This window comes from Bolinopsis microptera, chromosome 6 (assembly GCF_026151205.1).
Source record: "Bolinopsis microptera isolate Bmic1 chromosome 6, MBARI_Bmic_1.0, whole genome shotgun sequence".
Classification (NCBI taxonomy): Eukaryota; Metazoa; Ctenophora; class Tentaculata; order Lobata; family Bolinopsidae; genus Bolinopsis; species Bolinopsis microptera.
In genome coordinates this window covers 20,425,153-20,478,909 of record NC_087077.1, presented here as the reverse complement: position 1 = coordinate 20,478,909, position 53,757 = coordinate 20,425,153, and the positions used below count along the sequence as shown (strand labels likewise).

The 53,757-nt window shown below is 39.9% G+C and overlaps 3 protein-coding genes across 3 annotated transcripts; 2 read left to right on the top strand and 1 right to left on the bottom strand.

Annotated features, from left to right (window-relative positions):
* The first annotated feature begins 6,254 nt into the window (after positions 1-6,254).
* Positions 6,255-7,169, top strand: LOC134817505 (nuclear migration protein nudC-like). The gene has a single exon (XM_063826647.1). The coding sequence runs from the start codon at positions 6,255-6,257 to the stop codon at positions 7,167-7,169; it is 915 nt and encodes a 304-aa protein (XP_063682717.1).
* An 18,295-nt stretch (positions 7,170-25,464) lies between these two features.
* On the bottom strand, positions 25,465-28,462 carry LOC134816670 (uncharacterized). Its single transcript, XM_063825621.1, has 3 exons — positions 28,327-28,462; positions 26,436-26,606; positions 25,465-26,335 (listed from the first exon to the last, which is right to left on the bottom strand). Exons 1-3 carry the CDS (start codon positions 28,442-28,444, stop codon positions 26,172-26,174), a joined length of 453 nt encoding a protein of 150 aa, XP_063681691.1. The 5' UTR covers positions 28,445-28,462; the 3' UTR covers positions 25,465-26,171.
* Positions 28,463-50,574: 22,112 nt separating this feature from the next.
* LOC134817504 (selenoprotein S-like) lies at positions 50,575-52,882 on the top strand. The gene is made up of 4 exons (XM_063826645.1): positions 50,575-50,736; positions 51,320-51,454; positions 51,577-51,683; positions 52,718-52,882. The coding sequence occupies exons 1-4, from the start codon at positions 50,622-50,624 to the stop codon at positions 52,880-52,882; spliced, it is 522 nt and encodes a 173-aa protein (XP_063682715.1). The 5' UTR covers positions 50,575-50,621.
* The last annotated feature ends 875 nt before the right edge of the window (positions 52,883-53,757 follow it).

Here is a 53,757-nt window from a genome sequence, read left to right as displayed (position 1 = left end):
AAAAAATGGCCCGGACGTAAGACAAGTCACAAGAGTTACAGCACAAGAGTTACAAGACACAAGAGTTGCAGGGGTCCCCAGGTAAAACAAGAGTTGCAGGGGTCCCCAGGTAACACAAGAGTTACTGGGGTCCCCAGGTAACACAAGATGTACAGGGGTCCCCAGATAACACAAGAGTTGCAGGGGTCCCCAGGTAACACAAGAGTTGCAGGGGTCCCCAGGTAACACAAGAGTTGCAGAGGTCCCCAGGTAACACAAGAGTTGCAGGGGTCCCCAGGTAACACAAGAGTTGCAGGGGTCCCCAGGTAACACAAGAGTTGCAGGGGTCCCCAGATAACACAAGAGTTACTGGGGTCCCCAGGTAACACAAGAGTTACTGGGGTCCCCAGGTAACACAAGAGTTGCAGGGGTCCCAGGTAACACAAGAGTTGCAGGGGTCCCCAGGTAACACAAGAGTTACAGAGGTCCCCAGGTAACACAAGAGTTACAGGGGTCCCCAGGTAACACAAGAGTTACTGGGGTCCCCAGGTAACACAAGAGTTACAGGGGTCCCCAGGTAACACAAGAGTTCCAGGGGTCCCCAGGTAACACAAGAGTTGCAGGAGTCCCCAGGTAACACAAGAGTTGCAGGGGTCCCCAGGTAACACAAGAGTTGCAGGGGTCCCCAGGTAACACAAGAGTTGCAGGGGTCCCCAGGTAACACAAGAGTTGCAGGGGTCCCCAGGTAACACAAGAGTTACTGGGGTCCCCAGGTAACACAAGAGTTACTGGGGTCCCCAGGTAACACAAGAGTTACTGGGGTCCCCAGGTAACACAAAAGTTGCAGGGGTCCCCAGGTAACACAAGAGTTGCAGGGGTCCCTAGGTAACACAAGAGTTGCAGGGGTCCCCAGGTAACACAAGAGTTGCAGGGGTCCCCAGGTAACACAAGAGTTGAGCTGTAATGAGCGCATAGTTGAGGGCTGAGGCAGAGTATTCAATATTGTAATTTTACAGTATAATATTCCGATACATTGTGTGTAATGTGTACTGTTTAAACTAACACATACCACATGACATGACGTGTATAACCTAAGGTGACTCAAGTGTGAGTCACCATAGGTTATACAATATACACGCGGGATTGCGATCCAGCTTGACAAGTTATTCACCCTCTTTTGTTTTTAAATCAAATATCGATAGTATCAATAGCCAATGTATTATCAACTTGCCATCTGATAATAATAATTAAAAACTTTCTGGAAATATTTTCAGGAAGAAAAATTGCTCTATATGGGTTTTTCCTGCTTTAAAAAGTAATTCTACTTTTCAATGTTTTTCATTGTTAAAGTTACTATATACGTCCAAAAAACGTTTGACCCTAACCATAATTATGAAATTGGACTGCACGTCGATCTTATTTCATTTTACACAGCTATAATACCAAGTTGAAATACACAAATCTGATAAAACGAATAACGGCCGATGGTGCAAAAAAGTGTGGTATTAGGTCAATAGTTCGAATCTGTACACGCTGCAGTAATATGTTGCCTGTGAAACAAACGATATTGTAACGAAATATCAAAAATAACAGCAGAGATTCGTCAAAAGACACGTCACAGAGGCAAGTGAAATACGACCTATTATCATTAATATTATTAACTAATAGGAAAACAAAGCAACACGAAATATGAGTTCAAGCTGTTATGTAATGTGTTATGTAAATATTTGAGTGTAATAATTGGTGTTATAGTGCGGAGTAACCTGTAGACAATGACATGGTGCCAAGTGTGGGGCGCACCAAGGAGCCACCATTCACGGTGAATGGCGGGTCTTTGTACTGGCCTATAAAGATAATAGAGATAATAAACAGGATATCAAGACTCAGAATCAGTCCCTTAAACCACTCCTTTACAAGTTGCCGCTATCTAAACGTGTTGTGGAACAGAAGACCAATCCCCAGCAAGCGAAAACGTTCATCATAATATATAAACTAATGAAATGTGTTTTAGTCACCAACTGTGTAAAACGACGAATAAAACAAAAGTTGACTATGTGTTGAACACAATGCCAGAGAGGTGAGAGAGAAGGAGGAGCTTATATAGTCTTTACATAAGTAAACAGGAGGAGGGACTTACAGCCTATATTATAACATGGGAGTTAAGTGCGTTCTGAGAAGTGGTCACCATGTGGTCACGTTTGTGTGTGCTTCATTAATTCTCATCTACTTGAGTACGAAATAACAGGGGGAGGTGTAAGTGTTGAAACTAAAAGGAGAGATGTAAGATGTAGGTGTGGGATGGGGTTCTTGAAATGTAAGAGCCGCACCACGTTACTGGTAACTGTGTTGTTAAACTATTCTGCACTTCCACTTCCAGTTCCTAATTGGTGCGGAGTAGTCAGCTTTTGTACCATCCCTGGGCACTGGGACTGTTGTTGTGCACAGGGTGAGTTGAATATAATGCGTAGATTATAAATCTCTTTCAAATAATCCCGCTAGGATAAATCCTGAAAGTTGTAGGTTGATTGCTCAAAAACTGTAGGAAAGGATTTTGAAGTTCGATTTTCAGAACTGAATTGGAAATCGCTCACACAATACAATTACTCATAAGTGCTGACCTTTGACCGGCGATACCTTCGGCTAGAAACATTATTTTTCCATGGGATTGGAAGCAGTTGATACTTGATAGATATCATTCCCCTCTATTACATACAAATAAAAGGGTCGATTTCGAGAAAATTCCAATGAAGACGTGTAATTTGGAGAGTGTAATTTAGAGAGCGTAATTTATTGTCAGTAGATCGCAGACTTTTCAAGACAATACCATGAAATCAGTCATATCTGCGATACTCTTTGTTTTTCTGATTGAGTCTGCACATACTTGATCTTATGCACCAAATGTAGAGAGTCTGCCAGCGCATGCAGACCTCGGCAGAATGGAGTCAGCAACTGAACATTTTGGGTACTGAGACTGTTACGAACTATTGTGTGCACATGGTGAGTTGAAAATAATTTGTAGATTATAAATCTCTTTCAAATAATCCCGCTAGGATAAATCCTGAAAGTTGTAGGTTGATTGCTCAAAAACTGTAGGAAAGGATTTTGAAGTTCGATTTTCAGAACTGAATTGGAAATCGCTCACACAATACAATTACTCATAAGTGCTGACCTTTGACCGGCGATACCTTCGGCTAGAAACATTATTTTTCCATGGGATTGGAAGCAGTTGATACTTGATAGATATCATTCCCCTCTATTACATACAAATAAAAGGGTCGATTTCGAGAAAATTCCAATGAAGACGTGTAATTTGGAGAGTGTAATTTAGAGAGCGTAATTTATTGTCAGTAGATCGCAGACTTTTCAAGACAATACCATGAAATCAGTCATATCTGCGATACTCTTTGTTTTTCTGATTGAGTCTGCACATACTTGATCTTATGCACCAAATGTAGAGAGTCTGCCAGCGCATGCAGACCTCGGCAGAATGGAGTCAGCAACTGAACATTTTGGGTACTGAGACTGTTACGAACTATTGTGTGCACATGGTGAGTTGAAAATAATTTGTAGATTGTAAATCTCTTTCAAATAATCCCGCTAGGATAAATCCTGAAAGTTGCAGGTTGATTGCTCAAAAACTGTAGGAAATCGCTCACACAATACAATTACTCATAAGTGTTGACCTTTGATAACTTCTGTTATCGCCGTACAACTAAAACCCCAATAGTTAATAGAGGGTCATGTGCAGTGGGAGACGCGTTCATGGTATAACTAAATTCATGGTATAACTAAATTAAAGCAGATCGCAGAATAACCAGAGGTGACGGAACTCAGTGGCCTGTTGGCGCCCCCCCCCCCCCCCCTACTACTCTACTGATTTGAAGAGAAATAGTGCGTTACTGTTGCCAGAGAGAATGAAGGAGGAGCTATAGTCTTTACGTGAGTAAACAGGAGGAGGGACTTACAGCCTATATTATAACATCAGAGTTAAGTGAAGTGAAGTGGTCATCGGCTAGAAACATTATGTTTCCATCGGATTGAAAGCAGTTGATACTTGATAGATATCATTCCCCTCTATTAGATAAAAATAAAAGGGTCGATTTCGAGAAAATTTCAATGAAGACGTGTAATTTAGAGAGTGTACTTTAGAGAGTGTAATTTAGAGAGTGTAATTTATTGTCAGTAGATCGCAGACTTTTCAAGACAATCCATGAAATCAGTCATATCTGCGATACTCTTTGTTTTTCTGATCGTGTCTGCACATACTTGATCTTATGCCAAATGGACAGTCTGCCAGAGCATGCACACTGCAGAAGCAGCAGACACCACGGTGCAGAGCTCGGCAGAATGGAGTCAGCAACTGAACTTTGCTGGTTCTATTTTACTGGACTATAGATTCTGCCTTGCTCTATCCAGAGCCCTTGCGCTTGCAGTGTCGCGAAAGCACATGCGTTAGGTGAAGATTCTGCCTATGGCTTGATTATCCTATAATGACGGAGTATGTTATAGTCCAGTCTTCTTGCAATATCAATATCGCAGTTTAGGAGTTTTTGCTGTTTGACGAAGTAAAACTAAAACTAAAACCCCAATAAGTAAAAAAGGGTCATGTGCAGTGGGAGACGCGTTGGTATAACTAAATTAAAGCATATCACAGAATAACCAGAGGTAACGGAACTCAGTGGCGTAACGTTGCCTGGCAACCCCCCCCCCCCCCCCCCCCTACTGCAGACCCTCAACAAGCCTATGAAAGAGTTAATAAATATGTCAGTTAGTCTTGACTCAAGAAGAGAAAACGAAAAGGAGAATTATCTTACTGACACAAGCTAATCATTGAGACAAAGTGTTAAAAAAGAGCCCCCAACATCTAGCTTACTATAATACACTGTTAGAAAACACACAACGACTATTACTGAGATTGTAATAGGTGGAATACTGACAACACTAACTTGTTGTTACATACAGCGTCAACATAGAACACAGGACGTCTAGATTAAGACTCTTTACCAGCTGTGATTAGAGAATGAGCTGTAGTGCAGACTGCGGGTACGTGCAGGTACACAGTGTGAAGTAAACAGTGCCACTCTTTTAATGAGAAGAGAAAAGAGCACGTGGTTCTGCAATACTCAGGATACATTCACTGTTTTATTTAATTGTGGGAGTCTTTTAATTCAGCAGGCGGGGAACAGAGTGAACGAGTGAGTGAATGAGTGAGCGAGTGAGTGAGTGAGTGAGTGAGTGAGTGAGTGAGTGAGTGAGTGAGCGAGGGAGTGAGTGAGTGAGTGAGTGAGTGAGTGAGTGAGTGAGTGAGTGAGTGAGTGAGTGAGTGAGTGAGTGAGTGAGCGAGTGAGTGAGTGAGTGAGTGAGTGAATGAGTGAGCGAGCGAGTGAGTGAATGAGTGAGTGAGTGAGTGAGTGAGTGAGTGAGTGAGTGAGTGAGTGAGTGAGTGAGTGAGTGAGTGAGTGAGTGAGTGAGTGAGTGAGTGAGTGAGTGAGTGAGTGAGTGAGTGAGCGAGGGAGTCAGTGAGTCAGTGAGTCAGTGAGTCAGTGAGTCAGTGAGTCAGTGAGTCAGTGAGTCAGTGAGTCAGTGAGTCAGTGAGTCAGTGAGTCAGGGTAGAAAAAGAGGGAGCAGCCTGGTATCGACTGATGATCTGCACCTTTACACTTTACAGCGAGCTATCACACCAGTTCTTCATTAGTTTATGCTAATATGCCAACGATAAATAAGCTTAACGACTGATGATTTTGTAGCTATCTTAGAAAAAGTAAATAAATCTCATCTGGTTAAGTTTCCCGTGAAATGTAAGTATTATTTGTGAGTGTATAAACTACAGTTGAGACAAAGTAATTCCCACACACCTGTTGTCTCAATTCTGTGTGTAAACATCTAAATTATAAACACGGCAGGACACTATTCATACAGTTGCTTTTAGTTCAACAGTATTACTAATTGCAGTTCTCACTTACTAATCGCAGTTTTTAACGACTGTCATTACTTATTTAGGGTTGCTGGAGCTTTCAATTTTCCTTTTGAGGATCGTTCAGTTCTTGTGTAATACGTCAGCAGGATTTTCAAATCACCTCACCCTCCATCAGTTAGTTTGCATACGGCTACATTGTCAGCATTGTGTGGAAATGACGGCAGTACATTCTTGCGACGATGTTGGCCTTACTGTAATTTTGACGTACACTTGATATTTTATTATTTATGATAATGGGAAATGAATTTGCAATTGGAAACTAACTTTCTCATTTCTGAAATATTACAGCAAGATCGCTATGGTCACAGCTACACAGAAAGGGGTTCAAGAAGGGAAGGATTTAGATAAGATATTCCTATATGCAGCTCACCAAGTTAAGGGAATCCAACCTCTTCTCCGATCTTTCTTCGGCTTCCTTCAACGACAAACAGATTTCTACGAAGCTTCAACTGAGGCCGCCCAACACATGGTGCTGATGTCATTCCAGGAGTTCTGTGAAGTCCACAAAAACCGAAGTGGTGAGAAGTGTGTCCCTATCCCGCAGGTCGAATCAGCCAGTATCGAGGAAGTCGGGAGTGAAGACACTGCTGATAGTCCGAACAGCAGTGCTCAAAACGTCCAGAACGAAGAGGAATCTGACAAGGCGTCTAGTATAGTTACTGCTGAAGAGTCTTGCTCAACAGATGAGGATGAACATCATGATGGGTTCTACGAAGAAAGCAGGAGAACAAAGAAGGGCTCTGTTTACCCAAATGAGGGGGACGGTGCTACCTACAAACATTACAAGTGGACACAGTCCCCCACTGAACTGGAAATACTCGTACCTCTCTGTAAACACCGTCTCAAGCTGAAGAAAACTCTGCAAGTGAATTACACATCTTCCTCAATCTTTGCTTATATCCAGGACAAGAAAATGTTTGGAGGTTTTTTGGCTGACAATATAAAATCAGATGAAGTGACGTGGACACTAGAGGATAATATTATCTGTGTTCGGGCGGAGAAAGTGAAGACAGCGTGGTGGAAACAGCTCTTAATCACGGAACCAATGTTGTTGTTGAAACCTATTCTTAGGAAGCACGCCAGTTTAAGTGATATTGGTGAGGAGGAGATGAAACAATACCAACAGACGGTTGTTAATAAGAGGGATTACACCATTGCAAAACACACAGAACAGTTCCCAGATAAGTTACCTATTCCAGAACACTTGCAGTAAAACGAGCATGGCGATGCTTTTTTCACTTAATAAGACGATCGAGTCGTCGATAGTTCCCTATGTTGGGAATATTTTCTGCAATCCCTGTACACAGAAGAGCAGATAACGATTTCATTGTCACTTCTCTGGACAGATTTCACACAATTAGAGGAACCCCGGAAGTTACTTTAAGAATTATATGGAGTGTCGAGCCCTGTGACATCATATAATCGTTTCCTTAAATCATTCAAACTTGACCTTACTTGTCATCAGCTACCCAACCCATAATCTAAAACGACGTCACCTAGTTCAGAATTTGCGCGCGTCTCAAAGCGCGGCAAGAATAAGTAAAGTTGTGACAATAGTTTACTTTGTACAGCGTGACCCGTCAAAGTAGACCTTTTCGAGGGGAGATCGTAACCGCCCCACATTCCAGTTCCTACCCGGTCCGTCGAGACAGAAAGTCGCAGATCCGGTATTGGTTGATTCTAGAGATATGGTACCATCCCTAGCTTCATGGCAACTTGAGACTTTAAAATTTAACATACTAGGAAATACCATGACTGATCTCATGACATTTTCCAGTGAAAAGTAGACTTGAGTGTCGTACTGCGGGGCACGATCACACGATGTTTTCTTACTGGAATGTGTGTGACGTGTCACTCTACCCAAACCAGGAATGTTTATTAGCAATGCCTGATGAGCGGGACATGCCTTCTTAACTGGAATTATTTGTTCTTTCTGGACACAACAGCGATGTAAGAATCACGGAAATGAAACCCAAAGTCACGTACATTCTCATAAATTGCCCCTGCTAATATGTAATCAAATCACATTCCTTATAGAGATCATGAGAAAAGGTGTACCTGTAATTCCCACCGCTCAGCTAACTTAATTAGTGTATTAACGTGGATTGTCCGGTTGTTTGGCTCGCTGTATTATACACATTACACACTTTTGTTGCACCCCAAAGTAAGGCCTCCCACGTCACTCCTCTACTGATGTCTGCGAACCAGTTGCTTTGTGGACAACTAATACCTCTATTCAATATTATTCTTATCAATATAAGGTATAATTTGTGCGTACTTAGCACAAGAATTAGTGCACGTCAAATATGAGATTATATTTTATTTATAGCACACAGTGAGTTGCTATAAAGTTTACACAAGACTGGTTAGTATTTTCCATGCTGACTTCAGAACGACACAAGCTGAACAATTCTTCTGACTAATCCATCTTTCTAAAATCTAAATCCGTCCTTCTTTACACGCAAGTTCAGACAATTTGGTAACCCACGATTAGTGAATGTTGTCAGTGTAGTAATTACCCATGCCATTTGATTTGATAACCACGTCTGGAAATAAAGAAGTGTACAAAGTGCCACGTGGCAGCTTAATAAGGAAATGCTAAATATTACAGCCCGTCTTCTCACAGGAGTATGTAATATTTAGTGTGTGTGTTCTGTGTTACACTGTGTAATAGGAATATTTTATATTGGGAAGTACGGATATTATAATAATGTGGATACAGTAATGTGTAATAAATATTGAGATCTTGGTAGTAATGTTTGTTTTACACTTTATAAAGAATGAGTTGTTCTATTCCGAACAAATTACTATATTACAAAATAGAATCATCATTAAGGAGTTTTTGGTCAATCCGGGAATTTTAGAAATAGCTATTATTATAGCAATTAAAATTCGATTTATAACGCGCTAGACGGAAAAGAAATACCGCCCAAATACTCAGCTAATATACCACCTAATATAGCTAATTACAGCTAAAATACCACCACACATCTTGGAATTAGCGAGTGGACCGGTATCAGCCACCCCGCTAATCTTACATAAATAACACCTGATCTTATACTACTGACTTCGCACAAACACAGTGGACACTAATAGTGCGGTAGTGTGCTGGTAGTGTGCCACTGCCCATCTGTCATTCCCCGCTACAGAAAGATAAATATTAGCATTACAGTGTTTTTACAATACAGTACAAACGGAGCTTCCTGTTCATCACGTGTCACGACCCTACCTTATATGTGGCATCACGTGTCACACGACCCTACCTTATATGGGCATCACAGTGACACTGCTTTGCAGCAGCTGATTGGACACTACTGTCCACCAGCCTGCCTCTTTTAACAACAAGTTATAATTATACACTCGCCAGTAAGGCATGATGGGAAATTCGATCAATTAAACCCGTTCTATTGCGAGACTTATTGTAGTGATATTGATAGGACAAAGAATGCTGCGGTGTAACACGGCTTCAGCAAGTTACGTAACATTGCTTGTGAGCCCTTCTTTTCGAGGAAGCCTCTTCATTTGCATTTACAGAGCCCGACGCCAGGTGTAGAGGGGAGTGTGGATCTCATTCCAGAGAGAGAGAGAGAGAGAATATATATAGAGAGAGAGAGAGATATAGAGAGAGTGAGAGAGAGAGAGAGAGAGAGAGTGAGAGAGAGAGAGAGAGAGAGAGAGAGAGAGAGAGAGAGAGAGAGGGGGACTGGGAGTGGGATCTCATTCCTCTAACTCAATTTAAGTTCAGGAATGTGGGGGATTGTCCCAAACTTTCACAAATGCCATTACTCTCTCTGAAGTAGCTCTGCACAGGTAGAGGAGCTATTTAATTAAAACAAGATAAACTCATTAGTGTAGAGCACAGTCTGAGTCCTGTAACTTGGCTTACCAAGTGACAGGACGCACAGTAACCTACACAGTAAACTACAATAAGTTTAGTACAATAAGTTTAGTACAATAAGTTTAGTACAATAAGTTTAGTACAATAAGTTTAGTACAATAAGTTTAGTACAATAAGTTTAGTACAATAAGTTTAGTACAAAAGTTTATACAAAATTTGTAAAATAATTTTATACAATAAGTTAGAAATAAGTTTAGTCAAAATTTAGTACAATAATTTAGAAAAGTTTCAAAAAAGGAAAAAGACAATATTTAAAAAAAAATTTTTTTAAAAAGTGCAAAAATTTAGTCAAAAATTTATAAAATAATTTTTACAAAATTTAGTAAAAATTTTTAATACAAAATTGTACAAAAATTTATACAAAAGTTTAGTACAATAATTTTAGTACAATAGTTTATAAATAAGTTTAGTCAATAAGTTTAGAAAAAATTTTTAGTCCCAAAAATTTTTTATAAAAAGTTAGACAATAAAAAAATAATTTTTACAATAATTTTATAAAATTTTTTTAGTACAAAAAGTTAGACAAAAATTTTATAAATAATTTTAGTAAAAAATTTATACAAAAATTTTATACAATATTTAGACAAAAATTTATACAAAAGTTTTACAAAAATTTAGAAAATATTAGTACAATTTTTTAGTACAAAAAATTTTAGTACAAAAAAATTTTAAATATTTTTGTCAATAATTTATACAAAAAGTTCAGTACAAAAATTAGTCAAAAATTTATACAAAAATTTTTCAATAATTTTAACAAAAGTTGTACAAAAGTAAGTACAAAAATTTTTAACAATAAGTTTAGTACAAATTTGTAAGAAATTTTTATTTCAAAAAATTACAGTAATTTTAAAAAGTTTGGGTACAAAAGAGTACAAAATTTTACAAAATTTAGTCAAAAAGTTTGTCCAATAAGTTTAAAAATATTAGTACAAAAATTTTTAGTACAAAATTTTAGACAATATTTTTGTACAAAAAGTTGTACAATAATTTATTTACAATAATTTTGTAAAAATTGAAATAAGTTTAAAAAAAGTTTAGTAAAAAATTTTATACAATATTATACAATAATTTGAAAAAAATTTTAGTGCAATAATTAGTAAAAATTTATACTAAGTTAGTCAATAATTTAATCAAAATTTAGTCAATAATTTTTGTACAAAAAATTTTAATACTAATTTATCAATAATTTTAGTACAAAAATTTAGTAAAATTTTAACAAAAATATTAAAATAATTTTTAGTAAAAAATTTGTACAAATTTTAGTGCATGAAAAAATAATTTGACAAAAAAGAAAGTAAAAAAATTTATAAAAATTTTAGACAATAAGTTTAGTAAAATAAGTTTTTACAATAATTTTAGTCCACTAAGTTTGTACAAAATTTAGAAAATAATTTGTACAAAAATTTTAAGTCAATAATTATACAATAATTTAGTAAAAATTTTAGTCAATAAGTTTAGTCAATAATTTTGTAAATAAGTTAGTACAAGGTTTAGTAAAATAAGTTTAGTCAATAATTTAGTAAAATAAGTTTAGAAAAATATTTATACCTAATTTATACAATAATTTAGAAAATTTAAGTTTAGTAAATAGTTTAACAAAATTTATTACAAAAATTTTAGACAATAAGTTTTTGCATAATTATCAATAATTTTAGTACAAAAGTTTGTAAAAAAGTTTATACAAAAATTTTAGAAAAGTTTATACAAAAAGTTTAGTACAATAAGTTTAGTACAAAATTTTACACTAATTTAAAAAAATTTTAGAAAAAAGTTATACAAAAGTTTAGTACAAAAAGTTGTCAATAATTTTAGTACAATATTGTGCAATAAGTTTATGCAATAAGTTTAGTACAATAGTTTAGTACAAATTTAGTAAAATAATTTAGTACAATAAGTTTAGACAAAAATTTTAGTACAAAAGTTTAGTACAAAATTTTTATAAAAAATTTTTAGTACAATAAGGAAAATAATTTAGTACAAAAATTTTACAATAATTTTTAAAATTTTAGTAAAAAGTTTAGTCAATAATTTAGTACAATAAGTTAGTCATAATTTAGTAAAAAATTTTTATACAATAATTTTATACAAAATTTAGTACATAAGTTTAGTAAAAAATTTTTGTACATAAGTTTAGTCAAAAAGTTTAACTAAATTTTTACAAAATTTAAAAATAATTTATAAAAAATTTAGTAAATAAGTTTAACAATAATTTAGTACAATAGTTAGTACATAGTTTAGACCTCAATATTCAACACCCCATAACTACTAACATGTAATTCACTGACGTTATACAACTCCCCTTTTTTGGCTAAGGGTTTGTTTCCCTGCAAATATTGGTTCCATAAAAAAACAAACTACAACACTCATAGTTTTAGTTTGATACACTTCCTTTGTTGCTGCTGGACAAAAACCATTTAATTTCCCCCGTGTCAGTTAATTAAAACCTCAGTTTTATCTCCTTTTTATACACCCCAATTAATGAATCTTGAAATTTCCCATCACAATTTCACTTGATGGGGGGTTCCTAAACTGTATTCTGGGGTTTGGGGGGGGCCCAAAACTGCAATATAGGGTATGTGGGGTTCCCTAATCTGCAATCAAGGGGTGTATGGGGGGTTTCCAATTGTATACATAGGGTGTTTGGGGTTCCTTTATACTGCATTAAAGGGGTTTATAGGGGGGTTTAAATACTGCTATATATAGGGTATAGGGGGGTTGCTAATACTGTTAATAATTTGTTAGGGGGTTTTCCATACTGTTTTCAAGGGTGTATAGGGGGGTTCCAAATACTGATACATGGGGTTATAGGGGGGTTCCCAAATACTGCTATTATAGGTGTATAGGGGGGTTCCCAAATACTGCTATATCATGGGGCGTATAGGGGGTTTTCCAATTGCAAAATTTATGGGTTAAGGGGGGTTCCCAAAATAGCTATTCTGGGTGTATGGGGGGGGTTCCTAATAGCTATTATAGGTGTATAGGGGGTTCTAATATGCTATTCTGGGGTAAGTGGGTTCCTAATGCGCATATCATGGGGTGTTAGTGGGGTTCCCTAATACTCTATTTGGGGTGTAATGGGTTCTAATACTCTATAATGGGTGTAAGTGGGTTCCTATATGCTTAAAAAGGGGTTATAGGGGGGTTCCTAATTTTTAAATTTATAGGGTTAGGGGGTTCCAAAATTAGCATACATGGGTGATAGGGGGGTTCCCTAATTGTTAATCGGGGTGATGGGGGGTTCCCTAAACGTTTTAAATCATGGGGTGTATAGGGGGGTTCCCAAATATGAAATTCATGGGGTGTAAGTGGGGTCCTAAAAAATGCTATATCATGGGGTGTATATGGGGTTCCTAATACTGCATATCATAGGGTTTGTTGGGTTCCTAATACTGCTAAAAATTTGGGGTAAATGGGGTTCTAATACGCTAATCATGGGGTTTAAGGGGGGTTCCCAAAATACGCTAATCATAGGGGGTTAGGGGGGTTTAATACTGCATTTCTAGGGTGTATGGGGGGTCCAAATAGTATATCATGGGGTGTAAGTGGGGTTCCTAAATGCTAAAATTAGGGGTATAGGGGTTTTCCAAATTTTTAATCATGGGGTTTTAAAGGGGGGTTCCTAATATCTTTCATAGGGTTATAGGGGGTTCCAAATACGAAAAAACATGGGGTGTTTAGTGGGGTTCCTTAGCATACTGGGGTGTTTTGGGGGGTTTCCAAAATACGCTATATAAGGGGTGTTGGGGGGCCCTAATGCTTTAATAGGGTTATTTTGGGTTCCAAATACTGCTAATCATAGGTGATAGGGGGGGCCCCATATTATATAAAGGGGGTGTATAGTTGGGGTTCCCAAATACTGCTATATAATAGGGTGTAAGGGTTTCCAAATATGCATTTTCAAGGTGATAGTGGGGTTCCAAATACTGTTTAAATCATGGGGTGTAAGGGGGGTTCCCAAATACTGTTTCTAGGGTGTATAGGGGGGGTTCCAAATACTGCATATAAGGGGTTAAGGGGGGTTCCCTAAACTGTATATAAGGGTTATATGGGGTTCCAAATACGCATAAAAGGGGTTAAGTGGGCCCTAATAGTATTCATGGGGGAAAATTGGGGTTCCAATACTGCTATATATAGGGGTTAGGGGGGTTCCAAAAGCTTATCATAGGTGTTTAGGGGGGTTTAATACTGCTATAATGGGGTTTTGGGGGGTCCAAATATGTATACATGGGGTGTAGGGGGGTTCCCTAATCTGCTTATCATGGGGTGTAAGGGGGTTTTAAATATGCTTATCATGGGGTGTATAGGGGGGTTTTAATACTGAATTGGGGTGTTAGTGGGTTTAATATGTATATAATAGGGTGTATATGGGGTTCCTTTAAACTCATATCATGGGTGTATGGGGGTTTCCTAAACTGTAACAGGGGTTTTTTGGGGGGTTCCAAATAATGCAATTCTGGGTTTTATGTGGGTTCCAATCTGCTTTCTGGGGTTAGGGGGGTCCTAATATGCTATATAATAGGGGTATAGGGGGGTTCCTAATAGTTATCATGGGGTGTTAGTGGGTTCAAACGCTATATCTATGTTTTGGGGGGTTCCAAATGTGTTATCATGGGTTATAGGGGGGTTCCTAAAACTGCTATATAATGGTTATATTTGGGTTTCCCTAATATCATATAAAGGGGTGATAGGGGGTCCATACTGCTTTTATTGGGGTGTTTTGTGGGGTTCCAAATCTGCTATATCATGGGTTTTTGTGGGGTTTAAATTATATAATGGGGTTATAGGGGGGTTCCTTTATGCTATATCTAGGGTGTATAGTGGGGTTCCAAATACTGCTATATAATAGGTGTCTAGTGCAGTGGGGTTCCTAATACTGCTATATCATAGGTGGTATAGTGGGGTTCCTAATACTGCTATATCATAGGGTGTATAGTGGGGTTCCTAATACTGCTATATCATAGGGTGTAATAGTGGGGTTCCTAATACTGCTAGATCATTGGGTGTATAGTGGGGGTTCCTAATACTGCTATATCATAGGGTGTATAGTGGGGTTCCTAATACTGCTATATCATAGGGTGTATAGTGGGGTTCCTAATACTGCTATATCATAGGGTGTATAGTGGGGTTCCTAATACTGCTATATCATAGGGTGTATAGTTGGGTTCTAATACTGCTATATCATAGGGTGTATAGTGGGGTTCCTAATACCGGCGATATCATAGGGTGTATAGTGGGGTTCCTAATACTGCTATATCATAGGGTGTATAGTGGGGTTCCTATACTGCTAGTTCATAGAGTGTATAGCGGGGTTCCTAATACTGCTATATCATAGGGTGTATAGTGGGGTTGCTAATACTGCTATATCATAGGGTGTATAGTTGGGTTCCTAATACTGCTATATCATAGTGGTGTATAGTGGGGATCCTAATACTGCTATATCATAGGGTGTATAGTCATCAGTTAAAGAAGAGAGAGTGGGTAGAGACACTGAGGCAGTTTGGTTATGTTACATCAGTTAAAGAGAGTTGGTTATGTTACAGTTCTTTTAGCTACATAGCGTACTGTGCTTCAGAGGCCAAGGTGGGGTAATTAATTAATGTGGTAACTGTAAAACTGGGTAAATATAGAGGTGGTCAGTGGCTATGAATTAATTTTAACATGGGGCCTCGACCCACCCCCCCCCCCCCCCCCCTGTGGCCTTAACATGGCTCACCGTCGTAGTTTCTTGACGGTTAACTTTCAGAAGCTAATAAATATTTCCGTCCAGATAGCGCAGTAGAACAGTGCTATCACATAACACCTGTTTTAGTTTTTACTAATTTGAGTAGACCAGGTGACGCGTGTAATCTCCGCAACACGTGTCACCGAGGTAGTAGTGATTTGCACATTAGTGAGTAACATCTGCTCATTACTCTTATTGCAACTACCCTCAACTACCGGCTAACTTCACACCCAGCCATAGATTCTTCTGAATCACAACAACTTGCATCTCCGCACTGATAATACAAATTACAGTGAAACTTAACACTCCCTAATGATAAGAGCGGCGTAACGTGGACCCGACTTCGCAACACTGGCCCACTGTGCAGCACGTGGATTCGGGTCACGTGATCTGGCGAGGACAATGAGCGGCGAGTTGAGAGTGAGCTGACCAGTGAGGGAAGAGTATCGGTGTGGGAGATAATGTGACGGGGAGGAAGCATCAGTTTAGGTTCCGGACATTGGTGTCTTGTTACGGATTCTACTAAACTCTCACACAGCTACCCAGCTCACACACATTATTCTACACGATTATATTGTTCACAAAAACAGTTCCTGCAGCACAACCTCGCACACTTTATTCTACACCACTATATTGTTCACAAAAACAGTTCCTGCAGCACAACCTCGCACACATTATTCTACACGATTATATTGTTCACAAAAACAGTTCCTGCAGCACAACCTCGCAACACATTATTCTACACAACTATATTGTTCAAAAAAACGTTCCTGCAGCACAACCTCGCACACATTATTCTACACGACTATAAGTGTTCACAAAAACAGTTCCTGCAGCACAACCTCGCACACATTATTCTACACGACTATATGGTTTCACAAAAACAGTTCCTGCAGCCAACCTCGCACACATTATTCTACACCATATATTGTTCACAAAAACAGTTCCTGCAGCACAACCTCGCACACATTATTCTACACCACTATATTGTTCACAAAAACAGTTCCTGCAGCACAACCTCGCACACATTATTCTACACGATTATATTGTTCACAAAAACAGTTCCTGTAGCACAACCTCGCACACATTATTCTACACGACTATATTGTTCACAAAAACAGTTCCTGTAGCACAACCTCGCGCACATCATTCTACACGATTATATTATTCACAAAAACAGTTCCTGCAGCACAACCCCGCACACATTATTCTACACGACTATATTGTTCACAAAAACAGTTCCTGTAGCACAACCTCGCGCACATCATTCTACACGATTATATTATTCACAAAAAACAGTTCCTGCAGCACAACCCCGCACACATTATTCTACACGACTATATTGTTCACAAAAACAGTTCCTGCAGCACAACCTCGCACACATTATTTTACACGATTATATTGTTCACAAAAACAGTTCCTGCAGCACAATCTCGCACACATTATTCTACGCCACTATATTGTTCACAAAAAAAGTTCCTGCAGCACAACCTCGCACACATTATTCTACACGATTATATTGTTCACAAAAACAGTTCCTGCAGCACAACCTCGCACACATTATTCTACACGATTATATTGTTCACAAAAACAGTTCCTGCAGCACAACCTCGCACACATTATTTTACACGATTATATTGTTCACAAAAACAGTTCCTGCAGCACAACCTCGCTTAGGTAGAAAGCGACAGTAACAATATTAATCTGGCTAGTTTGTCGCTCCTAATTTGAAACAGGCTAATATGGAGGAAGATATAAGCTAGAGTTGATTTCATTACAATTAGGTTCTTTGATTCTCGGGTAAGAGAGGTGAATTTGTCTGAATTTTATCGAACTAAGGCAAAATTTCTGGTTCAAGTTCTGAGAAATGTCATACATTTCTGTAGAATAAAAATATAGATTCCGCAGAAATGAAAAATACAGACGTGGCAATCTTAGCTCACGATATTTTAACCCAATTTCAAAAACAAACCCCTAATTTGGCCCATTTCTAACATTGCTCATTACATTGCCCCACTAAACCCCAAACCCAATCTCCTCCTCTCGTAACCTCATTTCCCCCGAGTTAAAGGGCGAGTATTGGCACCCCTCAGATCACACTACTCACAAGGTAGCTAGTTTAAGTGTGTAACTTAAATCTCGCCCTCCCTAACAATAACACTTGTACACATTAATAAAAACATGTTAATTACTGGCATTAAAGAGGTCACAGCTTATCTTTACCATTGTTATTGATGAGATGTCACATCTTGAAGACTCATTTTATTATGCTGATATTGTTTAGTCTCTCTTCAGAAGGTTCACACAGAGATAACATTAGAAATATTCATTAACTGAATAATGAATTAATGTAGCAGAATTGAACTAAGTGCTATCTACTGGAGGATACCTTATATGGGCATCACTTGGCCACTGCACTCCTTATATGGGCATCACGTGACTCCGCACAATTTAACACATGTGCGATTTGTTTGTGACCTGCTTGTACAGCATGACTCATGAGCAGGAGAAAGCTGGTCGTACATGAGTCCTGGAAGCCGTGTGTATAGGAAATATGTGACGGATATTAGTTCTATGCTAAATGTGACACTTAAACGCTGAGACTTGTCACTATCCCGGCCTACTTGTCACATGAGAGTCATATCTGTCTCCTCTCTAACAAATTGCAAGTACATAGCAGCATTCTAACATCTTATAGTAACATTTAGTAACATGTACACTTTATACGCAGTAATAATGTTGGGACTCCTCGAATCCATGACAAAGATATTTAACATAATCTTACTGCCATTTCATCAAAGACTTTCAAATGGGGAAGAGCAGTATGAGCTAATGCCATGCACGATATTTAGTATTAGCACACACTGAATGTAATCAGCAAGTGTAACATGACAATATAATCACTAGCCTGGAACAAGGCTTAATCCGCTCAGATGATATCACGTGACATATTGTGGAGGTCACGTGATGCCCATTTAAGGAGTGCGGAGGTCACGTGATTCCCATATAAGGAGTGCGGAGGTCACGTGATGCCCATATAAGGAGTGCGGAGGTCACGTGATGATAAGGCTAACGTCACCATTACCTCACACATTCCAACACCTGGAAAAGTATTATCACCTGAGTTTACTCTGTCTTTCTGGAATGTTCTGCCGCTGTGATTTGAGGTGAAATGGTCGTCAGACACTGGTCCCATGACGTTACTTAGCAATAGTCACGTGGGCACAATGAACACATGATCTCAGAGAATACAGCTCATGTTACTCTTTCATGGAGCTGGCCGTTGCAACTCAGGACAAATGTTGGGGGAGATCACACGCCTCGTCACTAGAAGTGACGTTACTTAGCAACAGGGCTCGTCAATAGGAGTGGCCAATTCTTATCATAGTTTGTCAGAAATTTGTAGAAAATGTATCCTTATAATATTTAATAATATATTCTGTCAGAAACACACATGTCAGCCACCTAAGCGAGATAATATAGGACCTGTATTTATGAGGTTTCCATAGCAACTGATAGGGTTACAGTGTGAGATTGTGGGTTACAAGCCCACTAACCGGGACGCCATTAATCACACACTCAGATTGTCACCTACCTTACACAGTACACACTGTAGCGAGCTGATCACACCACAGCTACCACACAGCACAGTGTGGGACCCACAGTCCCACACTTACAACTTTATTAACTTATCATTGGTCGGACACCCCCTACAACACATCCTTTATCCTTATATAATATAACTTACATAATATAATATAACTTATAGCACGTATAACTAACACTTATTTACGCCTCACGGAATCCTGTGCTCGCTAATGCTCTGGTAATATTATAAGTGTAACCCGTAATACTATTATTATTTACTCTCAATACTCATACAAGCATTACCTTACTGTTCTTAGCGTTTACTAATAATCTAATGTTTTAATTTTATGGTAAACTTCTTTAAAGCTCGCTGTCTTTCCAGAAAAACATTCCTCTAGGCTCTGGAACGCAGAATTACACGTAGAATAAATATTATATACGAGTAAGCGTCGAATAGACTAAATTCAGCAGTAAAACAAAGCCATGAATCCTGATCGTTGATCTACCACTCCTTATATGGGCATCACGTGATCTACCACTACTACTGTGTATTTTACACAGCAATATTGACTTATCGCTGTATTTAACTTCATAGGCTCATGTATAAGGGGATTGTTTAGTTTTACACACGATGCGGTATGTAATAAATAATAAAATATTTGTGAGGAACACGACCTGCTAACTTAATAGTAGCACTTAGTCACACACTCTGCTAACTTGGTCACACACTCTGCTAACTAAATAGTAGCCCTTGTAACTTGGTCACACACTCTGCTAACTTGCTCACACACACTGCTAACTTGGTCACACACTCTGTTAACTTGGTCACACACTCCGCTAACTTGGTCACACTCTCTGCTAACTTGGTCACACACTCTTCTAACTTGGTCACACACTCTGCTAGCAGTTCATTGAAAACTATAAATAAGGAATGTTAATATCATCAGGACAAAAGCTCGGCTAAAACAGAGGCCGCACGAGAGTGAGACACATGCCCCATTAAACACAATGTGTGCTTTGTTGGGAAAGATTGAGCACCTGTAATTTCTTTCGAGTCCCTCTTTTACACTCTCGATTGTTCCTTTGTCCCGGACTAAATACTTCACGGCTACAGCAGAATAATAACTTATTTACTGACTGCAGTGCCTTAACCCGACCGGGCTGTTGATGAATTCAAAGAGCTTCGCTGCGGCTAAATTAATTATTGACGGTTGAATTCCCACTAAGGTCACAAGCCTTGAAGCTTATCAGCACAAAGGTAGTGTCTCTGTGGGCACTGGGCAGATAGTGAGTTACAGAACTAGTTAGATAGCACATACTCACCTACTTGCTGCTCTCTGATTGGAGGTCTTTTGTCACGTGATTTGTTTAGCGCTTCTTATTGGACAAACTGACTTATCTGCAAAATAACGGGCGAAATCGAATCTTCTTCAGAGATATACTTTACAGCTCAAAGGGCTGAAATCCGAGGAAGCAGTGTAATGTGAGAGGTACGATAACAAAACCTGTACATTTCAAAGCTGAATGTTTGATGAGTGGGAAGTTAGGATGGAACCTGACTATCCAGTTCAACTAAATCAGTAACCATGGGTACCTGACTCTCCAGTTCAACTAAATCAGTAACCATGGGTACCTGACTCTCCAGTTCAACTAAATCAGTAACCTCCTTATTTGGGCATCACGTGGCCTGTACTACTCTCAGTAACCTGATTTGTAGAGCACCAGGCCTGTACTGCTCTCAGTAACCATAGTAACCAGGCCTGTACTGCTCTCAGTAACCATAGTAACCAGGCCTGTACTCAGTACTGCTCTCAGTAACCATAGTAACCAGGCCTGTACTGCAGGGTTTGCCACCGATATTATCGGCGATACTCTCAGTGCTGCTCGTTTTAAGAGTAGGGGGGTGTGAAACCCAAAAAAACCCAATCCCAGTATTACCTTTTTCAGGGTAGGAGTTGGGTTTTTTTGGGTTTTTTACAAATTTTTCATTTGAAGGAAATAAAATCATGTAGGCACCTAGCAAAACAATTATCAGTACAACATCACTGTTGTGGTTCATCACTACAACATCACAATAGATTTAATCGCTTAAATATCACCCAAAAGCAGTATTTTATTCACTGATGTGCTCAGAAGAAGTTGGCCATCCAGATATGATATCAGCCATATGTAATGCTCACTTCGATGGCCATGGCAAATTGAGTTAGTAGGGACGCAACTCACTGATGACCCCAACCCTGACCGCAACCGGTACGAGAGGAATAAAGCCTTTCTTCTCACCTTCACGATCTCTGTTTCCGTTTTCCTGATCATCCGCTTAACGAGAAACCATGCTCTATCTCCAACTGAAAGAATCTTGCAGTTACCATCAGCTGCATGATCACATGTGATATTAAGTGATATCTTCGCTTGTTTATGGCCCTGGAGTCGCTAAAATCTTGACTGGGATGGCATTCGATCTCGCCCTCCATTGAGGCAAACCTCAACAGCCGTATCATGATGCAGAGCATCACAATACACAGTTACTATTTTCGCCCATTCCTCTGATGAGTCAATATCCTCCACTTCCTCTTCTTCATCATCTGTTTCCGCTTCGTCACTCTCTGCTCCGTCAGAAGATGGTTGGAAAGCCTCTCCTTCAAAGTTACAGTGTTCTTGAATGAGTTCTCTACCCCTTGAGACTCCCTTCTTCATAGCTTGGAACAATCTTGGGATTGAAGTATCTTTACCTCAAAATAGTTTCTCTGCTTTCGGATGCGGTATAACAAGCTTGTTGCGAGGGTGGGCAACTGTTACAGGGATCAAACTTTTGCCGAGTGCATCAAGCTCGAGGGAACGCGAACGGTTTGATTTGCCCATGCCAACCAACATATCCTTAGAACACAGATTAGTTCTAATGCCTGCATGGAGGCCTATGCGCAGGAAAGCATAAAGTTTGCTCGCAGGCATCGGATGTAAACAGCCAGGGCATAAAGTTTTGATAACTGTTGTCAGCTGTTACACTGAGAATGTACAGCATCAGACCCTCGACTGTAATAATCGCATCGTCAAAATTTTTACAAGTAAGCAGGTGGTCTTTCAATGGTTGTGTGAAGCTTAGGTGGCCCAAGGCGTCACCGCTGGATAGAAGCTGGGTGGAAGCCCTGGTCTGATGTGAGGCTCCCAGAACTTTGAAAAGGGGTATCCTGCTGGTGCCCTCTTCCAGACACTCATCGGACAGCATGATGAAAGCCACTACCTCCGCGTGCTGAAGACTGGATACTGGACAGGGGGTCCAGGCTAAAGGCAGGACGATCGACGGGAGACATTGAGCCCCGGAAGTTCAATAATTTGATCTATTGACTCCTTAACTCTTGGTCTACAAGAGGCTTTGAGACTCGTAAATCTTTACTGCGGATTGCACAGTTTGCTGGAGGAATGACAGAGAGATCTCTTCTCTGTGGGGTGGTCACACAATGTGATGGCCCTGTTAAAGCTTAACGAATCTCAACATAGGTGACATAGGTAGGTAGGTAAAGAGGTGTTGGCTGTTACCCTGTTCAACCTAGTCTACTATGACCCAGCTAGACTGGACCACACTCTGGTAGTCAGGATACGGCTCCCTATGCCCGGGGTATCTGGTAACGAGGTAGTCAGGGGAAGGGTTAGTCCCCGCTAAAGTGTAGCTCTGTTCTCACTCTAACCTCCTTATGCTTTGGGATAAAATCGGAAAGTCCCACACTGGAGCAGGTGACGATTGGGTAAGGATTACAACTGATGCTGTTGGGTAGAAAAAGGAAGTGTCACATTTGTCTTGTATAGCATATGTTCGTGCAATTACATGCTCAAGATACCCAAGATATTAATATGGTGAGAGTTAAAGATGGCTATTGTTCAAGCGGATGCCCTTAACCTTTTAGTGGCGCAAGAGTTAAGAACACAATCCACTGCCAATGTGCAGGGGACTGCACAGGATTGTGAGCCAACTGAAAAGTCAAGATGAAGTTTTTCAACAGCTTAAGGGTTAAAGCCCCTTATTTTTCTAGTGGAAGTGGTTGCCGGGGTAATTACGCTGCTATTACAGAAGCTGATGACTCGGTCTCCACATCACAACAACCTATTTCTACAGAAAGTCAAACAAGAAAACATCAAAAAAATATGAACATCAATTGTATTGTATCATGTAAAAGGACTGCTAAGGTTAGCACATTTAACATAAGAACAGCCAGAGAACAGCACAAACGCATCGAACTTGCAGAACTATTTTCATCCTTGGCCTGCAAGACTCGAACATCGGGTAGTGCATGCTGATTGCTGAGAATACCAGAATAGAAAAGATGAACAAAGGGATTCATCCAGTGATATCATCTGCGTGGAGAAACGCAGCTGGCGCTTCTAATGGGAGAGTAGGAATCATCTTGACGAGGACAGCAGCGCATATATGAGGCTATAAGTCTTATAAAGTTATAAAATCTTACAGCGCAAGGATCCTCACCATGTCTCTTAATGGAAAGCCCAGGCTCACTGTCATCACATGCTACAGTCCTACAGAAGCCTCATCTGATGAGGAGGCAGGAAATCTTTTTTGTCTAAAACCAAGCATCTTACAGTTAATTTAGTAGGAGAGGAGCCACACACAATAATTTCTAAGGACGCACATGCCTTAGAAGAAGTTGAGGATTTTAGTACAACGGAGCACGACTTTAGGTTACGCAAGGCCAAGGCATGGGCTGCCTACCACAAAATGTAGGCTATATGGAGGTCCAATTTGCGCCGAGATTTAAAGATCCGTCTGTTCAAGCTACGGTTGAATCAATCTTCCTGTATGGAACGAAAACGTGGACAATAACAGAATCTTTGTTCAAGAAAAGAATAGACGGATGTTACAGTAGAATGCTTCGGATGGCCCTAAACGTGGACTGGAGAGGACATCGCACCAACAAGGAGGTCTTTGGATCACTTCCAAGAGTTATTTCGAAGATACAGGCCAAAAGAATGAGGTTGGCTGGGCACATCCAGCGACATGATGACCTGGCGGCTGGCAGCACACCAACTTCTCCTTTGGGAACCTAGGGAGGGGTAGACCACCGCTCACCTTCGTCGATAACCTAATAAGTGACACTGGACTCAAGAACACTGGGGAGATTAAGGAGCTTATGGCGGACAGAAAGCTTTGGAGACACATCATCGAGACTCGGACTCTGAAGCCGTCAAGTAATTTAAGTCATGTGCTTTGACTTGCCCTTGACCTTCGTCATAGCCTCCTTTCATGACAGGAGAACACATTTGCCACGTTTGGCACATGTCCACTTTGTGCATTAATATGGATTATATCTCGATGAACGAGACATCCTGTTTGCTATCGTGATAACATACTATCAATATAAACACACTTATATACTATGTAAACTATCTATTAAGTTAAGACATGAGAACAACACGTAGGTAAGACTCAGTGGGAAATAATTCACATTCGATACAATTAATGAAATGGCTAGAATTCTGTTTAAATTTTGTTTAAAAAACCCAAAAAAACCCAATCCCAGTATTACCTTTTCTTGGGTAGGAGTTGGGTTTTTTTGGGTTACACCCCCCCCCCCCCCCCCCAGAGTATTATATAAGCTCCTTGAAGCCCCCTATACCTGTCACCCCACCAGTTGTACTATATCAGCTCAGTATTATATACTACTACAGTCTCCTACTTATACTTTAAAAGCAGAACGTCCCTCCCTACAATGTTTCGCTGCTATTATTCCTAAACAGTCTGCTGAGTTGAGAAAGAGCACTGCTGTAGAAGTGTAGAGCACTGTTATTAGAGTACTGTTCGTACTGTGATTGGGCGTGTGCCCCTAGATAGGTTAATAAGTTGCAAGACAGAGACTGTCAATAAAAAGTGAGTATGAAGGAGGGTGTTGGCGGTGACAAAGAACTCGTAGTAGTGGTGTTATTGGTTACATATTGCTGGAGAGAGAGAGCTAATAGTCACGTACACTGTCTCACTACTCACTAGTGACTAAAGAGAAGTTCTACATACTGTTGCTACAGTTGGTTGCTGAGGTGTAGGCTATATCCACAATAGAGCAATGCAAATGACTGGCATCTTCGTAATGGGTTAAATTATATCTTTAGAGACGGTTAAAATACATCAGTACAATTATAGTAAACTATATAAAGTATATCTGCACTGTAATAGCTATCTTGGGAGCGGCTATTCAAATTTTAACTTTTAAAGTGGAGCAATTTCTGATTACAACGGTTACTGATTTAGTTGTTTACTTTTGCTTATTTACTTTCTTTATCGTGATAGACAATTAAAAACGGTTTTTATTTAAACATTTTAAGGAACAGTGCGTATATTCTAGGTATTTCTTCCAAAAGTGCAAATTAAGATAAAAACCATTTGAAAAAGAATTATAATTGCCACTTATGAAATTACGTGTATAGTACCATTATAAATTCAATAATATTTGCAACAACAAAAACCAACGAAGGCTATTTTTGAGACCACGTCAAAAACATAATATTCATAATATTCTTAACGAAATCAATAACAAATTCATACCGAGATCGGGAGATGGAACACGAATAACGGCGACGACCCTTGGATATCACATTTCATGAAGTCCCGGGGTCACCAGCATAAGTGACGGTTAAAAACCGTTGTTCGATCGTTGAAAATCACTAAAATTATTACAAAAGTATTTTTAGACATAACAATCAGGAAAGAGCTCGTAAAAATCTTTTAGATCTAATCAGCACATAGTGAAGAAATGATATAAGCACACATAATAAAACAATAGCCAGGGGCGAACGGTAAGAATGTGACCAATAAATGGAGCAACTTGGAATGAGACTTACTATAAATGATTTGAAAATATATACCAAACAAAAAGGGTTTTTTACGATTTTAGGCTGACTACAAAAAGTGTCTTCGGAAGTTGGAACCTTTTAAACACCAAATTCTGCATTGATACCTAGTACTCTCCGAGCTTGTAACCATAGTAACAGTAACCATAGTAACAGCAGCTCTAGATGCCTGCGTTAATACCTTCAGTTATTCCAACGGAAAACGCATCCATAGCTTTGCTTTCGGCTCCCCTCGAGCAGTTAGTTACATCGATCAAAGCAACAACAAATGTTGTTGTGCATCGTGCGCAGTAAAGGAGTTTACCACCTTCTCCCTTCTTCTTTCCTGAATGGTATTTATACTTACAACATGCTCTTTTGTCTGCCAAAGTGGAACTAGTGAATTTCAGATTAACATGATAGAAGAGTATGTTTAAATAACCAACCTGTAAGAACATTAAAGTCGCTGCTGGCAGGCACAACCCTCAAGATAGTGTAGCCTGCAGGGGGAGCAGAGAATATGTCGGTCTGATCGCCGTTGGCAGCGTTGCTAAGTTTCATCATCTCACCTGCGTCGAAAGCTGCATCGAATCCTTCAGACTTGGCATACATTGAACCTGCAAAAAGGGAAATTTAGTGGGCGAAACTTTGAGTAAACAAGGCCGAGGTCTTGTTTGAAAATCGTGCCTGAAATCAGTAACCATAGTAACCATACTATACTGTACTCCTCTCAGTAACCTTATTCTGAAATACACTTCAGAAATGTTTCAAATATATATTATTATAGATACAAAATTAATGTAAAAAAGTAGAACAAAATACTTAATAACTCCTAATATCTATGTATGACTGATACATGATAAATGTGATTATTAATCAGGCAATATGTTGAAAGATAAAATATAAGTTATTATGAACACTGTCACGGAGATGAATGCCAACTAGATGTGCAAATTAGAAATTAACTATGCTAAATAAGCTCTCGAGAACTGTTTAGTCCTGTGTAAGATCACTTAAAAAAGCAAAAAACTGAAGATTAAAACATACTACAAACACTCAAGCTAGCAACGTCAACTCAAACCAATTAATTCGCCACAAAGTATATTTGACTCATATTATCCCTTGGCCTTCTTTTCAATCTCATCTCTTCAAAGAATTTTACCAGCCTTTATGAAAAACACTTTATCCTTCTCTTCTGCCGCTCTATCCCTCATTTCCTTGATTAAGTCTCTTTGAATCTGGCGTTTTTCAGGAGACCGATCTGGACAGACAAAAACAGTTTTAAACTTCTCTGTTATCCTCAGATTCTTAGCGTTGGCAGCAAGCTGATCAACAACAATTGAGCTTGAAACTTTAACTTTGCTGGGCTGGGCAGTAACTGTACTGTCCTTAGATTTCCTGCCAATTCTGCACGTTTCAACAATCTTCGGTTTCTGTCCAATGTTTTGGAAAACCTTGCTAACTGTGGCAACAAGTTCGCTATCGCTCCCTTCAGACAGACCAAATACAACGACATTGTGACTGCAGTCCTTAACAACATGTTTGACTACGCTTTTAAGCGTTTCCGAGCTGGTGACCTGCTCAGTTGGCTGTGAATTCTTCACAATTGAGCTGTACGTTTGAAATTCGGTTTGAACTGAGTCAACAACAGATGTCTTAATGGTGTTCTTCAATGTTTCAAGTTGTTCAGTCTTACAGTTCGAAAGCTCTGCCTGAACACTGATCAACTGTTTCTGACTCTCTATGAGATTGCTCTGCATTGAAATGTACTCGATCCGCACCCTCTTGACAATGTCAACAAAAGTATCATTGATCTGAAACGAATCATTAGATAACGGACTACATCAGGCTTGGTAAACTTGTTAATGTCCCCACCATTAATCTCACCAATTTCGACAAAAGGTTCCTTCAACTCCATTCTGGGATCTTTGCTCCATTCTAATGTATCCATCAACACCACATCAATTTCATAAAGTAATTCACGTTGCATTACAAGGCGAGGCTGTGGCGGTTAAAACAAGCCATGATCAGTATCAATTAACAAAGATAAGCTAAGCGATAACAGAGCTACAATTTAGCAACAAATGTAAAAGTGCAATATATGCACTGAGTGTAATATCTAAAAAGGAATGTGTTACTGTAAACTAAAATTAATTTTCTGTCTACAATAATGGTGTCAAGATTGATACTAGAGAAGTAACACAGCCTGCTCAGTGCTCACTGGCTCAAAAGTAATAATAATAATTATTTATTTTAACATAACTTGTTGATATTTCAAGATTTAGAAAATTTGAAATCAAATTGTACATTTTAATTTTTAATCAACAAAAAACTTACCATCATGTCCTCCAATGTGGATGTGCCAATTTGCAGGGCTCTCTGCAGGTGCATTAGTCAAGTATTCATTTACGGCGTGTCCTTGGATAAAGGCAACCCAGCTGTCCCACTCACTCATTTTAAGTGCTATCAAGAGATTTGTGTTTAAAGTTTATAGATAAGTAAAAACTGCAATTAATAATGAACAAGTGCGGTGCAAGCTTATTATTTAACAACCAAGTCATACAAATACAGGTTCAACAGTGGAGTGCTTAAAAACAAAACTGCTTATCCTGGAACATATTGTCAACAGAACAGTTATATTATTATAAAAACCTCGATTTACTGCAGAGATTGAGGGAAAGGTAAAAGGTGCAGTGAATCAGGTCAAATTGCGTTAAATCGGGTTACATGTCTACATGGTTCTACAGAATCAAACTTGTCTAGGGGAACACTTTAACTTTGATATGCTGAAGGTAACATATACGTATGTTAACAAAAGGATGTGTTAAACATTTGCTTCACTGAATAACACTATCGCAATCTAGTAATGAAAAACAAGAAATTTGAAAAAAAACAAGAGAACTTTGATGTCAAGACAGGGGGAGTAACTTTTTCGATAACTTTTTGACATTGACAAGACCTTTTAGGTATATTCCAGGGATCACTTAGAAGAGATTTCGAAAAAATCAAAAATCAAATCAAATCAAATCAAATCAACATTTTGAACATTTAAAGTAAAGTAAAATAAAAATTATGACATAACATCATCACACATGTCTACAAAGTATCAAATCACTATATGGAAAAATATAAATATCTTACCACCAAAATTAATAAATTATTAACTACAACTTTAAAATTTCAAATAAATTCAAAAAGCATCCCCAAAAGGTAATTCCAGTGGAATAAAGATTTATGAATCGCTTTTTTGCCACAAAAGGGTGGAAATAAAGATAATCGTTATGCTTCTCTTTATTACTAACATAGCTAGGTCCTTCAATTCTCCCTAATACTTCATTTGAAACATTCCAAAAATGTGAATCATTAGAAATATCCTTAGAAATCATATCTTTCTTAAACCCTTCTAATTTAATCTTAAAACTTAAAACAGTCACCGAGTTCTTAACATCTGGAGGAAGTTTGTTCCAGTAAGGAACAAATATAATTTGGAACATTACAACATAACATAACATTATAAATAATGCCTCTGATCTCTGGGCATCTCAAAAAGAAATTCATAGAAAATGAACACTTTACGTTTGAAACCATATAATTACAAACTTTTAAAAAATTTAACTAAATACCTTTGATATTAACCTTCTTCCTCTTAGCTACCAATGGATTCTCTTTCATATAACTTACATAACTATTCCTATTAGACACAGACACATCTATCCTATCAAAGATGTCATATGAAAGTTCCCAGTGATGACCAAGCTTATTAGCTCGATATCCATGAAGCCGAAAGGCATCTAATCCCCTCTTGAAACCAGTAACCGACTCACTAGCTTTCACAAGTGGTGGTTCCAATAGCGCAAGACCCTTTGGGCAAAGAAATCAGTCTCATTTGTGGTGAATCTATGAGTCTTTGATCTAGCAGCAACGGTCCTACCGTACAGTTTCCTGGACAACTGGAACCTTTTGGGCCATGCACAAGCCAATAGCATGTATGGCAGTGGCGTAACTTTGCCTGTTGGCGCCCCCCCGCTCAGTGACGAAAAGCGCCCCCCTAAAATTGTTTGTGTCCCTAAAAAAAAAAAAAATCGGGTACTTTTTTCTCGCCCCCTACAGCTTTTGGCGTCCCCTGAAGCAAAAAAGGGTACCCCAAATATTTTTCTCGCGTCGATTGAACGCTAAATTGGTCAGGGAAATACACAAACAAGGCGTTTTTTCAGTGAAAGGGCCTAAAGTTCAGGAAAATTGCGCCCCCCTTATACGGCGCCCCCCCGCACAGCGGGGTCTGCGGGGCCCTACGTTACGCCACTGATGTATGGTCGTGCAGTGGGGTCTCCTTGTCCTTGGATCTGTGTTTTGATCCGTCTTTTCTTAAAATTTTCCAATTGTTTTCCAACTTAGACTCACCTATTAAATGTTAATCGACACCACTGGTCCTAGTTAGATTTAGCCATGGCACGACTACTCAAACGTAACAGTTAAATAGGTGTGACATACTATTATATTCTTAATAATTATATCATATGAACCATAACCCAGTTACAGTAACGTTATTCATTGATGATGTTTGTGTCATTATATTTTGATTTGATTTGATTACCTAAAGTAAGTAAAATTGTTGTAGACTAAAAATTTGCGAAATTTGTGCCTAAAATGATGGTAACCAAAATTATAGTAACCAAATTTATTGTGACCCAAATTTGTTGGCCCTAAGGTAGACTTGAATTTGTATATATATTTTATAAAGCGTATCTCATTGCCCACGTTAAGGGGCCTGTTAATAATTAATTAAATAATTAGCTATTTTAGATTTAATAATAATAATGTGCTTGAATACCACCCACGTGGATAGCAACTGACACAGGTGTCAAACACTAACCGTGTCAAAGCAGTTCTAAATGGCGATACAAACATATTCAGCATCAAACAGCAGTAAAAGTTATGAAGTGAAGAAATTAAAACCAATTGTAACTAGAGATAGTTTAGCCACATTTAGTGACTAACTAAATTTGACCGGGTTACATTTTCTAGAAATGACGAGTACTATTGGATAGAGTCTGGGAAATTCGGATGGGATTTTACTTTCGCCCAAACGGTCAGTGTTCAAATGGTTTACACTGAGATGGCTCCTAACATTATTGTCTATACAGAATTTGGTAGTATGTTGAAATTAGTTTTCTTAATGACAAAGTTTTCTTCGTTACAAAGGGTGTGAAATGTTCACAGTTCTGATAATAAAGAAACTAGGAGGAATTTTAAAAACTAGTGATGATGTTGAAGTCGTCATCTAATCCAATCTAATCTAGTAATTAATATTGTATCGATGTATTTCTGCGAGCATGCTAAATCACTCTACAGTCGATCTTTGAGATTTTTTTAAAAGGGCCCCGACAGTTGATGTTATTTTCGGACGCTGATTCCGAATCACCCCCATGACATAGGTTTCAAATGCTCCCCAAGCGAAAAACTGTCTCGATCACGTGATGTGACTGTGTAAGGAAGTTAGTCGCAGGTTTCAATTGTAGATTTATCCTAGGAAACCCTATTGGTTTATGTTTATCCCCGAAAGTAAAATGAATATCAATCTTAAATTTTGAGCAAAATTTCGTTTTATAAAATTAACGTTAGCTCCCCAAAAGCAAAATTTGGGACAAGGGACAATGCAAATTTTGCATTATCTCATGAAACTGCAATCATCTCTAGTAACACACTCACTCGGTTAAGTTTGTTAAATAGTCGGCCATCGATGTGTCAGTGCTTTTACCTGGCGTGTTCCCTGGCATGCCAGTCTTCATGTATGGCGCTCTTTTCATGAAACTTCTTCCTAACATGCATTAAAATAAATTTTTAATTTCTTGCTCGCTTCTCTTTGTCAATTTATAATAAACTGAACCGGCGCGCGCTACTTCGTAGCACTGACATCTGGCCACAATATTTTGAGGAGAAAGCGACACGCGTTACTTCGAAGTAATTTTTAAAAGTATCTTTCGTCAAGCTTCTCTTTACATAGAAAAGCTTAAAAAGCGTCGACTATAGGGATTAAGGAAAACAAAGTTTGCCTTGTAGCGCGATGCGTTACTGTGCCGCGCCGCGCACTTAATAAGGCTTCTCACAGCGACAGATCGGCGAGATGCGCTACTGTGCCGTGCCGAGCTGCCATGAATTGACATCGTCAATTAAATACAATTCCTAAATTAAATCAATAATAATTCAATGAATATAACATAATATACTCAATAAAGTAATTATCACTTTTGTATCCTTGTATCCTTGTAGTACAAGTTGTACCCTTGTAACCTTGTATTGATTGTTTTGTGGTAAATAAAAATTTAGTGTTTCTTTCAAAATTCTAGTTTTTCTTAGGCCACCTAGCCCCATTTTTATCGTTAGTTCAACTACCGTTCTACGAACCTGATCCTCCCACGTGAACTCCATGGATACAAGGATACAAGGATACAAAAGTGATAATTACTTTATTGTGTACACAATAGTTGTAATTCTGAAATAATTTAAGTTACACAATTCTAATTATTTACAAGTGTGTAGGGATAATTTAGAAACGTTATATAATGCTAGTTTTAGAAAAATAGATAAATCGAGTTTGTATGGTTCATTTTATTCTTATTCTTTTATGTCCAGTAATATGTACACTGCAACAGCTCTTAATTGGAATGAGATCTTCTGTAGTCTTCACGTAGTCTTCACGTAGCGTTTTTTTTTGCTTGAGCTGTAAAATCCTCTGGTGTTGAGACTACTCCATCAGATCCCAAATTTGGGTCCACTACTGTTAAGGAGACTCGTATCCAGTAGGGGCTGACAGCGGTAAGCTTCAGTGTCTGCTGGTAACCGACTCGGCAACAGTAGTGGTTCCCATTTTTGGGTTGGAATGCCTGACACAAGAAAAATGGACACTAGGTCCAAAGTAGGAAAGCAAACTGGAAAGCTGATATCTGTGGATTTTGTTCAAAGGAGGTAATATGTGATTGTATTCAATGTGAAGGAAAATGTGGACGATGGTTCCATGCGGCATGTAGTGGACTGTCGGAGTTGCAGTTTAAAGACCTAGCTGAAAATGAGGATTCTGAGTGGTCATGTCAAAGATGTGGCAAGGAGGAGAAGAGCAACGAAGACGAAGACGAAAACCCCATAACTGAAGCTATCCGAAAGTTGAGGAGACAGGTCGAAGAAAGTGTACAACCATCTACTCCAATATCAAAGGACCCTCATATTGTGGAAGAAGAGGGAAAGGAGTGCTGTTTCCCAGGTTATGAAAATGTAAGGGATCCATCTCAATTGAAATTAGGATCATGGAATAGTTGGGAAGTTCTAACACAATGTGAGGGAATATATGGTGTTGTAGTCAAATGGAGAAGAAACATATTTCTGCTTCCCTCAGGGGCTGCAGGAAAAGCATTCATTGAGGAAATGACTAAAGTGGCCAACAATTTTTCAGCAGGCAGTACTATGGAATCAGTGACCATGACCCTTTTGATGATAATGCCATCACTACTGTTGCAGAAACCCTCAAAGAGATCCAAAGCAAAGGAACACACTGAAGTGTTGAAGAGAAGGCTTGTTTTGTGACAGGCAGGTAAGTTAGAAGAGTTGCTGCGAGAAGGACAGGAGATTCAGAGAAGAATGGGAAAGGGGAAACATGAACATGGCCATGTTGAGAGAGTCTTCACTCGACTTATGATGAAAGGTAAAGTCAGTGCAGCAATGAGGTGGATTGGCGAAAATGCCACCGGGATTCTTGAACCCACTCCAGATGTGATAAAAGTACTGAAAGAGAAGCATCCCAAGGCATCACCTGCATCAAAGGGAAGCTGTCTGAGTGGACCAGTGAGGAGAGTAGAGCCGGTTATCTTTGACAGTATTGACGGGGAATCGATAAGACAAGCAGCAAAGAGAGTACAGGGTGCTGCAGGGCCTTCAGGAATGGATGCGGATGCGTGGAAGAGACTACTGTGTTCTAAACAGTTTGGTAAGAAGTGTGAGGATCTATGCAATGCTATAGCAGGGATAGCAAGGAAACTATGTGTCAGGAATCTGGATCCAACGATGTTGACCTCATTGACAGCATGTCGACTTGTTCCCCTGGATAAAAAGCCTGGCGTCAGGCCTGTTGGCATTGGTGAAGTCTTACGAAGGATAATAGGGAAGACAGTGATGACCCTCCTACAGAAGGATCTGGTTGGTGCCACTGCTCCTATTCAAGTGTGTGCTGGTCTTCAGGGAGGAGTGGAAGCAGCTGTTCATGCTGCGAGGGACTGCTTTGAAGATCCTGAAACTGAAGCCATCATCTTAGTGGATGCAGAGAATGCATTCAACTTGCTGAACCGAGAGGCAGCTCTTAACAACATGTATATTGTATGTCCAGAAGTTGCTACCTACATTATGAACACCTACAGAATGCCTGCTAGACTGTTTATTGCAGGAGAAGATGAACATCTTTTTAGTGAAGAAGGGACAACACAAGGTGATCCACCTGCTATGGGATTTTATGCATGTGGTACAATACCATTGATTGATGCAGGAAACATTGAGAGAAAAGTGACTCAGATCTGGTATGCTGATGACTCTGCTGCTGGGGGAAAACTGGAAGAAATGAGGAAATGGTGGGATAACCTCTGCATTAAAGGACCACTTTTTGGTTACAACCCTAAATCTTCCAAGACATGGGTGATAGTCAAGCCTGAGCACGAAGAGAAGGCAAGAAACTTGTTCCCAGATGTCAATGTGACAAGTATTGGTCGACGATATCTGGGCAGCTTTATCGGAACTGATGAAGGAAAAGGGGCTTTCATCGAGGAAAAAGTTCAAGAATGGTGTCGTGATCTTAAACAATTAAGTGATATAGCATCAAGAGAACCTCAAATAGCATACAGTGCATACATGTATGGGCTTAGTAAAAGATGGAACTATGTGTGCAGAACTACCCCAGGAGTTGCAGATAGGCTCACTCCTCTGGAACAAGTAACACGCGATGAGTTTATCCCAGCTATCATCAACAGGCTGTTTAGCTGCACTGATGAACTAAGGAACATAATGGCTCTACCACCAAGATATGGAGGATTGGGTATACCAGTTATGATGGACATGGCAGACCGAGAGTACAAATTCTCATGTAGAGCCACAAAACCCCTTAAAGAAGCTATTCTCAAGCAAGTAGACAACTACACAGAGGACTGGAGAGTAAGCAAAGGAGTGAAAACTGAGATAACAACTGAACGAAATCTCTTCTATCGACAAAAACAAGCGGAAATACGCCAGGAGCTCGAGTCAACACCACTGGCAAAGTTGATGTTCCAACTAGCTGCTGAGAAAGGGGCAAGTGCTTGGTTAACAGCACTACCTTTAAAAGAGTATGGATATCTGATGAACAAACAACAGTTCTCAGACGCAATAGCACTCAGATATAACCTAAACTTAAAGGACAGCCCTAAGACATGTACGTGTGGCCAAAAGTACTCAGCAAACCATGCGCTCATCTGCAAACTCGGTGGATATGTGTCACTGCGGCACAACTCGCTGAGAGACACCTTTGCTGAACTAATGAGAACTGTGAAATGCAAGGATGTGCAGACTGAGCCAGTTCTTCTTCCAGTTGATGGTCTGAAGTTGCCTAAGGGAACAGTACTTGGAGACCAAGCTAGGCTGGACATTTCTGCAAGATCGATTTGGAATGCTTCAGAGAGGGCATATTTTGATGTAAGGGTATTTCATGCCCCAGCCCCCTCCAATGCAAGCAAATCGATCCCAGCAATGTACCAGTCCCATGAAAATGAGAAAAAGCGATGTTACAACGCAAGGGTTCTTGAAGTGGAGAAAGGAAGCTTCACACCTTTAGTGTTCTCGACTTCTGGTGGAATGGGTAGTGAGGCTGAAAGACTGGTAAAAAAGCTGGCCAGTAAGATGGAGTACCACACTGGCCAGAGGTACTCGGATGCTGTAGGTTACATCAGAAAGCGCCTTCGCTTTGAAATCCTAAGAACAACAGTGATTTCTCTCCGTGGAGACAGAGGTGCGAGAAAAAACATTGTTGATATAAACAGTCTAGATCTTAACTTGGAGCCACAAGGCCAAGGGTAATTTTTGAGTGTTTAGGGAATTTTTTATATTCTTAAAGGTTTGTTTTTATATAGGGTCATTGCTATATTATGTGTATATTGTTTGAATAATTTTATGAGGTTTGTATGGTTAACAATCTTATTTTAAGGTCCTATAGCATTATGCACTTGCCAGTATTTGAGTGGAAATCTGGGCTCTTATAGGGGGGGGGGGGTGACATGTCTCCAATGTCTCCCGCACCTTATCTTTTCGAAAAAGACAAAGACATTGGAGACATTGGAGACATTGGAGACATTGGAGACACAGCTTTTGGAGACATTGGAGACATTGGGGACATTTGGGACATTGGGGACATTAGAGACACAGCTTTTGGAGACATTGGAGACATTGGAGACATTGGAGACTCCTCTTCCTCCTCCTCCTCTTCCTCCTCCTCCTCCTCCTCCTCCTCCTCCTCCTCCTCCTCCTCCTCCTCCTCCTCCTCCTCCTCCTCCTCCTCCTCCTCCTCCTCCTCCTGAGTCCTCCTCAGTCGTTCTCCTCCTCCTCCTGAGTCCTCCTCCTGGGACCTGGGTCCTCCTCCTGGGTCCTCCTCCTCCTGGGTCCTCCTCCTCCTGAGTCCTCCTACTCCTCTTCATCCTCCTCCTCTTCCTCCTCAATCATCAGTCCTCCTCCTCAGTCCTCCTCCTCATCCTTCTCGTCAGTCTTCCTCCTCCTCCTCAGTCCTCCCGATCCCCCAGTCCCCCTCCTCCTCCTATTCAGTCCTCATCCTCCTCCTTCTCAGTTCTCCTCAGTCCTCCTCAGTCCTCCTCCTTCTCAGTCCTCCTCCTGAGTCCTCTTCCTGAGTCCTCCTCCTGAGTCCTCCTCCTCTTCCTGAGTCCTCCTCCTCCTACGTCTTCCTCCTTCTCCTCCTCCTCCTCCTCAGTCCTTCTCCTCCTCCTCCTCCTCCCTCTCAGTCATCCTCCTCAGTCATCCTCCTCAGCCATCCTCCTCAGCCGTCCTCCTCAGCCATCCTCATCAGTACTCCTCAGTCCTCCTCCTCAGTTCTCATCGTCCTCCTCAGTCCTCCTCCTCATCCTTCTCCTTAGTCCTCCTCCTCCTCAGTCCTCCCCAGTCCCCCTCCTCCTCCCATTCACTCCTCCTCCTCCTCAGTTTTCCTGAGTCTTCCTCCTGAGTCCTCCTCCTCCTCCTGAGTCCTCCTCCTGAGTCCTCCTCCTCCTAGGTCCTCCTCCTTCTCCTCCTTAGTCCTTCTCCTCCTCCTCCTCCTCCTCAGTCCTCCTCCTCCCTCTCAGTCATCCTCCTCAGCCATCCTCCTCAGTCCTCCTCAGTCCTCCTCCTCCTCAGTCCTCATCCTCATCCTCCTCTTCAGTCCTCCTCCTCTTGGGTCCTTTTCCTCCTCTTCATCCTCCTCCTCTTCCTCCTCAGTCCTCAGTCCTCCTCCTCATCCTTCTTGTCAGTCCTCTTCCTCCTCAGTCCTCCCCAGTCCCCCTCCTCCTCCTCCTATTCAGTCCTCCTCCTCCTCCTCCTCAGTTCTCCTCAGTCCTCCTCCTTCTCAATCCTCCTAAGTCCTCCTCCTGAGTCCTCCCCCTCTTCCTCCTGAGTCCTCCTCCTGGTTCATCCTCCTCCTAGTTCCTCCACCTTCTCCTTCTCCTCCTCAGTCCTTCTCCTCCTCCTCCTCCTCAGTCATCCTCTTCAGTACTCCTCAGTCCTCCTCTTTCTCAGTCCTCCTCCTTCTCAGTCCTCCTCAGTACTCTTCCTGAGTTCTCCTCCTCCTCCTCCTCCTCAGTCCTTTTTCTGGGTCCTCCTCCTCCTAGGTCCTCCCCCTCCTCCTATTCACTCCTCCTCCTCCTCCTCAGTTTTCCTGAGTCCTCCTCCTGAGTCCTCCTCCTGAGTCCTCCTCCTGGGTCCTCCTCCTCCTAGGTCCTCCTCCTTCTCCTCCTCAGTCCTTCTCCTCCTCCTCCTCAGTCCTCCTCCTCCTCCCTCTCAGTCATCCTCCTCAGCCATCCTCCTCAGTCCTCCTCCTCCTCCTCAGTCCTCATCCTCATTGTCCTCTTCAGTCCTCCTCCTCCTTGGTCCTCTTCCTCCTCTTCATCCTCCTCTTCCTCCTCAGTCCTCAGTCCTCAGTCCTCCTCCTCATCCTTCTCGTCAGTCCTCCTCCTCAGTCCTCCCCAGTCCCCCTCCTCCTCCTCCTATTCAGTCCTCCTCAGTTCTCCTCAGTCCTCCTCCTTCTCATTCCTCCTAAGTCCTCCTCCTCTTCCTCCTGAGTCCTCCTCCTGAGTCCTCCTCCTGGTTCATCCTCCTCTTAGTTCCTCCACCTTCTCCTTCTCCTCCTCAGTCCTTCTCCTCCTCCTCCTCCTCCTCAGTCATCCTCTTCAGTACTCCTGAGTCCTCCTCCTTCTCAGTCCTCCTCAGTCCTTTTCCTGAGTTCTCCTCCTCCTCCTCCTCCTGAGTCCTCCTTCTGGGTCCTCCTCCTCCTAGGTCCCCCTCCTTCTCCTCCTCAGTCCTACTCCTCCTCCTCAGTCCTCATCCCTCCTCCTCCTGGGTCTTCCTCCTCTTCATCCTCCTCAGTCCTCAGTCCTCCTCCTCATCCTTCTCGTCAGTCTTCTTCATCCTCAGTCCTCCCCCAGTCCCCCTCCTCCTCCTCCTATTCAGTCCTCCTCCTCCTCAGTTCTCCTCAGTCCTCTTCCTTTTCAGTCCTCCTGAATCCTCCTCCTCCTCTTCCTCCTGAGTCCTCCTCCTGGGTCCTCATCCTCCTAGGTCCTCCTCCTTCTCCTTCTCCTCAGTCATTGTTCTCCTCCTCCTACCTCTCAGTCATCCTCCTCAGTCATCCTCCTTAGCCATCCTCCTTAGTACTCCTCAGTCCTCCTCCTTCTCTGTCCTCCTCAGTCCTCTTCCTGAGTCCTCCTACTGAGTCCTCCTCCTCCTGAGTCCTCCTCCTCCTGGGTCCTCCCCCTCCTAGGTCCTCCTCCTCAGTCATCCTCCTCAGTCATCCTCCTCAGCCATCCTCCACAGCCATCCTCCTCAGCCATCCTCCTCAGTACTCCTCAGTCCTCCTCCTTCTCAGTCCTCCTCAGTCCTCTTCCTGAGTCCTCCTCCTGAGTCCTCATCCTCCTCCTTCTCCTCCTGAGTCCTCCTCCTGGGTCATCCTCCTCCTAGATCCTCCTCCTTCTCCAATCATACATCTACGTCTCCAGTGTCTCCAATGTCTCCAATGTCTCCAATGTCTCCAAAAGCTTTGTCTCCAATGTCTCCAATGTCCCCAATGTCTCCAATGTCTCCAATGTCTCCAAAAGCTGTGTCTCCAATGTCTCCAATGTCTCCAGGACATGTCTCTGCACCCTATCTTTTCAAAAAAGACAAAAGACATTGGAGACATTGGAGACATGTCACCCCCCCCCCCCTTATAATAGGCTGTATAATTTTCGTTCACAGAGAGAATTGAATGGATTGCTCTTCATGCTGTGGCAGTGAGTGTGGTAGGATCTAGAGTTTTGTTAGAGAGCAAACCGACTAGGTCAGTAATGTTTTGGGGATGGAAATTGAATTTTTCCCTAACTGAGGAGTAGAGCAAACAGTCAATCAATACGTGACTTTCGTCCTCAATAGGCTTGAGCCCTTTGCTGAAAAAGCAGTAGGTGCACCAACGTTCTTCTCTTGGTACAAGGGGGGTTTCGTATCTGCCCCTTTCGATGTAGAGGTTGTGGCAGCTGATACGAAACCTTGTCAGACTTTTTCGAACATCAGGTATTTTGATAATTCGTAGATATGCCTCTGGTTCGAAATCATGTTTAACTAAGTTATAGAATTCTAGTTTTGGCGAGGAGGCCTTGGCAGCTTTCCAGGTATTCACGAATTCTTCCCTCATGTTATGACTGATTTGGGTGGAAAGCTTAGATTTTGAGGGAAAAAAAATTTTTGTTTTACTTCAAAGAATAGGGGGTGGCGACCGCTTTCGCCCCAGCAACCTATATTTGATGCTTTTGAATGGACAGACAAAGACCACTTGATAAACTTTAGGTGGAATTTTTCATAGTGGTCTTGTGCAATGTACTTCAAGGTATGCTGGGGGTTGGCTTTGTCATCTATTTTTGAAAGGTATTTCATGGTTTTTGAGTGAGGGCATAAGACTTGACAGCCATAAAGCAGGATCGGTTTTATTAAGGAGTCAAATAGAATATTAAGGGCACGGTGAGAGAGGGCATCCTTAACTATTTTGCCTTTGAGGCCATAGAGAGCACGGAGAGCCTTGGCCCTCAGCTCAGTATTTGCTGCTGTAAACGATCCATTTCTGTGGAATATTATGCCAAGATAGCAGTATTTATCGGTGTGCTGGATGGGCTGACCTCTCAATGTGAATGTTTCATAGGACTGCTTTCGTTTGGGAGGGCTGAATATTACAATCTTGGTTTTCTTAGTATTTACTTCAAGGCCCATGGAGTTACAGAAATCAAATAGAATGTTGATATTGACTTGCAAGGCCTTGGGAGTTAGAGCAAGAACGACAAGATCGTCAGCCCACAGCAGATGTGATATCAGAACGTCAGCAAGAACTGGATAGTCACCAACAGATTTCAGGAGAGATGAAAAGTCATTAATGTAAATTTTAAAAAGGTCTGGCTCCGTTCCTTTGCCAATATCAATTTTAGGTGACAAGAGTTTGGAGATTTTTATATGGGCAATAGAGTTTTTGTACATATCACTTAGGCAGTTGAAGAAGTTACCGGTTATTCCAAGGCATGTAACTGTCCTTTTGAAGGCGCAGTGGAAAATCGAGAACAGTTTATGTTCATTAAGATTTGCGACACCATAGTGTGTTCAATACCCGGCTGCAGGATTTAAAAAAATGATACCTGAACCCTTACTATACCGTTCTCAGGACCAAAACTTAAGGCAAGCTCATTAGCCAGGTTGAAGTTGTGCATGTTTGCTTCTACTCATTACTACTTCTTGTAAAGAGACATATTTGTATCGTTTTCATCTAAGTTTTTCCTTTACGAGAAGTACGCACTTGATACACTTAGTTAAACAAATTTTTCACGTTCGCGTTGCAGGCATTTTGAAACATTTGCTGCACCTGTTGACACACTTAAGCTTCTACTTTATGTTTTGATCTCATTGTACTAAATGATAATAGTTGTCATTCATAGGCATTGGTAAAGCAAAACGTATTTCAAAGGTAACAAATAAACAGGAACTACTCAGGCAATAGCCATGGTAAAAGCAGATTTTTCTTGAGCTGTTCCCAATAATCGTGTCACCCCTGTCAAGCTAAAACATAATATATATCTCAAAAATCTAATTATGAATCTAGAAAATTATTAAAATGCAAATTTTTCTTACAAATTTGGGGGTTATGTGACCTTGAGGCATAACTCACTTCGAGATACAAAAGCTAATATCATGCGGACAGTCAAATGCAAAGACGTTCAGACAGAGCCCCCTCTTCTTCCAGTCAGCGGCATGCAGTTACCACAAGGTACAGTAACTGGAGATCAAGCTCGACTAGATATATGAGCAAGATCAGTTTGGAATGCGTTGGAAAGAGCATTTTTCGATCAATGCTCCAACCAACGCAGCTAAACCAATTCCTATGATGTATTTGGCTCACGAGAATGAGAAGAAAAGAGCATATAATGCAAGGGTCCTAGAAGTGAAAAAATCTTCCTTTACACCTTTAGTTTTCTCCACAACAGGAGGCATGGGAGTCAAAGCGCAACGCTTGATTAAAAAGCTTGCACAAAAGATGGAATCTCCAACGGGTCAGCGATATTCAGACTCAGTTACATATCTTAGAAAGCGCTTGCGCTTTGAGGTATTAAAGACAGCAGTTATTTCGATAAGGGGGGACAGAGGGCCCAGGTTGCGATATAAACCAGACAATATTGAAGATTTAGATTTAAATATTGAGCCCTTTGGCTAGTTTTTAATATTGGTAATTTTAATGAATTGTAATTGATTGATATGTAATATTTAGGCCCGTGGCCAGTTTTCAAAATTTTTCTTACAAACTCTTTGAAATTTGTAGAGATGGTGTAGGTATTGGTTCATAGAACGAGTAAGTTTATAAGTAAGTAACAAGAATTCCTATCCCCAGAATTATGTGCAGCATGAATGTCTCTTAAGATACATTTAATGTCTTAATATCATTACGATATGCCTTTTCAATTTGCACTATCATTTAACATCTTCTGGTTTTGGGCAGCAAATGCAGCAAGGACAGCATGTACACAGCATCCACTCTATTTTTTCAGAACAACATGCGAGCATCCAATGTAGTGCAATGACAATAACCTGAATTATTAAGAGGGTGAACATGATCATTGAGAAGTAAAAACTTAACTTGATACTTTTCATGATTTAAATATTTGTTCAGTGAGTATTGATTGAATGGTACCCACTGTATAACCAAGTAATCCAACCCCAGCATAGTAGCCCCACAGCTTTTGTGCTTTAGGGTCTGTTACAATCTCAAATACTATCAGCATAATCACTGTACAGAAACCTGAAAAGTTTGCAATGTTGGTGTATTGCCAGGGATAAGAAATTTCCAAAAAATGCTCAACTTTATTATAAGGAGCTGGGATGCTTCATATAGTACCCAATTAAAATGTAATAATTCAATTTGTATAGCTGAATTATAATTTATACTTGATCAATTGGAACTGAGGTACAGGTGTTCCCAATATCAAATCTCATGGGCTGTTTTTTCTTTGTAAAACATCGTTCAACTTTATTGTGAAAAATACCAACATTGTATCATTTTGAATATGGGTAGAAGGAGACTTTTTATCATTCCTGACATCATATCGAAGACTATCCAAAGTACCCAAAATAATGATGTAAATATTGCACAAATGAGAATAAATCCTCCAAATGCAGCCATAGTCTCAAATTTTTTCTTCTGAGAGCCTCCAGCTTTTTTGTACACTGAAAGCAAAAAAGTTTACTAAACAGGAGAAAATTAATAATCTAGTAAAACTTGAGTGGGTTCTGAACATTGTTAAAATTGCCTGGAAACATTCATACCTAATGTGGGCCAACACGTTGTTTTACTTGTGAATCTATCCACATATGCTGGTATATTGGTGGGATCTTCCCACACTGAGTAAGGTTCATAAGTGTACTTTTTTGCACAGTAAAACCAAGGACCAAAAAGTACCATTGATTCCCACCAATCATCCTGATCCTGTGCCATCACACCTTCAAAAGGCCCAATTTTCCAGTATGAAGAACACATGCAACCCCACCACATGCAGAATTCAACCCAGTTTGCTAAGAAAAGCATGTATGCCAGTGGATGATGCTTCAGCTGAAAAAAAATTGAAATTCATCTTTTATTGAAGCTTCAAAATCATTTTCTAGTGTAAACCACAAGAAAATTTCAAAACTATGATCTCATCAATTCTCATACCTCTACACTAATTATAAAGTATCATATCGTAGTATTTAAAAAACGTCTGTTTAACCTTCCACCAAGGTGGCCCTTCCTCCTTTTTCTCTGCTGCTTGAGAGCCTGCCTCTGAATCTGTATCCATGCTTGCAGATTGGTTGTCGTTAATATATATAATATTATTATATATATAATATTACAACATTATATTTGTTCAAAGGAAGTTATAAATAAATTATTTAAAATTTGGGTCAAGTACAAAACATGAGAACATTTTCGAACACAAGAAACATACAAAATAATTCAAAGATTAATGTGACTAGCTCACATTTTCTGTGTCCTTCTGACATCTAATATTAGGTAATGAAATCAATCTTCCGGCTTGTAGTATTACTCATAAATATAGATTACAGATAGATACTGACGTTGGAGAGGTTTTTACAATTGCAATATACACTATAATCTAAAAGGTGTTTCACCACAAAGACCTATGAAGTGACTTTATTTTACTTTACTTTTTCTGATTGCTGGATTGCTGGTATGGAACCTGATATGATAGGGTGATTCCCTTATAACACAGACTTATTTATTATTTCAACTCTTACAGGTAGCATGAATTCCAAATACAAATGGATAACTCTGGCTTCTGTAGTCGCCAATCCAATCCTCTTATATCTTGCATACAAATTCTCACACCCAACATTAAAACCTCAACAAAGTGAACAGTCAGAAGTTCTATTTTTCCCAGACGAAGGTCTCCAATGTCCCAGGCTCAACACCCACAGAGGATGTCTTGATAAGAAGTGTCGCTTCAAGCATACGCCTCAGTCTCTTGCTAGACTAGAAGGTATCCTCAAGTCAGCTACCACAAGTTGTGATGTCTGTATGTTTGTGATAGCGTCTCAGCAGCTGATTGACATCCTTGTAGAGCTCCACCAGCGTGGCGTCAAGGTCAGATGTATTGCTGACAATCAGGATATGGATGGTGTGTTACACGCTCTCAGATCTAATGGAATAGTCGTCAGATTTGATAAGTCAGACTATCTGATGCATCACAAGTACGTTGTGATTGACTCAAAATGGGTGCTGACTGGGTCCTATAATTTCAGTAGAGGAGGGATGGGTATAAACAGAGAGAACATCGTGAAAGTAAACCATCCCCACATTGTGGAGGCTTATCTTGACGAGTTTAACGAGATGTGGCAGTTGTACAGCACTTCAAATTTCTCCATTAACTTTAGAAAAGAAATGGTTTACCAAGGTTCAGGTTGAGGATTTCAGCTTTGGGACGAGTTTTTATTTGTTTATATTTTATTAATACTTTATTTGTACTTTTATTACTTTATCTGTACTTTTCATTAAATTGAGTTCATTTTTGATCTTTTTCTTTAGACTTTATTAGGTATGAATGTTAGTTATGAATATGGAATTTGAGTTAAGTTACAATTTCATTGAACTTTAGCATTTAAATTAAACCTAACATCATCTAATTTTTACTCAATCTAACAATTTAATTTTAGGTAGTGGGACTGTTTACATGGAAGAAATAAAAAATCATGGAAGAAATAAAAAATCATAGTGATGAATTCGACAAGTTAAGTGACATAGAGCTTGTCGTGATCGTAGCCAAACGAATTGATAGATGTCTCGACACGTATTTCTCACCATGTGATCGACCAAAAAAGGCAATGCTCGGCAGAAAACTCTCAATGTCTACTCTAGATAGAAGGCTCAAAAATATTATCAGTAAAAACATTTTATATCAGCGGAATGACCTTGTCCATACCCCAGAAGTGAATGAATTCTGCACTCCAGAAGCCAGAGCTACATTTGTTAGACTTAGTGAGGAGATATTTAGAGAGTTCGAACGTTTGGCACAATCTGACGATCATGAGGATTCTGGAACAGAAACTGATGGCCCAGCAATTGAGCATACTAGATCTGCTGAAAGCCAGCAAAGTTTAGATATCCTGGAATCACTATCAGAGGAACTCATTAGATGCAGTCCCAGTTTAGTTGAGATTATTTCTGACGATCTCGAGAATTTGTTGTGTGATGTGTAAACTTTGAATGTTTACTTATGATTACATACTTTACTTATGATTACATATCATTTGCATCAAATGAAGCAGCATTTCGCAATTTACTACTTTTATTAATCATAGTTATAGTTGAATGATCCGAAATTTACATAGTTTAATACAGAGTTAATTTCTAGTTTAATATATTTAATATACAGAGTTCTTTTCTGCAGTTGAAATTAGTACATAGGTACATTTGGTACATTTGACTATTATAAGTTATTATTATTATCAATGTTAACAAGAAATATTTTGAATTGTGACTTTGATCAGTGATCAGGTTAACTTGGTGATTTTTGATACTTATAAATTAAATTTAAATAAATATTTTATGACGATTTTTGAATGGCCTGCTATTGTATTTTGTACATAAGCTATGATTATAGACATTAGGAGCTAATTTCACCAAAATTTGCTCCAAAGCTTTAAATTTGATATTCATTCTTGGAACATGTATTATAGTTGCTTACTCTTTTTGTCGTTACAAAATCATGTCCGTACAAAAAAATATTAAACTCAATTATTTTAAAAAATACAAAAACAAAAGTACGCAAATTTTGAAAATCAGCTCTAAAAGTCCTCAAAGTTAGCTAGTCATCTAGTCAAGTATTTGGGTTCTTGTCCTTCAATATGCAGAACCTGGGAACGTGTCCCTTTGTCTCACAGTGTAAACAAGGCACTGCCGGGTCAGGGACACTCTCCAAACTCGTTCTATCATACAAATCTTCCAGCTTGTATGGTTTGTTTATTTCTCCTTTCTGAAAATACGTTTTGTAAGGACAGTTATTAACTCCTTCATAAACGTTACCGTTAACTGGCCATGAACTTGCTAAGCTGCTTTAACATTGAGTCCAATTTTTCTGGGTATTTTACGAAATATAATTTTAACAAACTTTTAATAACAGAATAACTCCCTTAACATTACCGTGGGTTCGAGTGAGTGCTTGTTAGGGAATGTTTGATACAGTTCACTCTTTCCAGGCTTGTCAAACCGCAGGTCCTTTGCAGGCATTTTCTTTCTCATGTCCTCAGCTATTTCTAGTATCTTACTTATCGTCACTTTAGACTCAAAAGCTAGTCGGTTTTTTAGGTTCCCCCAGGGACATTTCTCCATGAACTGTTCAACCACAGCATCTTCTGCACTGAAGAAACAGATTACATGACGTATTAGTGACGTATTAGTGACGTATTAATGACGTATTGGTTGTTGGGTTTAATACATGAACTACGCTTTATCGACATTTTAGGATATTCGTTAAAGACATTTCTATTATATATAAATGATAATATTTCTATTTTTCCTTTTTCCTTACCTGTATCCATTATCGTACCCACAATATATCGCATGCTCCCTCAGTATGTTAAGGAAGGCTGCATGGGACTCGCCCATTTTAGGCTGGACTGCTCTGAATTTCATTCTTTCTACCACCATATTCGAGTTTGGAACGAAGTTGTCTACTAAAATCTTCTTTGTCTCTTCATACACATCTACTGTCCCTTTTCTGTGCTTGTCTCGTAGTTTTCTTGCCTCATCTCGTTTTATCTGTTCCTCTTCGCCTCTGGGATGACAGCTTTCAGAATTCAGATAGAACAAGGTTATTTAGAAGATTAAATCCGGTTGTACAATGTTTTATTCAAAAAAACAATCATTGCCGTTTTTCATTCAATGAACATAACTAGATAAACATATATATATGCTTGCCATTCTCAGCTTTGTGTTTATTTGTACTTACATAAAGACAGGGTATTCGTCTTCCTCCAGCTCTGCCAGTTTCTTAGTTCTTGCTATCTCATTCAGAAAAGGTCCCCCATGTGTTATTAGAATTGAGTACTTTTTCTTAGGGTCAGATATCTGATTAGACTTCAAATACGATTCTGAAGTTTATAAAACGTTTAGTTACATAACTACTGCATAATCTGCTGCAAGGTTAGTTAAAATATCTTCTCTATCATTTATTGTACACACTATTGCTTTTGTATAACACAACCAAAGTACAAACCTAGATCACGAAGCCATGATTGGAATTGCTCTAAAGAAGCGCGCTGCTGTAATGTCCTTATATGGGCATCACGTGGCTGCTGTAATGTCGGTACAATCCCATCTCCATCTTGTAGTTGTTCCTCCACTGGAGCCTCGTCTGGGACCATTTCCTCCGTTGCCATGTCAACACATGTTTCATTGGCAACTTCTTGTACTTAACATCTTACTTAGTAACATCATATTTAAGCTAAGGGAATAGAGCTGATGTTAATGAGAAATATCCTGGATTGTGACTCTGATCAGTATAGTACTTTTAAATCAAATTTCTATGATATTTTATGCCAAATTCAAAGCTTTGAATTTGATATTCATTCTCTGAACATTGTGATTGATGTATTGTAGTCGTTTACTTTTTGTGTCGGCACAATATCATGCCCGACCTCTGTACAGAATGAAATTAAATGTATTTGACTAAATTATTTCCAAAAAATGTGATTTGAAAATTCTCAAAGTCATCTAGAGTCATATGATGGTGATGACGTCACTAGATGACGTCATCTAGTCCAGCGTCCTCTGGTTCAGAGTCCTCTAATAAATTATTTGGGTGCTTTTCCTTCAATATACAGAACTGGGGAACATGTCCCTTTGTCTCACAATGTAAACAAGGCACTTCCGGATCAGGGACAGTCTCCACACTGTTTTTATCATAGAAATCTTGCAGCTTGTATGGCTTGTATATGTTTCCTTTCTGAAAATATGCTTTGTCAGTACAGTTATTAACTGTACCATCACCTGCTTTGACATTAACAGGTTCTTCGAGTATTTTAGGAAATATAATTTAGTTTTTCTAACAAACTTTTAATAAAAGAATAAAGGATATATTGTTGCCTCATCACCTCTCCCTTAACGTTACTAAACCCTTACTCCTTCATAAACGTTACCGTTCGTTCTAGTGAGTGGGTGATGGGAAATGCTTGCAGTTCACTCTCTCCAGGCATCTGAAACCGCAAGTCCTCTCCAGGGGGCATTCTCCTGCTCATATCGTCTGCTATTTCTAGTATCTTACTTATCGTCAACTTAGACTCAAAAGCTAGTCGGGTTTTTAGGTTACACCAAATACATTTCTCCATGAACTGCTCCACTATTGCATCTTCTGAACTGAAGAAACAGATTACATGACGTATTAGTGACGTATTGATGACGTATTGGTGGTCACGTATTAATGACGTATTAGTTGCTGCTCCACTATAGCATCTTCTGAACTGAACAATCAACAGTAAGAGTATAGGTACTTTATATATTAACTAGAAAACCCGTGGTCACATGAAGGATCAAGAAGCTAATAGTATTCAAGTTAAAAGCAAGTTTTGAACAATCCCAACCGAAGATACAGCCGATCAATATGTAAAACAGTCGACACAATATAATATATTGTGACAACAAAACCGATCATAATGTCGTTGCAAGAATCATTGCACGTGCACACTGCACATTGCACGTGCACACTGCACATTGCACGTGCACACTGCACACTGTACGTGCACACTGCACATTGCACGTGCACATACGTGCTCTCAATATACCTGTATCCATTATCGTACCCACAAAACATTGAATTCTCAATCAGTCTGTTAAGGAAGGCTTCATCTGACTCGCCTATTCTCGGCTCGGTTGCTAGGAATTTCATCCTCTCTACGATTTCATTCGAGTTTGGAACGAAGTTGTCTACTAAAATCTTCTTTGTGTCTTCATAGACATCTACTGTCCCTTTTCTGTGCTTGTCTCGTAGTTTTCTTGCCTCATCTCGTTTTATCTGTTCCTCTTCGCCTCTGGGATGACAGCTTTCAGAATTCAGAAAGGTATATTTCAGGCCATTTTGAGGATTTTTATTCAAAAATACAATTACGGTTATTTTTCATTCAATGGAAAACATATACTCGCCTCTCTAACAACACACATTAATTATAAGCTCTGTTTATTTGTACTAACTTGTAGATAGGGTATTCCCCTCTTTCTGCCAGTTTCTTAGTTCTTGCTATCTCATTCAGAAAAGGTCCCCCATGTATCATTAGAATGGAGTACTTTTTCTCAGGCTCATATACCTGATTACACTTGAAATACGATTCTGAAGTTTATAAAACGTTAAGTAAAATAACTGCTGCAATGTTAGTTCTGCGTTTCTTTATTATTCATTGTACACACTATTGTTATTGTATAATAAAACTAAAGTACAAACCTAGATCACGAAGCCATGATTGGAATTGCTCGAAAGAAGCGCGCTTCCTTAATTCCGGTACAATTCCATCTCCATCTTGTAGTTTGAACTGTTCTTCTAGTTCTGGAGTGTCGTCTGGGAATACTTCCTCCGTTGCCATGTCAACACATGTTTCATTGGCAACTTCTTGAACTTAACATCTTACTCAGTAAAATCACATTCAAGCTGTGGGAATATAGAGCTGATATATTGAAAAGTGTTGTAACTTTACTACATACTACTAGTGTCGAATATCTGATTCAAGAAACCATCTCCTACAAACCAAAACTACATGTGTTCTACTACAGAACAAGCTGAAAACACGCTGAGTAAACGAGCTGTAAAGCTGCACTCACGAAAGCAATAAGTTCTTTAACCACTCATTTGCCAGAAATGGAGAGCTGTATTTGGTATACAGGTCACGTGACCAGGAAACCGATCTCCTTATATGGGCATCACGTGGCCACTGCACTCCTTATATGGGCATCACGTGGGGGTATCATGTGGGGATATATCCTGTCTGGATCAACTTTATGGTTAAACTCTAAATTACTTCAACTAATCTCTGCTATACATCCATATTATATATATAGCCATGTTACTTACAGTCTACTACTAATCATGTAGCTAATTGTTTGCTTATTAAGCTTGTGTTTATATACACTTTAACGCAATAAATAAGGGACATTATGATAATTACTAATTATATATCCTGCTAGGATCATGTCTGAGAGTGTTCTCTCTTACTAATAATATATCCTGCTAGGATCATGTCTGAGAGTGTTCTCTCTTACTAATTATATATCCTGCTAGGATCATGTCTGAGAGTGTTCTCTCTTACTAATTATATATCCTGCTAGGATCATGTCTGAGAGTGTTCTCTCTGACGATGACGTCATCATAGACCACGACCCCCAGGAACACCCCCCAGTCCTAAGTAACAAGAACCCATACTTACTCTCCACTGTTGTGTCTTACGGTGAGGGCTATATTATATCGTTATTGTAATCTCTTAGAGTTGCACTACTAGTCCGGCTATATTATATCGTTATTATAATCTCTTAGAGAGGGGCTACTAGTCCGGCTATATTATATCGTTATTATAATCTCTTAGAGTTGCACTACTAGTCCGGCTATATTATATCGTTATTATAATCTCTTAGAGAGGGGCTACTAGTCCGGCTATATTATATCGTTATTATAATCTCTTAGAGTTGCACTACTAGTCCGGCTATATTATATCGTTATTATAATCTCTTAGAGAGGGGCTACTAGTCCGGCTATATTATATCGTTATTATAATCTCTTAGAGAGGGGCTACTAGTCCGGCTATATTATATCGTTATTGTAATCTCTTAGAGTTGCAAACATAACTTCTTATTTCTAGGCTCAGTTAGGATTAAAGTTGATTAAATTATAAACTGCTGTAAAGATTTCCACAAGTTGTAACTAACCTGTAAGGTAACCAGGTAACCAGGTAACCAGGTAACCAGGTAACCAGGTAACCAGGTAACCAGGTAACCAGGTAACCAGGTAACCAGGTAACTAACCTGATTTTTCAGTTTGGTCGGTGTTTGAAACACACGGTTACGTTATCCTTATTGGAGCTATTGTAACTTATTATGTGTATCAGAAACTAGTGGAATACCTCGAACAGAAGGTCCAGAGCAAAAGGGATGGTGTCCAATCTAACTTAAGTAAGTGTACACCTTCTCAAAGTCCAATGTGTGCTTCAGTTTCAGTTACATCAAAATAATGAATATTAGAGCGAATTCTCGTATCCTAGATTGTAACCTGACTATAATGATCTAATGCCCAGGCCCGGAAGAACAGATGAATAGGTTAGAAGCTATGAGGAGAGCTCGTGAGAAGCTACAAGCTGAGGTAGACGTAGCTGCTGCTATTGAGGCTGAGAAGATTAGAGAGGTATATTTAGTTAAACACTTTTACTTTTTATTAATTTACTAAGCTGAGGTAGACGTAGCTGCTGCTATAGAGGCTGAGAAGATTAGAGATGTATATTTAGTTAAACACATTTACTTTTTATAATAAGTTACTAAGTTGAGGTGGACGCAGCTGCTGCTATAGAGGCTGAGAAGATTAGAGAGGTATATTTAGTTAAACACATTTACTTTTTATAATAATTTACTAAGCTGAGGTAGACGTAGCTGCTGCTATTGAGGCTGAGAAGATTAGAGAGGTATATTTAGTTAAACACTTTTACTTTTTATTAATTTACTAAGCTGAGGTTGACGTAGCTGCTGCTATAGAGGCTGAGAAGATTAGAGATGTATATTTAGTTAAACACATTTACTTTTTATAATAAGTTACTAAGTTGAGGTGGACGCAGCTGCTGCTATAGAGGCTGAGCAGATTAGAGAGGTATATTTAGTTAAACACATTTACTTTTTATAATAATTTACTAAGCTGAGGTGGACGCAGCTGCTGCTATAGAGGCTGAGAAGATTAGAGAGGTATATTTAGTTAAACACTTTTACTTTTTATTAATTTACTAAGTTGAGGTGGACGCAGCTGCTGCTATAGAGGCTGAGCAGATTAGAGAGGTATATTTAGTTAAACACATTTACTTTATATAATAATTTACTAAGTTAGTTAAACACTTTTACTTTTTATAATAATTTACTAAGTTGAGGTGGACGCAGCTGCTGCTATAGAGGCTGAGAAGATTAGAGAGGTATATTTAGTTAAACACATTTACTTTATATAATAATTTACTAAGTTGAGGTGGACGCAGCTGCTGCTATTGAGGCTGAGAAGATTAGAGAGGTATATTTAGTTAAACACATTTACTTTATATAATAATTTACTAAGTTAGATAAACTACTTTTTATACTATTTACTAAGTTAAGCTCGCTTACTTTTAACGATGTTAACTAAGTTGAATAAACTACATTTAGCCTCGTTCATTACCTAGTTAACAACAGCGCTAACTCCTTCAGCGAGAAGAGCAACAGAGGCAGGATAAGATAGAGGATTGGGAGAGACACAAGAAAGGAGGGGGGTACAGAAGTAAACTTAGTAATGAGCCTGCTAAGAAGAAGTCGCTCAAACTGGACAGTTCTAATCCTCTCATGGGTCATGGAACTAGTGGTGGTAAGTTATAGTGGGGGGGGGGGGGGGGGGGGCTAGTGATGGTAAGTTATAGTGGGGGGGGGGGCTAGTGGTGGTAAGTTATAGTGGGGGGGGGGGGGGGGGGCTAGAGGTGGTAAGTTATAGTGTGGGGGGGGGGGGGCTAGTGGTGATAAGTTATAGTGGGGGGGGGGTAGTGGTGATAAGTTATAGTGGGGGGGGACTAGTGGTGGTAAGTTATAGTGGGGGGGGGGGGGGCTAGAGGTGGTAAGTTATAGTGGGGGGGGGGGGCTAGTGGTGGTAAGTTATAGTGGGGGGGGGGGGCTAGTGTTGGTAAGTTATAGAGGGGGGGGGGCTAGAGGTGGTAAGTTATAGTGGGGGGGGGGGCTAGTGGTGGTAAGTTATAGTGGGGGGGGGGGGGGGCTAGTGGTGGTAAGTTATAGTGGGGGGGGGGGGGGCTAGTGGTGGTAAGTTATAGTGGGGGGGGGCTAGAGGTGGTAAGTTTATGTAAGTTATGTGGGGGGGGGTAGTGGTGATAAGTTATAGTGGGGGGGGGGGTTGTAGTGTGATAAAGTTTAGTGGGGGGGGGAGATAGTGGTGGTAAGTTATAGTGGGGGGGGTAGAGGTGGTAAGTTATAGTGGGGGGGGGGGGGGGGGTAGAGGTGGTAAAGTTATAGTGTGGGGGGGATAGTGGTGATAAGTTATAGTGGGGGGGGGTGGTAGTGGTGATATGTTATATTGGTGGGGGGGATAGTGGTGGTAGTTATAGTGGGGGGGGGGGGTAGTGGTGGTAAGTTATAGTGGGGGGGGGGGCTAAGAGGTGGTGTACGTTATAGTGTGGGGGGGCGGGGGGCCTAGTGGTGGAAGTTATAGTGGGGGGGGGGCTAGTGGTGATCGTTATAGTGGGGGG

Excerpts from the sequence above, each read along its gene's own strand:
- LOC134817505 (XM_063826647.1), top strand. The coding sequence starts at position 6,255 with ATGGTCACAGCTACACAGAAAGGGGTTCAAGAAGGGAAGGATTTAGAT.
- LOC134816670 (XM_063825621.1), bottom strand. The coding sequence starts at position 28,444 with ATGAGTGAGTGGGACAGCTGGGTTGCCTTTATCCAAGGACACGCCGTA. Across the intron at positions 26,607-28,326 it reads CCACATTGGAGGACATGATG|GTTCAATGTATGCCAAGTCT; the intron begins GTAAGTTTTTTG and ends CCCTTTTTGCAG. Across the intron at positions 26,336-26,435 it reads CGACTTTAATGTTCTTACAG|GAAAGAAGAAGGGAGAAGGT; the intron begins GTTGGTTATTTA and ends AATACCATTCAG.
- LOC134817504 (XM_063826645.1), top strand. The coding sequence starts at position 50,622 with ATGTCTGAGAGTGTTCTCTCTGACGATGACGTCATCATAGACCACGAC. Across the intron at positions 51,455-51,576 it reads TGGTGTCCAATCTAACTTAA|GCCCGGAAGAACAGATGAAT; the intron begins GTAAGTGTACAC and ends TCTAATGCCCAG. Across the intron at positions 51,684-52,717 it reads AGGCTGAGAAGATTAGAGAG|CGAGAAGAGCAACAGAGGCA; the intron begins GTATATTTAGTT and ends TAACTCCTTCAG.